The sequence below is a fragment of the Nylanderia fulva genome, unplaced genomic scaffold (genome assembly GCF_048542155.1).
Source record: "Nylanderia fulva isolate GAGA-0341 unplaced genomic scaffold, ASM4854215v1 Scaffold299, whole genome shotgun sequence".
In the NCBI taxonomy this organism is placed as follows: domain Eukaryota; kingdom Metazoa; phylum Arthropoda; class Insecta; order Hymenoptera; family Formicidae; genus Nylanderia; species Nylanderia fulva.
The window spans coordinates 720-72,808 of record NW_028190367.1 but is presented as its reverse complement, the minus strand read 5'-3'; the positions used below and the strand labels follow the sequence as shown (position 1 = coordinate 72,808).

General features: G+C 30.2%; 1 protein-coding gene and 1 long non-coding RNA gene across 2 annotated transcripts; both read left to right on the top strand.

The window, feature by feature from the left end:
- Positions 1–42,171: 42,171 nt before the first annotated feature.
- Positions 42,172–50,563, top strand: LOC146722600 (uncharacterized). The gene is made up of 5 exons (XR_014925037.1): positions 42,172–42,327; positions 42,820–42,971; positions 43,161–43,312; positions 44,642–44,798; positions 50,418–50,563. It is a non-coding gene; the product is annotated as an uncharacterized LOC146722600 (long non-coding RNA).
- LOC146722601 (uncharacterized) lies at positions 49,737–50,359 on the top strand. Its single transcript, XM_085484162.1, has 3 exons — positions 49,737–49,938; positions 50,033–50,300; positions 50,341–50,359. The coding sequence occupies exons 1-3, from the start codon at positions 49,737–49,739 to the stop codon at positions 50,357–50,359; spliced, it is 489 nt and encodes a 162-aa protein (XP_085340288.1).
- Positions 50,564–72,089: the final 21,526 nt, after the last annotated feature.

The window sequence follows — 72,089 nt, the reverse complement described above, 5'->3', positions numbered from 1 at the left end:
ATTTTATTTTTTAATTTATTTTATTTTATTTTGTGTCTAGTATTACATTTTCCGCTTTTATGTTTATTAATTTACAATAATTTTGCGGATTTTATATTTTGTATTATTAATTCGTTTTTATCATTGTTTATTGTATTATTTCAATTGTGAAATTATTATTACAGTGTTCATTTGACAAGGACTTGAACCAAACGTAATGAAGAAGATCTAATAGATTAATATATTTTTTGCTCAGTTTGGTCGTCTACAATTTTTTTCAAAGATTTTCATTCTTATGATTACTATTCACGTTCTCAACATTCTTATATTCATAATCAATTTTTAATTTTTTTAATTACCGATATTTTTTTGTCTGTTTGTAACATTTAAGAAAACGATAAACTTGCGACAAACTGACATATAATTATACCAACGAAGGTACTGTTTAATGATAATGATTCGACCATACGGGCTGTGATCCTTTTCAAAAATACAGTGGAAACATCCTAAAAAATTGATATACATGCAATCAGAATCACCAATTAAAACAAACCATGAACAGCAAATTAGAGACTTACAATGAGTTACAGCATATCGTCTTTAAGATGTAAGTATAAATTTATGCTTTGGAGAGATTTAACTTATGACAAGAAAATAATTTATCCGTTTCGCTTATGTCATCTTGCCTTGACAGAACACACAATACTAACAATAATATTCACGCCAAAAAATATGTCAAAGGTTACATCAATTTCTAAACAATCATACATCGTGCTAAAACTTTCTGTGTCTTTTTGTAAATTAATTGTGGAATTTAATTTCTTAATAAAGTACATTTCGGCAATTTCTCTTTTTCTTCTATTATTTTCTTTATGCAGGATTGAAGGATTAGACCAGTCGAATTCATGGCCCATATTAATTCTGTGCTCGCTAACAACAGAAAAATTACTCGTCTTAATATTGCGTCAATGTTCGTTAATCCTTGTACCAAGATGTCTTTTTGTCTGCCCTACATAATTAGAGTCACAATCATTACACGTGATACGATAAACTACGCCGGTTTGTTTTTATTAGTATCTAAATTATCTTTCCCGGTTTTTATTAAACAATTTAGTTTTTTGGGGATGGTAAAAATTACGTTAAGATTCTTTTTCTTTAGAAATCTATAGATGTCATTAGAAAACCGATTACAATATGGAATGATAATGAAATTATCCTTCGAAACATCTGTCGGATTCACATTTAAAATTTTTTGATCCACATTGCTTATCGGGTGTGACAATTTGTGGGTTCTATCATTAACATATTTATTAATGAGATTATCCGGGAAACAATTGTTTTTCAATATGTTCTTTACAATTGTTAAATTCGAGTCGTGAAACCGTTTATTAGATAAAAGTATTGCATGGTCGACTAGATTAATAATGGTATTAATTTTATATTTCATCGGATTGATTTGAGAAAAAATTAATATATCTTCCTGAGAATGTTGGTTATCTGTACCAATTAGTTATAAGCTTATTGTCATCCCTACAGACAATTGTATTTAAAAAATTGAGTGAACTATTAGTTTCAGTCTCATAAGTAAAAGTTAATCTCAGGTGATAACTATTAAACGCTTCGCCTACCTCTAACAGTTTGTCATTAGGGAGGACCATGAATATGTCGTCTACATATCTATAAAAACGAGCTTCCGGTTCCGGTAAGAGAGTGAGTGACAGGTGTGTGAAAGCGTGGCAGGTATTTGTAAGGAAAGAGTGAGAAAAAGGGGTGAGGTGAATAGGAGATAAGAGGTGAGAGGGTGTAGAAAAAAGAGGAGGAGAGATTGAAAGGATAGGAGAGGATAAAGGGGTAAGGAGTTAGAAAGGAGAAAGTAGGAAAAGGTGAGACACGTGGACACGTAGACACGTGGAAGAAAGAGAGTAGAGGAGAGTAGGTGTAGGGAGTAGGTGAAAGTAAAAAGATAGGGAATTCACTAGGGAATTCACTAGCGAGTTGGAGCGAGTTGGAGCATAGAGTAGGTGAATCGAAGAAAGAAAGCGATAAGAGGGAAATGATTAATGAAGAGAATATTAGAGATAGGAGGATAGAGATCAATAGAGATAGGATGTTAGAGGAAGGGGGAAAAAAGGGAGATGAGGAAGAAATAAAAAAGAAGGCAGGGAGGCCGAGAAGAGTAGAGGAGTTAGGGAAGGAGAGGAGGAGCAGTATGGGATGTATAGAGGATTTTTTGAAAAGGAAAAGAGAAGAAGGGGGAGAGGAGGATAAGGAAGAAAAGGAAAGAAGCCTAAGAAGGAGCAAGAAGACAGAAAGGCTGAATAGAGAGATAGGGGGGATAGAAAAGGAGGAGTTAAGGAGAATGATGGAAGAGATAGGGGAGAAGATAACAGAGAAGTTAGGCGAGGAAATGAGAAAATTGAAGATAGAAATTTGGAAAAAGGAGGGGAAGGAGAGTTTTTATAATAGGAGGGGTTCGATGGATGAAAAATTAGATGGTCTTAGTAAACAAAATAAATTAAATAATAAAATATCCGTCCTATCCAATATTTTTCCCCTACAAAAGAATTTTCTTAAAGGGCCCCATGTAGTTCAGTTTTTTTTTTTTTTAAATTTTTAAAAAACAAAATTTCAACATTCAAATTTTCCCAAACATTGCAATCCCCAAAATCAAAGGAAAAAGACAAAAAAAAGAAAACTTTATTTCTTTTTAAAAAGAAAAAATTTATTTAACTTAAAAACAACATTTTAAAAAATAAAAATAGGGGTTCCGGCCCCGGTAAAGAGTAAAGGGACAGGGTGTAAAAGGGGGGGGCAGGTATTTGTGAGAAAAGTGAGAAAAAGGGGTGAGAAATGGAAAATAGAGGTAGAGGGGGGTAGAAAAAAGGGAGGAGAGTTTTGAAAGGTAGGAGAAAAAAAGGGTTTTAGGATTAGAAAGTAAAAAAAGTAGGAAATGAACACGGGGACCGTAAACTGAAGAAAGGAGAGGTGTAGGGAAAAGGTGGGCTTTTAAGAAAAAGAAGGAATTCAAAGGGAATTCACTAGGGGTTTGGGGAATTTGGAGCATAGAGTGGGTGAACAAGAAAAGAAAGCGTAAGGGAAAATGTTAAAAAGGGGAATATTAGAGAGGGGAAATAAGCCAATAGGATAGGAGTTAAGGAAGGGGAAAAAAAAGGGAGTGGGGAAAATAAAAAGAAGGCAGGGAGGCCAGAAGAGTAGAATTAGGGAAAGGGAAAGGGGAGGAGCAGTGGGGGGTGTATAGGGGATTTTTTAAAAAGGAAAAGAGAAAAAAGGGGGGGAGGGAGGATAAGGGGAAGGGAAAGAACCAAAGAAGGGCAAAAAAAAAGAAAGGGCTAATGAAAAGGTAGGGGGGATAAAAAAGAGTTTTAAGGGGATGTGAGGAAAAGGGGGAGAAATAACAGAAAGTTGGCGGGAATAAAAGTTAAGAAGAAATTTGGAAAAGGAGGGGGAATGGAGAGAAAAAGAAAAAATTAAAAAAAAAGGAATAGAGACCCTGGAGAAGAGATGAAAATTTGGAACAGGAAGGAAAAAGGGAAAAAAGGAGGTAAAAAGAGAGGGGGGCAAAGGAGGGAGAAAAGGGATAAAACAGACAAAAATAAAAAGTGAAGGGACATAGGAAAGAAATTAAAATAAAGGAAAGAGAAAAAGAAATAACTAAGTAATAAAAAGAATGGGGGAAGGGGAGGAAGGGTAAAGGAAAAGTAGAGAATTAATGAAAGAGATAGGACGAAAGCAGAGATAAATGATAGGATTTTAAAGGAAGGGGGAAAAAGGAAGGTAAATGGGGGTATAAACAGGATAAGAACAAAAAAGACATAATGGAGAAAGGGATTTTAAGAGGAAAAGGGTGAGAAAAAAAGATTTTTAACTGGGAAGAGAGAAAAGTAAAATGGGACAAATGGAGATCGGGGAATAAAAGGGGGAAAAGGAACAAGTATGGACGACTAGGAAGGTTTTAAAAAAAATGATTATGGTAATGGGAAGGGGAAAAAGGTGTGTTAAAAAACGGGAAAAGGGGAGAAATTAAGAAGGATAAGAAAAATGGGGGGAAAAAAGGGGGTATAAAGACAGGGGAGGAAAAAAAGGTAAAAGAAGGAAAAGAGAAAGGGGAAAAGGAGGGGGGGGAGAAAAATAAAAAGAGAAAGGAAAGGAAAAAGGGAGACGGAGGCGAAGGAGAAAAGAAAGGAGAAAAGGGAAAAAAGGGGGAGAAGTAAGAGGGGAAAATAGAAGATATTTTTTTGGAAGGGGGCGGGTAAAATAAGGAAAAAAATTTTGGGAAAGGAAAAAAGAAGTTTGGGAGGTGGGGGTGATGAGGGAAAAACATGATAAGGAAAGAGGGTGGGGGCATTAAAAAGGGGTTCCAAAAGGATATAAGGGGAAAAAGCAACAGCAAAGGAAAAAAGAAAAAAAAAAAACCGATGGGGGAATATCATGGGGGGGAGAAGGGGGCAAGAAAAGATCAGGAAGGGAAAAAAGGCGGAGGGAAAATAATGGCGTTTTAGAATAGGAAGGAAATGGAGGTAATAGGCGTAACATCAACGGGACAGGGAAAAGGAAAATTTTGGAGAAAAAATTAAGGAAGGGAGGGAAAAGAAAAAAGAAAAAAAAATGGCGTTTTTGGGGAGAATTTCAAGAAAGGAAGTAAAGGGGGGGAGGATGGGGGGGGGAAAAAAGAAGAAAGAAATCGAAAAAAAAAATTTAATGAAAAGGGGAAAAGTTGATAAAAATTTGGGAAGAGGTGGGAGGGGAATTTTTAACAAAAGAAAGAGGGGTGGGAAAAGGGGGAGTCACATAAAAGGAGGAAGGGGGGGAATCGGTAATGTTTACGTGGTGGGAGGGGATGAGAAAAGGGAAAGGGATAAAAAATGGGGGGGGGAGATAACATAGAATGGGACCATCACCCTTGATTGTAAGTAAAAAAGGAAGCTGAAAGGGAAAAAAGGGGGGAGGGAAAAGGAATAAAAAAAAAGGGAGATGGCAAAGAGGGGAGGAAAAAGAAAAAGAGAGGAAAAAGGGGGAAAAGGGGGGGAAGGGGGGGTTTAAAAAACTTAGGAAAAAATGGGGGGAAAAAAAAAAAAGGAATTTGAGAAAAGGGAAAAAAAAGGAGGGGAAAGGGGAAAAAGGAAATGGGGGGACGGGGGAATGTGGGGAGAAAAGGAAGAATGGGGAAAAAAGTTAAGGAATAGGGAAAAAAAGGGGGAGGAAAATATAAAAAAGTGGGGGCGGAAATAGGCTAATTGTAAAGAAAAAAAGGAGGAGAGGCTAGAGGGTTTACAAGGGCTTAGGGGCAAGAACAAAGGGAGAAGTATGGAAAATTTTAAAACGGGGAAAGGAAAAAGAGAGAAAGGTGAATGAGGAATAAAGCGGGGGAATGGAAGGAATACTTCATGGATTATTGGAGGATGAGATAAAATTTTTGTAAGAGGAGGAAAAAAAAAAGGGAGAGAGTGAGGAGCGGGGAAATAAGCAGGGAGGAAGTGAAAGGATGCTGGGAAAACTGAAGAAAGGAAAAGCCGGGAGGGGGGATACCGGTGAGTATGGAAATTTGGGGGGAGGGGGTAGAAGAGTTGGTAGGGAAAATGTGCAACAGAGTATGAGAAAAAGGATGCCGGGAGGGGGGAAAAAAGGGTAAAGGCCCTTTTGAAAAAGGGGAAGGGGGAATAAAGTAAAAACTATGAGGAGTGATTTTATCCAAGCAACAGATATACGTGGGTTTTAAAATAAAGTTAAAAAAAAAATGGAGGGGGAAAAATTGATACCGGAGAGTCGACAGGATTTAGGAAGGGAAATGGGGGGTGATGGATAGTACTAGGGTTTTGAACTTCTGGTAAAAAAGGGGTAAATAAAAGGGGAGGAAAGGAGTCGCGGCATTTAGGGCCCTGAGGCGGCTTTTAATTCGGTGATGGGGAGGTTTAATGGGCAAAAAGGGGGGGGGAGTGAGGGAAGGATTAAGGAGTGGGATAAAAGGTGTCCCGGGAAAACGGGGAGAAAGGGTAAAGGGGGAAGGGGAGGGAAAAAATTTTTTTGGACGGAAGGGGGGTGAGGCAAGGTTCCCCAATGATCCCCCTTATTCATTTTACTGTAGCGGATTAGAGGAAGTCAAAAAAAAGGGGGTTGGGGGGGGGGGTGAAACTGGGGGGAAAAGGGTCTTGTTTGGCGTACGCGATGATATGGTCTGTTGCGGAGGATGAGGGGGGAGAAAAATTGTTGGGGAATAAAAAGTTATAGGGGACAAAAAAAGGGTTTTGAGGTGAATTGGATAAAAAAAAGGTAATGGGGGAAAAAAGGGAGGGGGAAAAGAAAAAGGGGAGTGGAGAGGGAAAAGGAAAAAGTTAGAGAAGTAAAAAATTTTCACTTTTTGGGATAAGTACAGAGGACGGGGGGCAGGGGGCGCGGGTAAAGAACAGTTTTGGAAAGGGACGTGTAAAAGGGGTGGGGGGGGGGAAGGGGGAAAGGGAAAAGGTTTGCAGGAGAAACGATGAAAAGATATGGCTAAGGAAATTTTGTGGGGACGGTTTTGGGGAATATGGGGGGGAAAATATGGGGAGGGAAAGGAAAGGGGGAAAGGGGTGGAGGCCTTCGGGAGCAAGGATTAGGTGGACTTTAGGAGAACTGGGCACGCCGGGGTATATGGAAGAAGGAATGGGAAAAAGAAAAAATTTAAAAAGGCGGGAAAGGGGGGCGGTAGGGTATAAAGGGAAAATTTGGGGAAAGGGAAAAGGGGGGAAGTTTACGAGAAAATTTTTTTTGAGGTTTGAAAAAGGGGATGAGGAAAAAGGGAAACATGTGGGAAAGGAGGGGGAAAAATTCTGGGAAGAAAGAGGAAAGGGGGGAAAAAAGAGGAGAAAAGGGGGGGAAAGGGAAAGGGGAAAGTAATGGGGTGGGAACGAAAACGGGAAAAGGCCAAAAGGAGGAAATGGGGGAGGATAAAATCGAATATAATAATGGAGGGGGGAATAAAGGGAGGAGGGTTTTCCGGGAAACCTAAAAGGATGGGGGAAAGTAAGGAAAGGTTTAAGTTCGAATGAACATGAGTAGGGGGGGAAATTCGGGGAGAAGAGGGGAAAAGAAGATGTAGGGTTAGGGGGGAAGAAGATAACAGGGGACATGTAAAGGGAAAATTTGGGGGGGGAAGGGGGAGAAGGGGAAACTGGTGGGAAAAAGGAATTTGCAGAAGGAGGAAAGGGGGAAGGAGGATGGAGAAATAAAAAAAAGAGGGAAGAGGGAGAACGGAAAGAAAGGGGGGAGGGGGGGGGAAAAGGAGGGGGAAGTTTTAAGGAAAATAAGGTATGAATGAGGTGGGGGAGATTTTGGGGGAATCGGAAGCCGAACGAAGCGAAGTTAGGGACGGCTCTTTTCTTTTAAAGAAGATAAGTGGGTTAAGGTAAATTTTTAAGTTTTGAAAAATAGAAAAGGGTGAGATAAAGTAATATAAGTAAGATTTAAAGAGTTTTGAAAGGGGTTGGGGGAACGCTCCTTAAAAAGCGCCTTAAATCCCTTGGGGGAGAATAAAGAATTAAATTTGAAAAAAAATAACCCTAATTATATTCAAATAAATACACAACATTTTATAAACAAAAAAATTTTGGTTTATAAATTTATCTATGTTAAATTTGAAAGCATAAATATTTTATTGAATTGGGGCAAAACTTTTTTGTTTTTTCCAATAAAACTGTTTTAACTATTGACTTCATAAAAAATTTAGAGTAAATTTAAAAAACTCCTACTAACAACTTTTTACTATCAAAAAGAGCTACAAATTTTAACTAAATTTTCCTAATTATTCTTATCCGCGTAATAACCATAACATTTTAATAAAATTAAATTTGAAACAAACAAATTTTTAAAAAAAAAACCCAAATCTCATTTTGACCAAGGAAAAAAGGAAATGTCACGTTCCTTTAACAAAATGAATCATAAAAAAAATAAAAAATATGCTAAAGATAATAAAATCATTTTTGAACAAAGATTCACTGGGGGAAATTAAAAACCATAGCCCAAGTCTTCATGCTTTTTGATTTGGGGCCCATCAAAATTCCTTGAGGACAAAAAATAGACATGTGTTCGCGAAATAAAAGCCTTTCCACTCAATAAGGAATGGTCCTTTTTTGGCAAATTAAAATTGATTTTGGGGGGCCCAAATTTTTGTTCGATAGGTGTTTTTTCAGTGGTAAACGCGAACTTCCCCATTTTACGGCGAGCGACAAAAGCTTTTCCCGGAGAGGAAGCGCGACTAAACGTTCGCGATTTTTATTAAATTAAAAAAACGAAATGTCTCGTAAAATTTTATTATTAATCTTCCAAAAATTAAAAAATTTTATTTTTTTCTTACCTAGCTTTTTTAATAACAAAAATTTAAAATTAAAAAGGTATTTAAATTTTTTTTTATAAGAATGGAGGGGGCAATAAATAAAAAATAAATCTTAAAAAATAAATCAAAACCTATAATGTATATATGGGCCCAATAGAGTTTAACGCGATGTCTTTTTGTATGGGGAAAATTAAATAGGGGAAAAGTATCCCTTTTGGTTGGGGTTCCCAATTTCCCGTTTCCTTTTTAACTTAATTTTTGCACGCAAAAAGAATCGGTTAGGTTCATTAGCCGATAATACATATATATGTAGGGAATTTGAGACCCCAAAATTTTAAATTGTAAAATTCTTAAAAAAAAAATGTTTATTTTAATATGTATTTTTAAAACTTTTCTCTTTAACAGAAAATTAATGACATAGATAGGAGTTGGGGGATAGCATGAAGACTAATGAACCATCCTCCCGCAAAACCTTTAAAAAAAATTTAAACAGATTTGTAAGATTTTAAAACAATTTTCAACCAAAAATTTTTTACGATAAAAAACTACATTTAAGATCTAGTGTAGACTTCTTCCCAAGGCAATGGGTTCCTAAAATACATAAAAGGTTTTCCCCTTGTGTCATTGGTATCATTGAAAAGCCCTTATATTCTATAGACATTTTTATCATACACTTTAAAAAAAAACTTACACGCCAAAAGTTATGTCGAAAAAAGTTTTTTTTGTCGAACCCCCCCCTCCAATATGAAATTAAACGAGGGTTTTATTTAATTCATTTGGTGTGGTACCTTGTTCACGAACGTTCCGGTAGAATTGGATTAAAAGGAATTTAAACAGATATTTAAATAAAAAAATCAAAATATTCCTAGAAAGAAATTTTTGGGCATGGGAAAGTTTGTATTACCTCACATGTTTTAGTTTGATGGGTCTTTTTAAAAAAACATTTTTTGGGAAATCCCTGGGGGGCCCCCTATCCTTAAAAATCGCGGGGTATATAAAGCAAGATTTGAGAATAAAACTCTTTTTAAATTAATGAAAAAAATTACCATTTATTAAATTTGTGGCGAATATTTTTGGCAGCAAAAAAAAATTTGATTAAAAAAATAAAAATTTCACTGCTGGTTTTAAAAAAAAAAAAACTTAGATAGATTTTACGTTTTTTTTTTAAAACCTTTTTTATAAAATAGGACAATTTAATTTGATAAAAAAACCCCTTTTTTACATCCTAAATTTCAAAAAAAAACCTGAAATTGAATGACACTTTTTGGAAAAAAAGGATCTCCCGTCTTTTTTTTTAAACATGTTAGATCAGGAAAAAAAATTAATTTTTTACAAATTATGCATAAATACTGTTGATAAACTAAATTAAAAAAAACCATGTAAATTTTATAGCATTCCTTTTTTAAAATTTTTAAAAAAATATCGTAAGTCCTTTCGGAATCAGTTTTTTCAGGGGGTTTTTAAGTGTTTTTTAAAAAAGGCTTTGAAATAAAAATTTAAGGGGGAAAAAGGATCCAAATCCCAAAATGTAAAAAAGTTTAACAAAAATCGAATGCAAAAAAATGCTCACATTATTTGGGCAAAAAAACACGTTTCATACGGGGGAAAAAAGAACATAGGACGAATATAAAAAACCGAGACAAAACACAGGGTATGGTCAACAATGTGGAAACCAACAAATTTTACGGGTATCCCAAACACGAAAAAAAAATTATTTTTAAAAGATTGTCTGGGATATCTTTGTACTGAAACAACACCAATTTAAAGCGACAAAAATAGCGAATTAAAAATAATTTTTCAAAACGCCCAACAAGCCCAAAGCCAAAAATTAATTTTTCGGAACTGTTTTTGGTCTCCTTTTAGTTTCGGTTAATTTATATAGGGAAAATTTTTGTTCAAAACCAAAGATACTTTTTCCGAAAATTTAATTTTTTTTGCTTGGGCCCTTTTTGGCCATTTTAGAAAAATCATATTTATATTCTTTAATTGAAGCGATAAAAAAAAAAATTTTTTTGAAAAAAGCGAATTTTGATTCTTATACTTTCCTTATTAGATTTTGGGTCGTAAATTTTAAAAAACTTTAAAGGGGGTGCCGGGGCACTTTACCGGGCCAACCCATTTTTTTCAACACCAAGAAGTTTTTTTGCTTTTAAAGAATAACAAAGCTTTTTTTGATTAAAGTTAATAATAAAAAGGAGGAAACTTTCGAATTTTATAAAAAAAAAAATTTTTAAAAACGTTTTTTTTCTGGGTTTCCGTCACGTTTTTTTTTATCAAAAAAAATTTTTCCCAAAAATTAATTTACAAAAAACTTGAAAATTAAATAATTTTTTCAAAAAAAAAAAATGGGTTTTTTTTTTATAAAGGGTTTTAGTAAAAAAAAGCTTCAAACCCCCAAAAAAACCCTTTAAATTTTTTACATTAATCTTGTCACATTCTAAATAAGTTTAAAATTTTTTTAAAAAAATTTTTTTTAGGTGGGTTTTTCATATTTTTTTGGGAAATTTTTATTGTTTTTTCAGTTCTTTTTTACTTTTTATATTTTTTTCAAAAGGGCATTTTTAAATATTTGATTTGATAAGGGCAAAACCCCCTGGCCAAAAAGGTCGTGAATTTTAAATAATGCACTTAATTTGCCAATTTGGGTTTTTTAAAATTCTCCCCACAATTAAAAATTTTTCCCGATGGTTCTCTCTTTTTATATATTACATGTCCTCAACAAATGTCCACAGTAAAACTTTATTTTTTTTGGATCATTCAAGCCCCCAAAAAAAGTCACGATCCCCAAAAAGTCTTTTAAAAAAAGGAAAAGAAAAAATTTCCCATAAATAAATAAATTTTAAAATTTTTGAAGATAAAAATTTTTAAATTTTTTAAACCATAATATTATGAATTACTTTATAAAACTGTCCCATAATTTAAATCATAAAAGTGTTTTTCCCCCCGCCCTTTGCGGTAAAAAAAGGCTACATTAAATCTTGAAAAATTTCTTTTTTTCGTTTCCGCCGCTAAACAGCAACGAAATTGGAATTTTTCTTTTACTGGTATTAAAAAAAATTTACATGGGGTTTATCATAGAAAAAAAATAAAAAAAAATTAAATGTATAAAAAATAAAAATTAAATTTTTTAAAAAAATTTAAAATTTTTTTTAATTATTTTTTTGATTTTTATTTTTTATAATTTTTTTCCCCAAATTTTTTAATATTTCCTATTGTATGTGGGGGCTTTACGTTGAAAAATTTTTTTTAGAAGGGCCCAAAAAATTAAACAAAAAATGGGGAAAAAAAAATGTGAAAAAAAGGGTAAAGATTTTTTTTTCAATTTAAAAACAAAGCTTTGGGTAAAAAATTTTTTTTTAAATAACTGTTTAAAAATTTTAAATTTTATAAATTTTTGTTTCTTTTTTTTTTTTATTTTTTTAAAAAATAAAAAAGGGATTAAACATTGAAAAAACCCAAATTTTAAAAAAAAAGTATCCTTTAAAAATTTACTATTCGAATTTAAAAAATTAATTTTTTTTTAAAATTTTTTGTAATAAAAAATTTTGTTTAAATCAAGTAAAAAAAAATACTTTTTTTAAAAAATTTATTCTTTTGAAAAAAAAAAGATTCGCTGGCTATTTTTTTTTAAAAACTAGAAAAAAAACTCGATACTTCAGCCTTTTTTTGAGTACCAATCTAAAATATAATTCTCTAAATTTTTTTCACGTAAAACAGGGTGCCTGTTTTTACATAGGGGTTGTTGGTCTTTTTTTTTTTTTAAAAATTTTTTTTGCAATATTTTTCTTTTTTTCGTAATTAAAAATTTTTAAAAAAGTTTTTGTAAACAATTGAGGGAAAAAAAATTTTTAAAAAAATTTTTTTATTATAGCTCAAATTTTTGGGCAGTTTTTTTTTATTTTTTTTTTTCATTTTTTGGGGAAAATGCCCCGTTTAAATCAAAAAAGAATAAAGGGTTTAAATATTTTGGTTTTTATTCTGAAAAAAACCCAATTTTTATTTATTATTGCTTTTTTAATTTCCTCTTTTTTTTTTCTTTAAATTTCAAAAAATTTTTAAATATTTTGTAAAAAAAATATTGACTATCAGATAAAAAGTACATGAAAAATTTTAAAAATCCAAGGAAATTGAAAAACTGTAAGAAATTTTGGGGACGCCCCCGAACGTAATGCGGACGTGAAAAGTTCCGGCCCTTTTTGAATGACTCAGCATGAAAAAAATAAAAAAAAAATTCAAAAAATGAATTTTCTATTGTCAAGCGCTTTTCCCTTGTAAAAATTTCCTTTTTGGGGTATCTGTCACTTTCCAAATCTTTAAGTAAGCAAAAAAAAAATTTTGGTTTTAAGAAAACACATTTTGGGGAACACTCTATGGTTAAAGGATCCCAAAGGAAATTTTTTTTTCTGTAACTGGAAAATTTTTTTTTTTATTTGATTTTTTTTTTTTTATATATTCTTTTTGGGTTTATTTTTTTTTTAAAATTTTGAGGGATTTTTTTTTTACTTGATCCTCTGCTCCCAAAAATTTTTTAAGAGACATTTTGCTTGCATTTTTTTTTTAAATCTTTAATTTTAATTTCTAAAAAATTCAAATGCAAGTCTGGTTCTTAAAGAGAGAGAGAAGTTTTTGTCTTCTTAATCTCTCTGGAAATTATTTTGTTTTTTTTTCACAAACATCAAAAAAATTTTTTAATTTTTTTTTTGATTTTTTTTTAAAAAAAAAGGGATTTGAAGATAAAACTCTCAGGTTTTTTTTGGGGAATATTAAAGCAAATATTTTATGCAGAAATTTAAAAAAAATTACGATTTTTTCTTTTTTGACTCCCCAAAATAAGGGTTTCTTGCTTCTTGAAACTTAGGCGGGACACTAAGGGAAGGGAATTTTTTTTTTTAAAATTTTTCCCTAAAAAAATTTTAGTAATCGGGACAATATGGAAAAAATTTTTTAAAGATTTTCTTAAAAACTTATCACAATAAAAAAACCCTTATAGTACATAAAAAATTTTAGTATTACATAGTAATTTTTTTATGTAGGGAAAATTTGAAAAAACCTCGAAATTTTTTTTTTTTATTGTTTGGGGAAATTTCTTTTTTTATTGTGGAAAAAATTTTAAAACGAGAAATTTTTTAAAATTCTTCCCAAAATTTGGGTTTTCCAAAAATTCCCCTGATTTTCAGGTAAATTCAAAGAAAAAATTTTTTTTTTTACCGTTTTGGGTATAGTTTTTTTATATTTGCACTTTAAAACCCGTTTTTTTTTTGGGTTTTATTTTTTAATTTTTTTATTATTTTTTATTGAAAATTTTTAATTTTTTAATAATATTTTTGGCCAAAAAATATGTTTTCCTGTAACCATTTCATAGTTTTCTTTCTTCCCCTTTTTTTTAAAATTAAAAAAAAAATTTTTTACTTTTTAATTTCCGGTCTTTTGTTTATTATTGATTTATTTCCATTTCGAAAAAATTTTTCCCCCTGTGACCACACCAAAAAAGAAAATATTTTAAAAAAAAATGGGTTTTTTTAAAAAAAAAACTTTTCCGTAGAAAGCATTGTAAAAATTTTAGAATAATGGTATTATTTTTTGACACAAAAAGCAGGTTTTTTTAATTAAAAAATTCTTGCATTTGGTTTTTTAAAATGTGTGTTTTTTAAAAATTTTAGAGGGAAAAAGTTTCTGGGAAAAATAAAACTGTTAGAGCCCCTTTTTTTGCTTAATTTTTTTTGATTACTCGAAAAGGTTATTCTCTTTTGTTTTTTTTTTTAATCGCAAGGGATTTGCCTTTTTTAAAAGCTGTATATGTGATCGAATTTAAAAGAAAAAAAGGAAAAAAAAACTCCCTTTTTCTTCTCTTTTAATTTTTTTTTTACATTACCCGTTAAAAAAATTTTTATTAAAAACAAATATAGCCCAAACAGTCCCCCGAAATTTTTTTGTTAAATTTTAAAAAAAATACGGAAATTAAAAGGAGACCAAATACTGGGGTTTTTAAAATTTTAACAAAAAATAAATGAAAAAATTTTAAAAATTTTTTAAATAAATTTGATGTAAATTTAAAAAACTTTAATGTAAAAATTAATTAAAAAAATTTTGTTTTTAGATTTAATCCTTTTTTCGTAAATTTTAACAGATAAATCTTGTCAAAAAAAAAGAAACATTTTTTTGTGTAAAATAAAAAAGAGGGTTTTTTTTCATTTTTTTCCGTTTTTAAAAAATTTAAATTTAAGTTAATTAAACAAAATTTGTTTTAATTTTTAAAAAAAAAAAATTTTTTTAAAAGGGATTTTTTTAACAAAAAAACCCACAAATTTTTTAAACTGTTATTTGACAAATAGCAAAAAGGTAAAAATAAAAAAATGGAAAAAAAGAATTTTTTTGGGAAAAATTTTAAATTTTTGGGTTACGACAAAAAACCCCAAAAATTTTTTCCCCCAAACGTTTCGACTTCCACCGGGAAAAAAATCTTTTGCTTATCATATTTTTTTTTGCGGGGGAAAACCGCATATATTTAAAAAAGATTTTTTTTTGAAGAAAAACTCCCAGAGCCACCGTTTTTGGGGCGATTTGTAAACCCCCGGAAAATTTTTTAAAAAATTTTTGGGTGTTTTTTTTTGGGTTTCTTTGATGAAAAACAGCCCCCCCTTGTGAAATTAATCCCCCTTTTTCCGTTTGGGTTAAATGCCCGAAAAAGTTCTGATTTTTTTTAAAAAATTTAGAATTTTCTCCAAAAAATGAAAAAAAAAAATTATAATAAATTTTTGTGAGTAAAAAAAAAAAATTTATAAGTAGTAAATATTTTTTTGGATTTCTTTTTTTGGGTTTTTTTAAAAACAGTTTTTTTAAAAAAACTTTTAAAAAAATTGGGGGAAAATTTTTGGAAAAAGGGGAAAATTTTTTTTTTTTTTGTATCGAAAGGGTTGAAATTGAATGTAAAAAAAAAAATTTTTTTCTCCCTTTTTTTTGGGGAACCCCTAAAAAATTTTTTCTATATATTTTCTTTGAAAAAAAATTTTTTGGGTTTTTCGAAAGTTAAAATAAAATAATAAAAAACCATAAGACAAAACCCAATTTGTTAAAAAATGGGCAGAATTAAAAATTTTTTTTTTTTTAAAATTATATTTTTTTATTTATTTTTTTATTTAATTATCATATTTTTTTCTATTTTTATAATTCCCCCCTTCAGGCTTAGGATGGCTTCCGGTTACAAATTTTTTTTCAAGCGAAATTAAAATTAGAATTAAACATTTTAAAAAAAAAAAACTACAATACAATCAAAAAATTTAAAACTAACATTACGAATTTAAAAACCCAAATTAAATTTTAAAATAGATATTCCAATATAATACTTAGCTTATTAATACGTATTTTTATTCAAAAACAAAAAAAAAACTTTAAATAAAACAAGTTTTAAAAAAATATAATACAAAAAAAAAAATAAAAGTTTTTATTTTCATTGTAAAAAAATTGATTTTTAATTTTTTTCCCAAAAAAATTTGGTCTTTGAAAAGGGGAAAAAGTGGAAAAAAAAAAAAACTGGAAGTGGGGGAAGAAGATATAGAAGAGGAAAAAGGGGATAAAAACCTAAGGGTTAAATGCAATAGAATGGGGGATGGAAAAAAAAAAAACCCTAAAGGGGGAAAAGGGAAACCCGGAAATGCTTTTTTAAATTTTTTTTTCTCATTTTTTTTTTTTTTTGCTTCAAAAAAATTTGCAAAAAAAGTCACAGAGACTATTCGAGAAAAAAAATTTTTTAAATTTTTTTATAAATAATAAAAATATTTTTTTAGGGGAACCAAAAAAGTGTTTGGGGCTAAGTTGTTTACACGAAGAGAATTTTTTTTTTGAAATTTTCCCAAAAATCATGGAAATTGTGAGATGAAATTTTAAAGTTTCTCTTTTAAAATTTTTATCACAAAAAAAAAAATTTTAATATTTTTTGGGGGTAGATTTAAAACAGAGAAACTCTTTAAAAATGCTCCAAAAAATATTTTTCACATTTCATGTTTTTTTAAAGGAAAAATTTTTAAAAAAAAAATTTTTTCTGTGTAGACTTTCAAATTTTAAAATAATAAAATACTTATAAAAAGAAAATTTCCCCCAATTTTTCGGTTTTTTTCTAGTTTGTAAAAATTCTATCCCTTTAAAACTTTTTTTTTTTTTTTAAAAAGGGTTTATTATTTTTTTTAAATATAAATTTTTTTTTGGGAAAAAATTTTTTAAAAATATGTTTTTTTATTAAATTATAATTTTTGACCTTTTGGCCAACATGACTTTGAGAAAATATGTCGCGTATTAGTTTTCCCCCAATTTTAAAAAAATTTTTTATGTTCTATAAAAAATTTTTTTTAGAGATTTTTTTCCATGCAAAATTTTTCGTATTTTTTAAAAATTTGGGGCCAATGGCCCCGTCCTTTTTTAAATTTAAAAAATACTTTTTAAAACCCTTTGGTAAAGGGCCCCTTTTAAAGGGGTTTACACCCCTGTTTAAAAAAACTGTCCTTCTAAAAAGAACACCATTTTTTGGTGCTAAAATTTTTGGGTTTTTTTTTTTTCGAAAAATTTCGTGCGAAAAATTGGGCGCAAATAAAAAAAAATTGGGGAAATTTTTGTAAAAAAACTTTATATATTTTTACAGAATATATTTCTAATTGGTTTCAAAATAAGATTATTTGTGGCCCAAAAAAAAGATTTAAATTTTTACACCTTTCTTTTTTCGGTAAGGGTTTTTTTGACACTCCACACGCATATAAAAAAATTTAAAAACAAAAAGGTGACGGAAAAAATTTTGGGCTTTTAAAAAAATTTTAAAAATGCATATTTTTTTAAAAAAAGAACCGTTTTTTCGCAAAAAAATAGAAAACTTTACAAAAAATTTTTTTTCTTTTGGTTTGGGAAATTTCAAGAATGTTTTTTTTTTCTTATTTTTTTTAATTTTTTTTGACAAAGAAAAATAAAAAAAGGATAAAAAATAAAAATTTTTGAAAAAAAAAAATTTTTAAAAATTTTCATGAAAAATTCAATGAATTTTCTAAAAGTTTTTTTCGTTTTTAAAAAACTTTTTTTATAAATTTAAAGGAAGAAAATTTTTTTTTTGAAAAAATTTGGGGTTTTTTTAAATTGGGAAAATTTTTGCGACCCCCTTTTCTGTAAGAAAAAAAAGAAATTTTTTAAACAATTTTTTCTCTTTTTTTTTGTTATTTCAAAGCACCTTAAAAAAAAATTAAAAATTTTTTGTGGAACCAAAGGGAAAACATTTTTTCATATTTAAAAAAGAATTAAAAAAGATCCCTTTTTATTTAAGCCGAAAAGGGGAAAAAAGGGGAAAAAAAGTCCATTGTTTTTTTTTTATTGGATTTTCATGGATTAAAATGACTGCCTGGGTCAGAATTTTACAAAAACGATTAATAAAATTTTTTATAGTTGGGTTTTTTTACGATTAGGTGCAAATTTTAAATTAAAAATTTTTTTAAAAAAAAAAAAGGTGCTTTAAACTTAAAATGACTAAAAGCAGAATGTTTGAAAATTTAAATTTTAAAAAAAATTACAATTTGTCTAAAAAATGGATTATTTATTTTTTTTGCAAGAATAATATTTTAATTTAACCCTTATGTTTTTTTTGGGGTTACAAATAATAACATGAAATTAATCACATTTTTTTGAAAAACATTTCTTTTGTGCTTATCGAAATTCAAAAAATTGATGTACATAAAAAAAAAATATTTGGAAAAATTACAGTTTAGGGGGGGGTTTTTTTTTCGACCAAAAAATTTTATGCAATTTTGTTACTCTATGGAAATTACAATTTTAAAAATTTTTATTGAAATACTTTTTTTTTTTTTAAATTTTTAAAAAATTTTTTAAAACGAAAAAAAATTAACCCCTTGGGAAAAATTTAGTAATCAAAAATTTAAATAACGTTTAAAAAAATGTAAAATATTTTCCCAAAAAATTTTGAAAAAAAAAAAAAAAATTTAAAATTTTAAAAATGTATTGTTTTTTACATAAAAGAAAAAATTTTTTACCTTTTTTTAATTTTTTTAATTAAAAATTAGGGGAAAAAAAAATTACATTTAAAAAAGTAAGAAATTTTTCCTTTCTGAAAAAAAAATTTTCCCCATATTAAAAACATGGATTTATTTCAGTGTAGTATCCCCATAAAATTACTTAATTTTATCATTACTTACATTATAGTTTTAGGGCTTGAAGAAAAATCTTTTAAAAAAATTTACCGATCAAGGAAAAAATTTGTTGTTGTAAAATTTTTTTTAATAAAAAAAATTTTTTTTATAGATATTTTTAATATTTTCAAAAGTAAAAAAAATTTTTTAAAAATATTTTAAGGGAAGTAAAAAAAAATTTTAAAAAACGTTATAAAAAAAATATTCAAAACGCATTGTTTTAAAAAAAACTTAAAAAATTTTGGGAATTTTTTTTTTAATTTTTTTAAATTTAAACTTTAAAATTTTTTTTAATTTTGCTTTTTATTTTTTAAATTACTTTTTAATTTTAATAATATTGTTGTTTAACTTTTTTTTTGGGGTTTTAAAGAAACTGCATCAGGTAAAGAAAAAAAAAGTTAATGATTTCCATAAATTTTTAGTTAAAAAAATTTGGGAAAAAATGATTTAATGTCAAAAAAAAAAACTAATTTTTTCGCTTATAGCGTGAAAAATGTTTAAAAAAAAAAGGCATTATTTTTCCAAAATTTTAATAAAGCGTTTTAAAAAAAACTTTACTAAAAATTTGAATGTTAAAAATATGAAAAAAATTTAATTTTAATAGGGTTTTTTTTTTTATAATAAAAAAAGTTATTTTTTTTAAAGGGACAAATTTGTATAAAAAAAATTTTTTTTTAATTTTTTTGCTTTTTTTTTTTTTAAATCTTTCGAGTTTGCATGTAAAAAATGTGTTAATTGACAAATTTTTTTAAAAACAAAATCATTAGTTTTTAATTGAAATATTTTAGTATTTAAAAAAAATATATGTTTTTTTTTTTAAATTTAAAAAATTTTTTTATTTTGGGGTTTTAAAAAAAATAATATTTAGTTAAAAGGTTTAGCCAATTTAAAAATTTTTTTTTTTCCCGGTGTAGAAAAAATACATTTTTAAAATGAAGATCATAGCTTAATACGAATCAAAAAAGTTCACGGGGGTTTTTTAAAAATTTTTTGGGGCAAAAGGGTTATCAAAGGGGGGAAATTTTATATCGTAAATTTTCCAACCCAGAATATTTAAAAGGGGTGAAGGGAAGGTTGAGAGCCCCGAGGGTTTTTCTGAATTTTCCCCCAGCATTTGACCCAAAAAACGAAGAAAATATCGATTGAAAAACCCTTTAAAACCGAAAATTAGAGTCTTAGTTCGCTAAATTGTCGAAAAAATTGCAAAATTTATGTTTTGAATCTTAATCTTTTTTTTTTTAAAAAAAAATATATTTTCGGGAATTTTTTTCAATAAAAAACCCATTTTTTCCCGTTTTAAAAAAAAATTTAAGACGTTTCCTCTAAAAATTTTTTGGGGGCCCTCTTTTTTTAAAATAGAAAAAAAAAATTTTGTATTATATAAATGAAAAATGAATCCCATATATTTTTTTTTTTTTTTTATAATTTATTTTTTTGAAATTTTTTTTACAAAAGCAGTCTAAAAATTACCTGATGAATCCCCTTATAATTTTATTTTTTATCAAAATTTTTTAAAAAAAATTTTTTATTTTTTTAAAAAAAATTTTTAAAATTTTTTATCTTTTTTTTATTAAAAAATTTTTTAAAAAAATGTAAGCACAACATATAATTATATAATATATAAAATATATATTATATTTTTTAAAATAAATTTATTTATTTTTATTTTATTAGGAAAGGACACTTTTTTTTCCCCATGCACTTAAAAATTAATTTTTTTAAAAACTTTTTTTTTTGGGGGTTTTTTTCATAAATTTCTTTTTTTAATTTTTTTCACTCGTTTTTTTGATCCGATGATTATCATTTTTGATTTATTAAAAAGGAAAGGGTCGCAGCAAAAGTGAAATCGGTAAAAAAATGACATCGTTTTTAAAAAATGATCAAAAAATATTTTTAGTAACCCTTTTTTGGGGAAACAGTTTTTTATTTTGTTTTTAAAAAATCGTTGAATAGACATTTTTTCCCTTAAAAAAACAAACCATACGTTCCCCAAATCAATATTTTTTAAAGGAAAAAAAAAGAAAAATTTTTCACTTTTTGGGAAATCGCTATGTTTTTCTGCCTTAAAAAATTATGAAACAAAAAAATAGTATTTTATAAAAAATATGTCAAAGACAGAAAAAACCACACAAAACGAGGAACCAAAAATTAAAATGTTAGAAAAAAAGATTTTTTTAAATTTATAAAAAAAATTTCTTTACAAATTTTTTTTTTGGGGGACAAAAAATTTTTTTGGGACGGGAAAAAAAAACCAAAATTGCATTTTTTTTTTTTTTTTTTTTAAAAAAACTCTTTGGAAATAACTTTTGAAATTAAATTTTTAAAAGGTTTTTTTTTTAATGTAAAAAACCCAAATTTTTTTGCCCCCGAAAAGATTTTTGTGAAAATAATTTACCCAAAAATTATTTTCCCCCAAAAAACTTTTTTCTAAAAATAAAAAAATAAAAAAAAAGAATAAAAAAAATAAATTCCCCAAAAACAAATTTTTTTATTCTTTTTGGGGACGAATTATTTGTTTAAATTTAAATTTAAAATCGAAAAAGCAGGCGAAATATGCGTTAGGGCCGACTCTGGGAGGGGAAAACGCTATGTTTTTTTTTTTGCTAACTTGGGGAAAAAAAAACTTTTGTTTAAAAATGCCGAATCCAAATTTGGGGAAGGGGGAGCTTAGGCGGGTCCGTCGTGGATAGGTGCAATTTTTTTGCATCAGTTTTTTGTTTGTAGCGGGGGGGACAAACAAAGGGAAAATAGGGGAGTTTGTAGCAATTTTTTTGGGGAAAAAATAGGTCCGACGCTCCCAGGTCCCAAACGAACGTTTTAACTTTTTTAAAGGGCAAAAATCTTGAAAATATCGGGTTTTGAGTATCATTTTTCTTGGTCTGTGATCGTTCTCAATTACGTTTTTTAATAAATATAAAATGGGAACGAGGGGCCCCGGTTTTCAAAATTTAAAAGAAAATTTTTTTTTTTCATATCATATTCAAGGGGGCGGGGCACGTGTTATGTAAAAACATCGAGGGGATTTTCGACGGCTATTTGGGTTTTACCCTCAACCCCCCCAATATTTTTTGAGAGTTTTGTTAAAAAAAAAAATTTTGGCTGTCATATACGGTAAAATTTGAAACATAAGTTTGAAAGGGTTTCCTGAAATTTTTACTTTTCAAGGGGGGAAACGGGGGTTTTGGTATCAGAAAGAGTTTTTTCAGTGATCCCCTTCATTTTGCAAAGACGAATTGTTACAGAGTTTGAAATTTGAATACTGAGTTTGAATTTAAATTTTATAGGGGGCGGGGGATTTTTCTTTAAAATTTTTTTAATTTGAATAAGAATTTTATACTTTATAGTGTTGTTTTTTAAAAAAAATGACTTTAGATTGAGGCTGAGTATTTTTCGCTTTACGTAACTTTTTTTTTATAAAAAATTACACTAAGAAAAACAAATTGGAAATTTCCAAAATTTTAATAAAATTTTTTTAAATGGGGTTAAGGGGACAAAAATTTTTTAAAAAATTTTTAACATTAAAAATTTTATTTTAAATTTTTTTTAAAAATTTTTGTTGCATAACTGTAGCTATGAAAAGCGAAAATGAAAAAAAAATTTCTTTTTAAACTTTCATAAAAAAAAATTTTACCAATTTTGTGTAAGTCAAAAATTTAATATAACTATATAAAAAAATTTAAATTTAAATTTTCAATGCTTTTGGGGTTTTACAAAATTTTTAAATTTTTTAATGTTTGCTAAAAAATATAAAAAAAATTTTTTTAAAATATTCAAATTTGAAAAGTTTACCATATTAAGGGTTTAAATTTTATTAGAAAATTTTTTTTACTACTATGTTGAATAAAAACAACCCCAAAAAAGGTTTTTTTTAATTTTAATTTTTTGGGAAAAATTTTTCTACATTTAATTTTTTAAAAATTTTTTTTTAAAAAAAAGTGAGGGGAAAAATTTAAAATAAAAAGTTTTTTTTTTAAAAAAAAATTTTTTTTGATTAACACAAAATATTTTTTTTATTATTTTTTCCTACATAATATTTTTTATTTTTTTTTTATATAGGGAAAATTAAAAAAAAAAACTAAAAATTTTTTTAATTATTTAAAAATTTAAATACACTAAAAAATTTGAACTGCATTTGAGGGAAAAAAATTTTTAATTTTAGGAAAAACAAAATCACTTAAAATAGGGGATTTTACATCCCCCTTGAAAAAAAAAACGGTTTTAATAAATAAAAAAAAAGTTATCTGTTTTTTTAATAAAGTTTTACTTAAAAATTGTACTGAGTTAAAATTTTTAGTATCAAAATTTTTTTTTAAAAATTTTTTGACATAAACTTGATAATTTATTTCAAAATACGTTGCAAAAAATATTTTTACAGTGCATGAAAAATGACGGTATAAAACAAACAATTTGTATTGGTTTTTTAAAAAAATTTTTTAATTTTCCCCAAAAAAAGGGTATTCTCAAAATAATTTTTTTTAAAATATTATCCTTTTTTTAAAAAATTGTTTTTCCAAAAAAAAACACTTTTTTTTTTTTAAATACAATTTTTAATTTTTTAATAAAAAATTTAAATTTTGACAAACAAGAATTTCTTTTTTATATTAAAAATAGGTTTAAAAATTTTGGTTTTTAAAATTTTTAATAAAAATTTTTTTTGCATTTTTGTTGTTTTTAAAAGGGAATCTATAAAAAAAGTTTTTTCCCCCCACTAATTGCAAAGAGCCCATTTTTTTAAGGGGGGGTGTTTTGTTTTCCCCCGCATAGAGAAAAAAGCGGTCCAACAATTTTTTAAAATTTAGGTAAAGAAAAAATTAGATGATGCTTTGGTTTTAAAATTTTTCCAAAAAATTTTTTTATAAACATGGTGTTCCCTTAACAAGTTTTCTAGTAAATCTGCTGTCGATTTAAAAAAGTTTTTATTAATTTTAGAAAGAATTTTTCGAAATAAAAATAAAGTTTTTCCCTGACGTCATTAGAATTAGTTACAAGTCACCCAAAAAATAAACCCCATTTAATACAAAAATTTAACTTTCAAAGCGACTTTTAAAAAAATTTTTTTTAATTGTAATTCGAAAAAGTAGGAGGGGGTTTTTTTTTAAAAAGGATTTAAAAAATTTAAAAATTTCAAACCCCCCGTTTTTTTAAAATATCAAAGTAAATATTTTTTTTACAATAAAATAATGGGAAAAAAATACTCTTTTTTAACATTTGCCTTCCCCAAAAAAACGGAATTCAATCTATAATTTTAACTGATAAAAAATTGGAAAAAAAATTTTAATACACAATTTTTTTTTTTACCCGAAAAAAGTTACGTTTTTTATTGCTACATTTCGCATAATTTTTTTTATCGCGCAAAAACCCCCAAAAAATTTTTTTTTTTAACTTTTTGAGATAAAACTTTCGATACTTTTCAAAAAGGGGGGGATTTGTTTCGCAGAAAAAATTTTAGTAAAACCCAAAAAAATATGTAACCTAATTTTCACCCCTTTAAATTTAAAAAAAGTTTTTAAAAAAAACTTAATTTTTTAAAATTCTATTATAATTGGGGGCCCCTTTTTTTTTTTAGAATCTTTTTTTCTTTTTAATTTTAAAAAAGAATAAAATTTTTTTTTTTGGAAAAAAATTTTAATTTTGCATTTATTAACCCAACAAAAAGAGTACTAAAATTTTTAATACAAAATTTTGGGGGGTTTAAAAAAGGTATTGAAATAATTCCATTTAATTTTTTAATACCCGGGGGGGATGTTGTAACAGGACTTTGGAAAAAGGGCCTGGTTAGATATGATCTGTGTGGAAAAAAAAATAGGGCAGGTATAGTACATTTTTTTAAAAAAAAAAAATAGGGGTGGTTTCAGGGGTTTTTGTATAAAAGTACCGAAAAAAATTTTTGGGTTTTTTTTGGGGGTTTTAAAAAAAACAAAATTCGAAAAATTTTTAAAAAAATTAAAAAAAATTTTTTTTTGATTAAAAATTTTAAATATAATATATAAAGGGTATATAAAAGTTTTATAAAAAAATGCTTGAAATTTGGTTTATCACGTTTTTTTAAAATTAATAATTTTAAAAATTAATCCAAAAACCCATTTTTCTGGGGGTTTTAAAAGGGGCCCCCTTTCTGAAAGTCTTCAAAAGGGGGCCCAGACGGAAAATAGTATTATACTGTCTAAAAATTTTTTTTAATTTTAAATAATTCAATGGGGGTTCGCAGTTTTGCATTATTTCCCCCAAAAGGTAACTTCCCCCTTTCACAAAAATTTTTTCTTTGTGAAATTTCTGTTGTTTTTTATCAATTATTTTGTGGGCCCTTTAGGATACTACTTGGGAAAGAAAAAATCTTTTTTTACTACTTTTTTAAGAGGGGCTTTTTCCCCATTTGTGGCTAACTCCTTCGGGACAACTTTTCACTTGGAAAAAAAAAAAAATTTTTTACCATCTGTATTCATCATTGTTATTTTTTTAAAAAACTTCCCAATTTTAAAGTCGACCCCAATGGCAATAATTTAAATTTTAAAAAATTTTTTGGGAAAATTTCCGTTTCGGCTGTCTTGGAGCCTTTTTAAGTAACTAGAACAATTAATACATTTAAAAAATCTTTAAAGCGTTAATCATTTTCAAATAATTATAAAATTTTTTAAAAAAAAACATAATTAAACAAAAAAAAAATTTTACGCCCCCGAAAAATTTTAAATTGTTTTTTAGTTTATATAGGTTTAATAAATTAAATACTTCACTACTTACCCGCAAATGCTTATGAAAATTGCCAGTTGATGTTTTAGAGCTACTTATGAGGGATTGTTTGGGACATAACATGCATTTTGCAACGGTCGTTTTCATATGAGTACCTTCCGGATCTCCCTCGTTCTGTACAATTTTAAAAAACTGTCCACTTAAAATTAATGGGAGATCGCTACAATTTAAGGACATTTTGAGTATATATCTATGTAATAACTAATTAGATTGGAATTAAAAATGTAACGCAAAGAAAACTGAACTGCCTCAATCACACCACAGAGTATAAGTAGAAGTGAGTAGTGTCCCAGCTTGGCCAACTTGTAGACCTCTTTTTATTGGATCAGAATCAGACCCCTCAAAATGGCGGGACCAATCACTACACAAAACGGGAACGGATACGGACTTATTCTCTCTCTCTCTCTCTCTCTCCCTCTCTCTCTCTCTCTCTCTAACAGATCAGTGTCCGCCAATCATATTAAAGAACGAATCATATTAAAGAATCACTAAGCGCTCACTAAGCTGCTTTATCTGCTGAATGCGTCTAATGACAATCTATAGATAAATACCTTGTACCTACGTATCTAAATTTAAAAGGTACCTTACAAAAAAGTACCCAGATACAAATAAAGGTATCTTCTCCTGTAAGAACCTAGATAATGCACTTAGGTACTGTTAGAGTACCTAGATACTGTACCTAGGTACTTATACCTAGGTATGTTACAACACTGCCAGGATGTGATCCAAGTAGATTTCCTATTTCAAAAGCATCTTTGTATAAAAATAAAGGAATTGTTATCGATGTACTATTTGAGATTTTTAATTTTCAGAAATCAGATTGTATAATATTATAAATTTCATTATTATCATCCTTAATTAATATGTCAATATATATACTTGCAAGTTTTTTCAAATATATCATCTATTTCGAAAAACGATTTTAATAATTTTCTTAATGATATCAATTGTTCATATCATTACATTTTCAGTTTTTAATACATTATTATTTCTTACATCCATAATTCCAAAGAATATTCGTTTAGGTTTAATATAATATCCAAGATTAATTAATAGTTTGTTTCGTTTATGTTCAGTATCAAGATCGCTGAAAACATTTTGCAATAGTTTAAATTTTTCTATTGTATGATTCGAATTTGTTTCCATAAGAGATATACAGTTTTTTAAATCATTTACATAGTTTGAGTTAAGAAATAAATGAAATATATGTGCAATTCGATCAATTTGAATTCGAGATAATGTAGCATCTAAATGTAGTGAAGAAATCATTTTCAGTGCAAGTATACAAAGTTCATTTTGTGTAGCTTCAATGTTTCTAAATGAAAAGTCTTTATTAAAAACTATATTATTGTTTTCAGATTCGGTTTTATCATTAGAAATATTTACTACTTTCAGACATGTTTTGTTCAATTTTGACGTTTGTATTTCAGATTCAAATTCTATTTCATTATTAAAAATAGTTTCTTCTTTTTCAAAATGTTTGCAACGTCTTTTATGCTTATTAAGTGTTTTGTTATGTGAGTAGGAACGATTACAATTTTTAAATTGACAAACATATTGGATAGAATTCAAATATGCATGATGCTCAAATTGCATAAGTGATTTTAAATATTTTTTAGAAAAGAAATTAGAACAAAATTGACACTTTAACATTATGGATGTATATACTGACATTAAAAAATAAAAAAGATATTAAACATAAAAGTAACATAAGTTTTTAAAATAAAGCAATACGTTTTTCAAGGGGTCTAAATTTTAAATTTAGGTAAAAATTCTAAATTTATTGAAGAACTACTCGCTATATACTGCATATATCCGCAGATTCACTTCTGTTCGTTTAAAAAAAATGTTAAAGATTTGTCAGCATGTCTTAAGCCGTTATTATTTTTTTTGTTTCTAGGAATATTTTTTAACATTAATAAATAAATATAAAGTTTTTTTAATTATTGGCATTTAATTTTTAACATGTTGTTCCATATATTTAAAGAAAATTCGAATGCTTTCTATCAAAAATATAATATAAGGAAATATTAAATATTATACGAGAAATATATTACTATTAATTGAACACATAAATAAATTTACAATAATAATTTTTTTTTAGACGAACGCTTGAGAAGCGCATTCTCTCGCTTTAGCAGAATTTGTTTCTAATTAAGTACTACACATAAAAAAATTTGCACTAGTTCATCAGGAATAGAAAACTAGCTATCTTATTTTAATTAAATTTCTCGTTTATTATAAAAAAATTTGCACTAGTTCATCAGGAATAGAAAACTAGCTATCTTTTTTTAATTAAATTTCTCGTTTATTCAAAACGACGATTTCTAATGTAAATATTTCATAATTCTTTCATTTGTTTGCGGTCTTTTGAATTTGCTCTTTGCCGGCTTAAGCACTTAATCCTTTGCGAATTTCTCAAAACGTCCGCTCCTATTGTTAAAGAAATATGTGGGGCCGCCGACAGTCGAGGGATCGAACCATTGGCTTGGCGATTAGCCACTCAATGACTTTTACACGTAGCCACGTGCTGTCCCATCTCTTGATACTCGATTGAGACGGCAGGTCTTTAAGTAAGTTTGAATCCTTTCAGTCAGCCGTATAACAACGATTCGGTAGCAGCGGTATAGCAAGGTCGTTTTAAGGCGATCATTGGGTCATCGGCTTCGATTTGCTGACATTGCACGCATCAGGAGCAGGCACGCGACTAGTGTCCGGAAATTTCAGATTTAGAGAAACAAGATTTATCGTGAGATGTACAACGTGAACATCTGTTCTCGCGAGCACTTGACGAATCTGAAAGAAATTGGCAGAGATTCTCTTCCTACACGTATGGATTATCAGATCGACGCGAGGAACGAGAAGGCTCCTGAGAGGATGGAGTATGAGCTGGAGGTGCGCGACGTCGAGATGAGGCAGCAACAACCCTCCTCGACTTTTGAAAATAGAGCAATTATACCTATGGATTATCAGATCGACGCGAGGAACAAGGAGGCTCCTGAGAGGATGGAGTGTGAGCCGGAGGTGCCCGACATCGAGATGAGGCAGCAATAACCCTTCTCGATTTTTGAAAATATAATAGCAAATACGGAAGTATTTAGTTCTGTATTTGCTATTATATTTTTAATCGACCAGAAGGTCGAATCATCAGGCGCATGTTTCCCAACTGTTAAATGGCACAAAGGCACAGGCATTACGTAGATAACGCGTTCAATATATACAACATCAGTGAGAATAGCAATAACTGTAATGAGTTATTGCTATATATTTTTACTGCTGTTGTATATATTGACTCTATTCTACATAGACTCTGAAAACGTGCAAGACTGTTCCTTTTGTTCGAGGAATCATAAATCTTTCACAAATTACAATCGTGACAACGGCTGCAGCTTCAGCAGCGCAAACAACAACACTGCAACGTGGTTTTGCAGAATTAGTTATGACGACAATCATTAATTACAACACAATCAAATGATTGGTGACGAGAAAAACCCCTCTACACCAAGGATTGTGGACGCCGAGAACCCATCACAACCGTATTATAATATATTAGAAGATATCGATAGGGAGTTCGAGTGGACTTCCGAGGAAGAGGAAGAAAAGAGCGGTATGGATATAGAAGAGGAAACCAATTCGGCGTCTTCTTCGACGGATACCGCACCCTCGGATTATGAAGAGGAAGTGCCTCTCGTAGAACTTTCTATATGTCCAGATCTTCCAGAAAGATTAGTGAACTCGCAGATATATATACCTGCGAGTTCACTAATCTTTCAGGACGATCTGGACGTTATGCAGAATGTCGAGGTCGAAACAAGCGAAAAGCTTGACGAGCCAAGTAAGTCATTTTTATTAAATTTTTTTATTCGGCTCGACAATTTTTGATAAATCTTGTAGCGTAGACTTTGGATTGTTGGTATGATTTCTATCAATTTCTTGAATCCTTCCTCTCCGTCATAAATTTTTTATGAAAATATTGATAAATCGATCTGTAGTACTGTAGTTAGATATTTGTAAAACGAACGACAATTGATCTGACAAAAATTCTTATTATCGCATAATAATTATGTTTAATGAACGGAAATTTCTCATGTCTTATATGCATAATAATTTAATGGATTATTAAAATATATATTTTTTAAATAATATACCTTTATAGAATGAATAAATCTTTAAATAAATCCTTAAATATAATAAGTTATATAATATAAAGGAATACGAAGGATAATATCGTGAGAAATGCAAGATTTGAAATCCATGTATTATATTTTTATGCAGAAAAAAATGCTCTTTGTTTTCAAGAATTAATGTCATCGTATCGTCAAAAAATCCATGCTAAAATCTTCATAGACATTATTTTAACAGAAGAATTTTAATAAAATAATATCTTTGCCATATAACAAATTTTTTAATTATTTTGTTTTATTTTATTTTATTAATTATTATTTTTTATTTTATATTTTCGAGTTTGTCAATTAATTTTTTTACATTATATTTTTATTGGTAAGAGCAGTCGCCCGGAAAGTGAAAGACGCGCGTTCGATTCCTGCTTCAGCGACCTTTTCGGACCTATATTTTTCTCGCCTATTATTCTCCAAGTGCAAGTGTTATGCGAGTTCGAGATTAATTTATATATGGAACTTAGTAATTTTAAACCAAGAGATATAGTTCCGAGGAATTAATTTTTCGCGTTTGGGCTCTATTGGCCGATTTAAAAATTCATGTGTTATTATTATTAATAATATTGAGAGCCGATATATATTTCTTATTTATTTCTATACTTATTTGAAAGAATTAATAATGAGTTTCTTCAATTATATTATATTAAAATATAATAATATTGTTTTTTTGTATAAATTATAAATGTATTATTTTTAAATTAAAGTATTATTAATTTTTATGTTAATTTGTCATCAGTTGTAATTACCAAAAAATATATTTTTTTATATGAAAATCAAAATTTCTTTGTTTTTTGTTATTATATATATTAAAAGAATTAGCAAACAAAATTCTAATTTAACTGAGTTAATTTTTTGTTCATAAAACTTTTATAATTTTGTAAGCAACTAACTTTAACTTAACTTAGTTTAAAAAAATCATTAACTTACTCAACCCTGGTATTTTCTAATAAATCTGTTATTACCTAAAATATGATAATTCTATTTCGGACGGTTACGTGTTTTTTATAGCGAAAGGGAGGATCTTAATCACTTTCTCTTATTGGTATTATATACAACGGGACACGGTTGAAACGCGCAGGTTTTGCTCACTTTCGAAACTATCTATGTTATTTTTCGGTTAATTCTTCAATCAAGAGAAGCATGTTTCTGAAAAGCGGCACAATGCAGTTTCGCAGTAATAAAACATTTTATTCGCACGCTATAAACTATCTGGAAAATTATTCTCTTCTATATGCTGCAATAATGTACAAAATATCATGGATAATAATTTTATTTTATATATATATATATATATATATAAATATTATAAATTATTGAATATGTTTTTTTAATAGCAGATTCTCTCTGGCTTTAAAGTCGATTTGTCAGCGAAAATTCGAAAAAGATCAGTTTCTACAAATTTTCACATTTTTTCATCATATAAGTATCTTTGGAACTAAACGTCAACTGAAAATCTTATTGAATTAAATTTCCGAAATTGATTGAAAAATATAATTTTGTTATTTTTTAACTTTATAAAGTTTAGTTAATAAAAAGCCCTTTTTGAATCTCAACTCGAAAAATATAGATATACTTTTACATTTTTGTTAAACAAAAATTTGTCCAAATTAACCAGAGAAATTTTTCATTAAAAAGAATATTCAGTAATTTGGAAATACCCTGCATAAATAAGAAATTGCAATTACAATTGCTAATTGGAAGGAATATCTTCCGTATTCTCTATTTATGCAAAACAGGGATATTTATATAGAACGAAATTTTAGAAAATATAGTACAATTTATATTGAAAATAAAAATAAAATAATTTTTCGAAGCATTCGTCGAATTACAAAATTATGAAGTATTTTAAATATGTTCGCGAAATAAAATTCTGCATTATTTTCGTATATCAGAAGCGCGTTTGTATTTAATACAAACACGTGAAATTGAAGAGAAACAGTCCCATTTTAGTGTCGAATTTTCCAAATAACGTGATAATTGCCCAAATGCTCAAACACACATCTTTGACTTACAATTAGATGAAAATAAAAATAGAAATCAAGGATTTTTACCAAGCGATAAAAGGATTTATTTAATTTTTATCGCTTTATTTTTAATTATTATTTTTAATTTATTATTAATTTTACATTTATATTTTTATTTTTCTAAATTTAATAACATTTTTTAATATATTCGCGAGTTTTGGTACGTTTAATGTTAAGATTGAGCAATTAAAAATAGATTCCGATTTATTTGGTTAAAAATATTGGTGGAATATCTCTGTAGCCGGTTTAAAAAGAGCTTTTATAAAAATCCGCGAGTGAGAAGCGCGGCATTGATTTACATATCTGCGTGGCACGTGTATGCTTGTTCATAAAAAGAGGTCTTGGACATGAAAAATGCAGTATATGAAATGATTCGAGATTGAGCACGCGGTTGCAACGAACGATATATTCGCACGTGATTAAATAGCCTTATAAACAAGTTTTAATAAACAGACAAAGATGCTAAGAGTGTCTGCATGTCGGCATACTTGTATATAGCTTTGCATGCTCTTATTTTATAAATAATACACAGACAAGGAGCTACTTATTTCGAGATGAAACAACTAACTTTCATTTTAATATATCTATTTATTTTTATTATTTTTATACTTATATATATATTTTTCGCGCTATGAATATTATTAATGACGTAGCTGATTAATTTTTAATCTAAAAGTGAAAGGATCTTGGCGAATTGAGCGTTAAAGTCCGAATTTAAAATTTAAAGAATTTATATTACAAAAGTAATATGTAAAATTACAATATACATATAAATAATGAAACATTCTATATATTTTCATTATTTATCTTGTAACTTTACATTTATTATTTATGTAATTATACGTGTTTTTATATAATATATTGCATATCCTTTTACGAGAAACGATGATAATTTTGAGAAGCTTCGTGCATCTTAAATATCATCTCCCTCTCTTTTACATGGTTCCTTTTTTATTTTTATCATCAAAAATCAATTATCATTTATGTAATTTTACATAATTTTGTGTAACATATTACATATTTTTTACAGTATACGCACGCTCGATGTATTCAATTGTGTAATGTTTATGAATCTTGTGTTTTCCTTGCAAAACTACATTATTTGCTTGACCAACGAAAATACTCTAATTATTGCATGAATAATTTTTCGTAACAATTATTCAATATTTTAAACTCTCAAGAATTTTCTATCATTAATATTAGGAATTTTTCAATATATGTTATATGCGATTTCCAACATTTTATATAATAAATTTCGTGAATATTACTACAATTTAATGTCCATTACGACAAAAATATTGCAATTTACAATGAAAGCCTTATTCGGCACAAATTTTCTCCGCAAATGTAACAATTTATTATTTTACGATTGTGTGGACAAATAATACGTATTTATTGTTGGTGTTTTCGATTGCGATATAACTTGTATCGAATTCTCAGATAAGAAAAGTCAGCAGCATGAAAGATGTAAAAGTTGCATCCATAAGTGATTTGTTTTTAATATAATAGCCACACTTTTTTTGATTTACAGAGAATTTCGACGGATCAGATCATCCATTGAACTAGAGGGGGCATTTTGGGTCTTTTTAATGATCGGCATTTAACTCGTCATGTAACTCATGGCTAATGATTTCACAAACATATATAATCATAATAAAAATGTTTTTTTTTGCAAGTAAAAAAATTAAAAAAAAATTACTTTTGAAATATATAAACAATAAAATTATATATTATTCTTAACCCTTTTAGACTGCCAGCATTTTTTCATTAAAATTGAGGTTTTTTTTCCTCAAAATTTATCTATATAAGTAACATACACATTGTACACAATTTCAAAGATTTGTACCAAGCCACAAAAGTGACTTTGCCAACAGTTTAAGGGTTAATTAATACAATTAAGAATTAATAATACTATTAAATGTAATCAACAAGCGCGCGCAATATCATATAAGATAGGCGCGTAATTGAGCAAATGCTGGCAACGATAGAAAGATTAAACAGAGGAAGAGGCGAGGTAGATGAAGGAGAACGAAGGAGGAAATGTCGAAGAAAAGGTGGTGAAGAAAGAAGAGGAGGAAGAGATGAATATGGGACGAGAGAGGAGCAAAGACTAGAAAAAAAAAGAGAGAATAGGAATAGGAAAAGGTTAGGAAAGGGGGGTAGAGGCAAAGGGGGTCGAGGAGAAAAGGATTCAGTAGGAAAGGATAGGATAGGGGCAGAAAGACATGGGGGAAGGGACCCAGTTATATTGTAAGGTCGCAAAATGGCCAGGTGAGGAAGAAGAGGAGCAGAATTGTATTTAATGGAATGGTGAGAGGGGAAGGGGAGAAGGGAGGAGAGGAGTTATGATTTTCTGTTATTGTATCATATTGTATATATTGTACATTACAATGTAACAATATGTATGATAATGTTTGATATCAATGATATGTGATAATGTAAATAGAAAAAGAGAGAAGGAGGTTGTAAAGGGTTTGGCGGTCCTCTAAAAACGCCCCGGCAAGCCTTAATTAAGGGGAGTCCGGAATAAACCTGAACTATATGTAAATAATATATTTAATATATTTATAATATATTATAATATAATTAATATATTCTTGCATAATACATTTTTATATTATAATATAATTTATTTATTTAATATATATTTAATATATTATAAATGTTTTATATTTTTGTATCAAGTTTTACATATAAATAAATATTTTTTTAGAAATTAAGTCATCGATCTCTTATTTATTACGTAGCATATATTTAATACAAGACGACAAATAAGATAATTAAATTAGATTAATTTTTTCAAGTTTTTAAATATATTCATTATAATTTCTATTAGGTCAATGAGGGGAATTGCAAAATAAGAACACGCTTATATTGTAATATGCTAAGATATAGTGTGACAATAAAGACAATTAAATTCAAACAATTTTTTCACGTTTTTTATATGAATTTAATTATATTTTCTATGAAGTCTCATCAATTGTGATACAAAAAATATTTTTGTGGTATACAAATAACATTGTTGGTATTTTCGATTGCGATATAACTTGTATCGAATTCTCAGATAAGAAAATAATCTCTATATTTATCCGTGACAAAGGCAATTCTGCAAAAGTGATCCTGACACAAAGAGTAAACTTTGTCAGCAGCATAAAAGATGTGAAAGTTGCATCCATAAGTGTATGATTTGTTTTTAACAATAGCCACACTTTTTTTGATTTACAGAGAATTTTGACGAACCAGATTCATCCATTTAACTAGAGGGGGGCATTTTGGGTCTATCTAATGATCGCGGCATTTAACTCATTGCTAATGATTCCACAAACATATATAATCATACTAAAAATGTTATTTTTGCAAGTTAAAAAATTAAAAAAAAAATTGCTTTTGAAATATATAAACAATAAAATTATATATTATTCTTAACCCTTTTAAACTGTCAGCATTTTTTCATTAAAATTGAGGTTTTTTTTCCTCAAAATTTATCTATATAAGTAACATACACATTGTACACAATTTCGAAGATTTGCATCGAGTTACAAAAGTGACTTTCCCAGCAGTCTAAGGGTTAATACAATTAAGAATTAATAATACTATTAAATGTAATTAATATATTTAATATATTATAAGTGTTTTATATTTTTGTATCAATTTTTACATATAAATAAATATTTTTTAGAAATTAAGTCATCGATCTCTTATTTATTACGTTGCATATACCTAATACAAGACGACAAATAAGAAAATTAAATTAGAATAATTTTTTCAAGTTTTTAAATATATTCATTATAATTTCTATTAGGTCACTGAAGGGAATTGCAAAATAAGAACGCGCTTATATTGTAATATGCTAAAATATAATAGTGACAATAAAAACAATTAAATTCAAACAATTTTTTCACGTTTATTATATGAATTTAATTATATTTTCTATGAAGTCCCATCAATTGTAATACAAAAAATATTTTATATTGTAAGCAGAATTTCGGCGACGCAGGATGCACGATCAGAATGTATTTTGTCATGAAATATTTTTCTATTTTTTATCAATTATGGTTTTTATTCATATATCATAAAAAAATTTATTACAATAGTTTCGCGGTCAGCCGAAAAAAAATTATAGTTTTCCTATTTTAATTAAAATATCGAAAGTTGTTTATTTTGTAACTATGAAAATGATACGTTAATTCCTTCGCAAGAATAGTTGTATCAATAGATATAAAAATATATAAAAAAATACATTTGCATATTATTATTTGCAACGCGCGTCCTGTTTTTTTTACAACTGCAAAGAGAAAGAAGAAAGATGCTTGTAAAAAACATGGGGCCTCTTTAAGATCATATAGCTTAAGGGCCACAAAACTGTAGATTGACCCTGTATATATGTACCGTATATTGTAAAAAGATTGCAAAAAGAAGAAAGAAACGAATTCGAGAAAAGAATAAATTAGAGAAAAAAAGATCGATTTTAGACAGAAAATGCGCACTGTTAACATCTTCTTAAGAAAAAAATATTGAATAGAAAATATTTCTATTTTTATTTTGTTCAACATAATACAATACTGTTTTTTAATCCCTCAAAAGAAAACGAAAAAAGAGGTAAATCAGTGTGGACAAAATGGATCGGTTTTCGCATCTTGTGATCTATCCTTTTCTTAATTAAGTCGTTTTTACAGGACCACGAAGTGTGTCGGCAAACATGCCAAAGAATTCACGCAGAGGGAAACTAATATACATTCAAGCAGTTTGCTTCCCTGCCGAGGGAAAAATCATAGATGGGAAAAAAGTTTCACCGTCAAAGATGTGTCTTTATTCTTGTGTGCTTTGAAATCTGATTTTTATATTGCTCTTCTGAATTTGACATAACATGTTTGACATATAGATGTAATTACGAGATTTTCTAACTCTTCAAATATTGTACACTGAAAAAAAAATTATTAAACTAATAAATATTTTTATTTCAATACTGCCTAATAAATTTATTACGAATCAATATTTTTTCGCGTCAAACCAATATAATTAGTTTCAAATAAATGATTTATTAGGCAGTATTGCGAAATAAATACTTATTCGAATTCAATACATTTTTTTCAGAGTAAAATCAAATTACGAGATATAAATTATATATAAAATAATATAAAATAAGAAACTCAAAAAGAGGTATCGGGTGGTCGTGCACCCTGCGTCGCCGAAACTCTGCTTACAATATAAAATATTTTTTGTATCACAATTGATGGGACTTCATAGAAAATATAGTTAAATTTATATAATAAACGTGAAAAAATTGTTTGAATTAAATTGTCTTTATTGTCACTACTATATCTTAGCATATTACAATATAAGCGCGTTCTTATTTTGCAATTCCCTTCAGTGACCTAATAGAAATTATAATGAATATATTTAAAAACTCGAAAAAATTATTTCAATTTAGATTTCTTATTTGTCGTCTTGTATTAGGTATATGCAACGTAATAAATAAGAGATCGATGACTTAATTTCTAAAAAATATTTATTTATATGTAAAAATTGATACAAAAATATAAAACACTTATAATATATTAAATATATATATTACAGATAATAGTATTATTAATTCTTATTTGTATTAACCCTTAGACTGCTGAAATTCTTTGGCATGTTTGCCGACACACTTCGTGGTCCTGTAAAAACGACTTAATTAAGAAAAGGATAGATCACAAGATGCGAAAACCGATCCATCTTGTCCACACTGATTTACCTCTTTTTTCGTTTTCTTTTTAGGGATTAAAAAACAGTATTGTATTATGTCGAACAAAATAAAAATAGAAATATTTTCTATTCAATATTTTTTTCTTAAGAGATGTTAACAGTGCGTATTTTCTGTCTAAAATCGATCTTTTTTTCTCTAATTTATTCTTTTCTCGAATTCGTTTCTTTCTTCTTTTTGCAATCTTTTTACAATATACGGTACATATATATACAGGGTCGATCTACAGTTTTGTGGCCCTTAAGCTATATGATCTTAAAGAGGCCCCATGTTTTTTACAAGCATCTCCCTTCTTCCTCTTTGCAGTTGTAAAAAAAACAGGACGCGCGTTGCGAATAATAATATGCAAATGTATTTTTTTATATATTTTTATATTTATTTATACAACTATTCTTGCGAAGGAATTAACGTATCATCTCCATAGTTACAAAATAAACAACTTTCGATATTTTAATTAAAATAGGAAAACTATAATTTCTTTTTGGCTGACCGCGAAACTATTGTAATAAATTTTTTTATGATATATGAATAAAAACCATAATTGATAAAAAATAGAAAAATATTCCATGACAAAATACATTCTGATTACAATAAAAGGATTACAAATGAAATTTCTTGTATAGCTAACACGTAAAACTAGCGTTTATTTTAGATTGTAAAATTCATTTCAATTCTATTTAGTTATTTAATTAACTGCATTATTTAATGTATTGAAAAATTTAGGAATCTTGGAAGAAGACAGAATTTATTTCATCGAAATTTTGCAAATGGAAAGCTAAAAAGGTTGCTTTTTGTTTTAAATTAAAAAATTTTATATCTCATTGAATTATCAATATTTTATGAAGATTTTGGCTTTCGAAAAGCTGCACTGAAAAAATAAGTTATTGAGTTTGAATAAGTATTTATTTCGATATTGCCGAATAAATCATTTATTTGAAACTAATAATATTGATTTGAATTGAAAAATATTTATTTTATGTAACAAAATTCTTTTCTCAAAACAAATAAATATTTGTCTCATATAAAAAATTTATTTTACGACAGTAAAACAAATATTTATTAATGTAATAATTTTTTTTCAGTGCAGATAATTAATTAAGCAATAAGATATATAATTATTAATTTTGTTAAGAAAGAATAATTCTTATTAGTCGAACAATTATTCTAATATATCTAAAGAGAATATTCTCTAAAGAATTTTATTTATGTTTCGAAGAAGACTTACTTTCTAAAGAATAACAATATATATATATATATATATATATATAGGGTGTCTCAAAATTAATAGAGAGTAAACCTTTTAATGGCAGATTCCTGGGATCATTTAGATATGATTTTTCCTCAGCGAAAATGTCGAGAGGCCATCATTTCTTGCATGTCCATGCCCAATTTTTGTCATCATGTAATTATAGCTTGTAATTAAGCCTCAAATTAAAATTCTATTAAAGTAAACTCTACATGAAATTGATAAAAGAATGTCAGGGTATCTAAGTGGTCACCCACACAGCAAAATTGATCCCGGGATCATCTTAATATTGTCCAATTTCTGTCTCGGCAGGACAAGACGTCTTATGACTGTCCATAAGAGCTATCAGTAAGACTTTGATCTACTCAAGATTAATATAGGATGATTTGAGGATGTCCTGTTATTACAGTGCATAGACGAGCAAAGCGCACTCTCTATAAGACATCCCATAGATATCTCCATCGACAAATTCGGAAGTAAAATCATATCTTATAGACGTCTTGTTACTTCTTTCTTTTCGCATATTTTTCAGAGACGTCTAATGGCTGACCATAAAAGAAACCAGTAAGACTTCGATCTATCCAAGGTTAATGTAGGATGATTTGAGGATATCCTGTCATAACAGTGCATAGACGAGCAAAGCGCACTCTCTATAAGACATCCTATAGATATCTCCATCGACAATTTCGGAAGTAAAATCATATCTTTTAGACATCTTGTTACTCCTTTCTTTTCACATATTTTTCAGACGTCTTATGGCTGTCCATAAGAGAAACCAGTAAGACTTCGATCTATCCAAGGTTAATGTAGGATGATTTGAGGATATCCTGTCATAACAGTGCATAGACGAGCAAAGCGCACTCTCTATAAGACATCCTATAGATATCTCCATCGACAATTTCGGAAGTAAAATCATATCTTTTAGACGTCTTGTTACTCCTTTCTTTTCACATATTTTTCAGACGTCTTATGGCTGTCCATAAGAGAAACCAGTAAGACTTCGATCTATCCAAGGTTAATGTAGGATGATTTGAGGATATCCTGTCATAACAGTGCATAGACGAGCAAAGCGCACTCTCTATAAAACATCTTATAGATATCTCCATCGACAATTTCGGAAGTAAAATCATATCTTTTAGACGTCTTGTTACTCCTTTCTTTTCACATATTTTTCAGACGTCTTATGGCTGTCCATAAGAGAAACCAGTAAGACTTCGATCTATCCAAGGTTAATGTAGGATGATTTGAGGATATCCTGTCATAACAGTGCATAGACGAGCAAAGCGCACTCTCTATAAGACATCCCATAGATATCTCCATCGACAAATTCGGAAGTAAAATCATATCTTATGGACGTCTTGTTACTCCTTTTTTTCACATATTTTTCTGACGTCTTATGGCTGTCCATAAGAGAAACCAGTAAGACTTCGATCTATCCAAGGTTAATGTAGGATAATTTGAGGATATCCTGTCATAACAGTGCATAGACGAGCAAAGCGCACTCTCTATAAGACATCCTATAGATATCTCTATCGACAATTTCGGAAGTAAAACCATATCTTTTAGACGTCTTGTTACTCCTTTCTTTTCACATATTTTTCAGACGTCTTATGGCTGTCCATAAGAGAAACCAGTAAGACTTCGATCTATCCAAGGTTAATGTAGGATGGTTTGAGGATACCCTGTCATAACAGTGCATAGACGAGCAAAGCGCACTCTCTATAAGACATCCCATAGATATCTCCATCGACAATTTCGGAAGTAAAACCATATCTTTTAGACGTCTTGTTACTCCTTTCTTTTCACATATTTTTCAGACGTCTTATGGCTGTCCATAAGAGAAACCAGTAAGACTTCGATCTATCCAAGGTTAATGTAGGATGATTTGAGGATATCCTGTCATAACAGTGCATAGACGAGCAAAGCGCACTCTCTATAAGACATCCCATAGATCTCTCCATCGACAAATTCGGAAGTAAAATCATATCTTATAGACGTCTTGTTACTCCTTTTTTTCACATATTTTTCTGACGTCTAATGGCTGTCCATAAGAGAAACCAATAAGACTTTGATCTATCCAAGGTTAATGTAAGATGATTTGAGGATATCCTGTCATAACAGTGCATAGACGAGCAAAGCGCACTCTCTATAAGAGATCCCATAGATATCTCCATCGACAATTTCGGAAGTAAAATCATATCTTATTGACGTCTCGTTACTCCTTTTTTTCACATATTTTTTTTGACGTCTTATGGCTGTCCATAAGAGATACCAGTAATACTTTAATCTATCTAAGGTTAATGTAAAATGATTTGAGGATATTCTGTCATAACAATGCATAGACGAGTAAAGCGCATTCTTTAAAAAACGTCCCATAGATGTACCAATCGACAAATTCAAAAGCAAAATCATCTCTCTTAGACGTCTCGTTACTTTTTCCCTTTCACATATTTTTTAGACGTCTTATAGCTGTCCATAAGAGATACCAGTAAGACTTTGATCTATTCAACGTTAATATAAGACGACTTATGATTTAAGAATATTCTGTCATAATAGTGCATGGACGATGAAATCGCTTTCTATAAGATATTTTATAGATATATTAATGAACAAGTTTGAAAAGAAAATTATATTTTAAGGAGGTTCTACAATGCGTTGCCAATGTTCAGTTGCCAGTTGCAATAGCCGCGAAACCTAATTATGGACGTCGACTTAACTTGATGCTAATTAGATCATACGATAAAGTCATAAGACGTCTAAGAAATATGTGAACAAGAAAAAGTAAGAGTATCATTACATACGGCATAACTTGCGCTGACCAATCGCATCGTATCATTTTAATATAAGCGGAAAGTAATATTTAAATGAGACGATGTGATTAAATTGGTCGGCGCAAGTTACGCTTACGCAAATTACGCCGCATGTGACGGCACCCTAACGAGACGTTTATGAAAGATAATATTGCTTTCAAATTTGTCCATTAATATATCTATAAAATATATTAAGTTATTTTTACAATGGCAGTAAGCGGTATAGAGTAATAAGTAAGAAATAAGTAAGAATCATATATCTTATTATTTCTTATATTCCTTACCTGTATTGCTTATATTGTTATTGTAAAATGGGCTTATTATAGAAAGTGCGATTTGATCGCCTATGCATTTTTGACAAGATATTCTCAATGACAAGATACTCATCATCCTGTATTAACTTTTGAGCAGATCAAGGTGTCTTACTGATATATCTTGTAGACAGCCATAAGACGTCTAAACCATATAATAAGTATTAAATATAATATTTTATAATATTTTATAAAAAAGAAACATTTTTAGTAATATCATCTTTTTGACTCGACTCAGTTATCGAATTTAAGTCCTTGTCCTCTCACCTCTCACCTATTTTTATTTGTTATTATTTATATTATTTTGAAGTGAATGGGATGAAATTGGTACGACTAATATTACGAATATATATATTTAAGAAAAAAAATTCTATTCATATAAGTCTATGGCTAGCACCGAGATAACACGGACACGGGTGCTTGCCGTAGGCTGCGTTCGGGGAGACGCTATTAGCGCTGATAGCATCATTTTATCTTTGTCACTCACTAAAAATTAAATGAAGATAGACCGACGCTGTTTAGCGTCTCCGAAAGCATTCGTAGTATGCGCTGGCGTCGGCGCTGGCGCTGACGCTGACGCAGGCGCCGGCGCCAGCGCGGTCGCGCCATTTCTTCTAGCAGTGTGTTGTTCATCTTCCGATCTCGTGTTCACTTGTTTTTACGAATACATGGTGGACGGTTCGTACAGATTTTGTAAGTGATCGACGATATTATTTGTGCATAGTGGAGAGTGAAGAAAAAACTTGGCTATTATTATAATAGCTTATTCACGTTGAATTGAGGTAAGTCATTGTGAAAAAAATACGTATTTTCTCTTACCATGTTTACGTTCCACAACTCAACAAAGAAAATTTTATGCAATAATATACGTTACTCTCTCTTGCATTGCATTGAAAAAAATTATCTTGGAGAGTACGTTTTGGAACGTAACCCCAAATAATACATATAATTATCTATTATATTATACATGTATAAAAATATTTTTGTGGTATATTAAATGCGTAACTCTAATCGAAAACCGTGGAAATATTTTATGCCACGTGTTATGCATGTCTTCAAGACGTATTAAAGACGGCTCTAATACGTCTGTAAGACATGCATAACACGTGGCAAATATTTTCACGGTTTTTGATTAGAGTTACGCATGTTGTGTGGATTGATATTATGGAAGAAATGCGTTTTTATGGATCAGTCAATCGCTAAATTAATTAATTTTTGTGCGGCCGACGAAAATCCAGTTTTTTTATTTATTTAATTATATTATTCTTTTATAGGAATAATCCTCGTGCCACGTGTCTACATAACCTTTATTTTAACCGCGGAATATTGGATATTTCCCGGTTTAATACGACGATTAGTGAGAAAGAGGATAAATATAAAAAGTCTCTGCTCATCAATATCAGCGATAGTTATATAGAAAATCGAGGTATGTACAATTAACAAAAACTTAAAACTATTTTCTATCTTCACACTATATACAGAGAAAAATTACACTATTTGCCAAAAAATGTGATTACTCAGTTTATGGGCCAGTCAATCGCTAAATTAATTAATTTTTGTACGGCTGACGAAAATCCAGTTTTTTTATTTATTTAATTATATTATTCTTTTATAGGAATAATCCTCGTACCACGTGTCTACATAACCTTTATTTTAACCGCGGAATATTGGATTTTTCCCGGTTTAATACGACGATTAGTGAGAAAAAGGATAAATACAAAAAGTCTCTGCTCATCAATATCAGCGATAGTTATATAGAAAATCGAGGTATGTACAATTAAAGAAAACTTAAATCTATTTTCTATCTTCACACTATATACAGAGAAAAATTACACTATTTGCCAAGAAATGTGATTACTCAGTTTAATATCATTCTTATAAATAATTCTTTTAAATAATAGTTTTCTTTAACTCTTTATTAGCAATATTTGTCCTTTATTATCAATTTTTTCCTATTTTCCTTAACATTATTAGCTAACCTTAGCATAAAAGTATATAAAAAATAGCAAAAAACAAATTAATAAATATTATAATAAATAAAAAATAGAAATATTAGTAATATGGAATAGTATATTAAAATAATTACTTATTTGTACATTGCGTTTAACAGAGGGTTAACAAAAATTTAATCTTGACAATAGCTTTAAAATTGTTACAAATAGAAATTTTTATTATCACTTTAAAGAATTTATTTTCTTTTCAAAAATAATAAAAAAAATCAAATTTACTTAACGTACTAAGACATCCAAATATTTTTGTTTCAATTTAATATTTTTGATAAAAATACTACGCTTAATAGAATTCAGAATATATTATGAATTTTAATGCTTGTGATGAATTTGTGATATACTTGTGGATATAAAAACTTATGATATATTTGAAACAAGTAATATTTATTTGAATATTGTTCTCTGTATTATATTATGATTTTTGTATAATTGACTGTTTTCTAATATGCGTATATGTATATATTATTTTGCTTTCAAATATATGTATATATTATCTATTTTTATGAAAATTCACACAGTATGCATATCCAAAAGATGTTCAGAAAATCCCAAAGATATATGTGAGCCACATAAAATCTTTGAAAGGTCCTTTAAATGTCTTTTAAATACGCACATTATATGACAAAGACTCATTAAAATTGCAAAAATTTTAAACTATTTTTAAAAACAAAACAAATCTTGTTAATATATATTACAACACGGAAAATATTTTATAATAAAAATTATTATGGTGTGCAGTAGTTGGGGACCATCAGGACTATTTTTAAAGTAAAGTGCTTTTTAAAACTAAAAATTACCTTAATTTATGCAATTTTTACAGCTTTACATAGCCCTTAAAAAATAATCTTGATGATTTTTGCAGCTACATATATCATAGCAGTTTTTACTAAGAAATTTTTTTCATGTATATATGAAATATTCTATGTCAAGTGAAACACACACACACATTTTTATGCATGTTGTGTGGGTTGGTATTATAAAAGAAATACATTTTTATGGGCCAGTTAATCATTGAATTATAATTAATTTTTGTACGACTAACAAAAATCCAATTACTTTATTTGTTTAATTACATTGATCTTTATAGGAAATATTCTCGTGCCCCGTGTGTGCATAACCTTGACCTTAACAGATCGCGGAATATTGAAGTTTTCCCGGTTTAATACGACGATTAGTGAGAAAGAGGATATATATAAGAGTGTCTCTGCTCATCGATATCAACGATTGTTATACAGAAAATCGAGGTATGTTTAATTAAGAAAAAATTTTTAAATTATGTACACGTTTGTCAAAAAAAATGCTTATTAAAAATATATGAAAGAGTTATTTGACTCAAATATGACATAGAGTTTATAGATAATTTAAAAAATATATTTTTTTTATGTTTGTATATTTTTGTATTCCAATTTGACATAGAATGTCAAATAATGTATCATATACTATTAATATACAATGTAATTTGTGAAAAACTTATTATTGATAAATTCTTGAGATCATTTGGAGACAACTTTTTCTCAGCGAAAAGAAATGTCGAGATATTAATTTCAGATTTATAAGCGAAGAAAGGTGTTTTTCGCAAAGTTAACTTTTTGGACTCAAAATATTATCAAAACTATATTTTTTCATTAATTTTAAATAGAGTTTACTATATAATTTAAAGCTTAATTACAAACATATTTGATGACAAAATTGGAAATTTATAAAAAATGATGATGTCGCTCGACATTTTCGTTGAAGAAAAATCGTTTCCGAATGATTTCAAGAATCTGCCATTAACAGGTTTTTCATCAATTAAAAGACACCCTGTATAACAAGGCTATTTCTTTTTGTAAAAATAGGTTAAAATCTTGTAATATTAATGGAAATTATCTTTTTCTCATACAACATATGTATCTAAAAGATATTCTGAAGGTATATATATATATATACGATAAACTTCTGACTTCTAAACTGGTTAACTTATTTTTTTAAGTTATAACAATTTTAATTTTTGCAACGTGTCGCATATTAAGCATTATGCACATCAAAAAGATGGTTAGAAGACATCTCGAAGAGTTCTTGGGATGATAGGACTCGAAACGTTTTCCGAACATCTCCAGATGTATATACATGCTGTTTGATATTAAAATTGTTTACATAAAATTTGTTACGCATGTTTTCTATAAATATTTTTGAAGTCTATATATTCTGTATATTTATATTTGAGTCAAATCTGAAATAAGCATAACTTTTAATAATCATCTTTTACGCTTGTCTGTAATTTTTTTATTGATGTGTGTATATGTAGTATGTATGTATGTATGTATGTATGTATATATATGTATATATATATATATATATATATGTGTGTGTGTGTGTGTGTATACAGATTTTCCATAAAGTCTCGCCTTACCTCTATATTTCGGAAACGGCTCAAAATTTGGAAAAATTACAAAACATGTGTTCGATTGTTTCAAGGGACTACTTTTTTAAGGAGGTCGGAGAAGTCGCTAAGTTCGTGTTAAAAACTATATTTTTAAAATCTTACAAAAAATAATGATATCTAAAAATTGCGCTACATAAAAATAAAAATTTTTAAATATATTAATATAAATTAAACAACAATTTAACAATTGTAATTAAATTAAACAACAATTTAAGTTTTAATTGTAATTTTAATTGAAATTTAGCAAGTGCTAAATTTTTTAAATAAATCTTTTAATTGTTTTGTCGCAAGTTTTAATATCATTAAGTTTTAATATTGTAATTTTTTAAATATTATTATTTTTGTAGGAAATTAAAACAACTATTTTGTGCAACATTTTTAAATTAAAATATTTTTATAAATTTTTATTTTTGCTTAGTGCAATTTTGAGATATTACTTTTTGTAAGATTTTAAAGATATAGTTTTTAACGCAAATTTAACACCTTTTTTACTTTTTTGACTTTTTAAAAAAAAATAGTATTTTTTAAGAGTTTTCTTTACACTAACTGATTTCTTTTATTATTCTGAAAAAAAATATTAAGATAAGATTATCGAAAAATAAATATTTTACAAGATATTTTATATTTATGTCAAAATACTGCAACTTTCAAGCTTTATAATTCAAAATATTTTTAATAAAAAAATAATTTATTATAGTATTTTCAAAAGCTTTTAAGACAAGCTATAAAAATATGCAATAAAAAATAGAGGGTCCCATTTAAAATTTTAAAGTTAGGGAACTAATCTCCTTTGTACTCCTTGGAGAGCCCCTTTGAGCGACTTCTCCAATCTCCTTAAAAAAGTAGCCTTTGAAATGATCGAACACGTGTTTTGTGATTTTTCTAAATTTTGAGCCGTTTCCTTTCTTACTTTTATATATATATATACGTGCGAATTGTCACACTCGGCTTCGCCTCGTGCGCCAAACTTTTGCACTCTCGGCCGATTCACGATCCGTACATTAGTAAGAAATTTCAATAAATAGAAATCGATCGAACACGAAATACCCATGTGTGTATCGAAAAGGTTAAAAATATGTTACAATTCTTGAAAAGGAAAATGCTTTTTTTTTATCGAACAGTGTAATTTGACTTAGTTACATTTGTAAAAAATAAAATATTTCCTACAGATGGAATCACGTAAACGAAAAAGTAATTTTGAAATTTGTAACCGACAACGACGTCGGCGTGCCGTTGAAATCTTTCGACAGTGGGAAGATAAATTTGAATCCATTAATGAATCCATTGAACCCACTAATGCATCTATTAATCCATCGATTGAATCTACTGATTTATCGACTGAACTTGCGAATACACCAACAGATTTGCTTCTTACGCAAAATTTGGTTTTCAACTCATTACCAGAAAACATTGAAATAAATGCAAATAATTCGCCTGATACTAAAACCTCGTCCGATGAAGGCTATATTTTTACGCAAGATAAAAATAATTTTTTTTCAATGGACACTTATCCAAGCAGCGACGACAATATTGATATTGATCGAAACGTAACTTCCATTGTTGAAGTTCCTGTGATAGATGAAGCATCGGTGGACAGTTCTCAGAATATGGATTATATGAAAGCAAAACTGGGAGAATGGGCTGTTACTGAAAAAATTTCGCATAACAGCTTGAAAAAATTGCTTACCGTATTAAAATCAGTCCCAAGCTTATCCACAGTATTACCATGCGACTCTCGTACTTTATTGCAGACTGCAAAACAGACCGATATTCGAGAGGTCTTTCCTGGAGAGTATCACCATTTTGGGCTTGCTTCGAGTATTCGGGACTCTTGTAATAGAATTGAAAATTTCACTATTGACGAAATAGCTATTGCTATAAACATTGATGGAGTCCCCTTGTTTAATTCTTCTACGGCAGCGCTTTGGCCTATTTTGGGAAATATTATACCCTACAAAGAAGTTTTTATGATTGGAGTATATTACGGACACCAAAAACCTCAAGATGCTAACATTTATTTAGACCAATTTGTTCAAGAAGCTAATGAGTTATGCAAAAATGGCATTATTATTGGAGAAAAACTGTACAAATTTTCGATTCAATTTATCATTTGCGATGCTCCTGCAAAATCGTTTATTTTATGCGTAAAAGGTTTTTCCGGATTTAATAGTTGTACGAAATGTATAACAAAAGGAAAAACAAAAAAAAATCGCAGGTGTTTTCCCAAATTAAATGCCGAAAGACGAACAGATCGGGATTTTTTAGACTATCGTGATAAGAAATATCACGAAAAGAGAACGATACTCGATTCTATACCAGGACTGGGATTGGTATCTAATGTAACTTTAGATTACATGCATCTAATACTGTTAGGCGTCGTTAAAAAAATGATAACATTATGGATTCACGGCGAAAATACCTATAGACTCGGTCGTCTACAAATTCTTAAAATCTCGAAACGACTTGAAAGTGATATGAAACCATTTGTTTCAAAAGAATTCGGTCGAAGACCTCAAAGCTTGGAGTTTTTAAAGCTATGGAAAGCTACTGAATTTCGGCAATTCCTTCTTTATACGGGGCCAATTGTTTTAAGAAAGATCTTGCCAAAGGCAATGTACAATCACTTTATGACGCTTCATGTTTTAATCAGAATATTATGTGACGTGGAACGGCATCAGAATAAACTGAACTACGCAGAAAGTCTTGCTAAACATTTTATCAAGTCATTCGCTAAAATATACGGCGTGCATCATGTAACGCACAACGTTCATGGCATTATTCACCTCGTAGAAGATGCAAAGTTACATGGATCTATAGAGAAGTTTAGTGCATTTAAATTTGAGAATTTCATGCAGATACTGAAAAATATGATACGTAAACCAGAGAAACCACTGCAGCAAATAGCTCGGCGCTATAGAGAAATAAAAAGTGCATGTTTGAATTACAATAAAAGCACAAACGATGATTTAGAACTTGTTACAACTTCTCTTCATGTCAAAGGTCCTCTGCCTGAGAATTGCATTAATCCACAGTATAAAGTTATAAAATCATCAAATTTCACTATCAAGACTACTGGAAATGCTGATAATTGCTGCATTCTGAAAAATGGTGACATATTTGAGATTCAAAATATAGCTTCCTGTCGTGAAACCCAAGAATTGATGATAATAGGCCGACAGCTTATTTCTAAGGAAGATTTTTTCAAGATTCCATGCTCATCATCATTGCTGGATATATATAAAGTTCAATATACACGCAGCGAGACATTATCTATATGACCACTCAGTGATGTTGTCAACAAATATGTAAAACTCCCACACAAATCAGGATTTGTCGTTTTCCCATTTTTACATACTGATAATTAAATTTTAAATACTGACTTATAAGCCAGTGCTGGGATTTACTTGCACATTTTGGCCAGATCTTGTGATTTACACCTACTTGCTTCTTACTCATCGCTCGCACGATATTGAGTCGGCGATAAGAAGACGTCTTCTTACATACGGACGTTCATGAAACGAAGTGTCACGTTTCTTACCCAGATAGCCACAGTAATTATTATGACATCATTTTGATATCATAATAACTACTGTGGCTATCTGGGTAGTTACGCGTTGTAAACGGAGGAAATTGCAGTTTTAATTGCGCGATTAGGTATGATGTACCGTATACACAGTTATTAACCACATCGTTCATCTTAATATTTATTTTAGAATTAATATTCATTTTAAGTTTATTAAATTTTAAGCTTATCAAGATGACATCTGATCGATATGCAGTCATTGAATTTGACGATGGCGTCAGTCTTGCTCCTGAAAAATGGTTAACACCTCGCAAAACTCATTGTTATTGGCCTCCGTATAAAAGTAAATCAAGACAATTAAGAGCTGTTGAGGACAAAGAAAATACGGCCGAAAATTGGAGTTTGTACAATATAAAAAAAATATTGACTACGACAAGTACGATAATTTCTTATATTTTTCAAAATTCTACGCGTCAATGCATTTGCAAAAAAATTATAAATATTAATCTTAATTATTGTTATTTTTTTAGAAACTTTTAAACGTGGACAAGAAAAGTGTAAACAGGCTTTAATAATGTCAGATATCAATACTGATTCTGACATTGAAAAAAATAAATTTAATAAAAAATCATCTGCAGTTATTGATCCTTTTCCGCCGATTAACTTTGACGACGCAGGTTCCAGCGGTAATAATAGTGAGACCGAAAAATCTGATTCAAATACATCAAATGCTCAGACAAAAGCAAAAAGAAAAAATCGAGATTTATCCGTAAATGACCAGCCTATTACTGACGATTTGTCATTAACTCAACAGTCAAGTTTGACGCATGATCGTAAGAAACAAACAAATCTACTAAAACAAAACATTTGTAATTATATCCTTTTTTCTAAACTATATTTTTATTGTTTTTATAGATGAGAATTGTAGCAGAACAGTTTTACGAGCAATGGCTAACATTGATTTGAAGATAGACACATTAATTGCTGAAATGCGTAATGTAACAAAATTGATGACGACAAAAACGACGGACAAAGAAATCGAAAATACTGAAAGTCAAACTTTGAAGGCCTATCCTAGTATATTAACGGAAGATGATTTAATAAAAGAAGAACGACGTTTATCGACTGACATACTTCATAAAAACAACTTAGTAAGTATATATATTTGTGTTGTGCATACTTTATTTTGTTAACATCACAAAAGTCTTGTATCATTTAGTTGAGCTCAGGATTAGGTAGGTTAATTAATTTTGTTAACTAAGTTAAGTTGAAAATTAATAGACCATAAATTAAATATGTTAACGTTAAAAGTCGAAACAAGAACTAACTCAGTTAAAAGTTAAGTTAAAAAATTAAAAATTAAAGTTAAAAAAGTTAACCTTAATTATATAAAATTATCTTTTTTGCATAATTATGTATTTAATTGGTACTTTTATTTAAAATATAATAAAAAATAGTTTTTTATAATTTATAAAAAAAGAAATAATTTTTACAAATATGAAACAGGCGTTTCCGAGCCATACGCGGTTAGTGGTGCGTTAGTCTTGTAGAAATATTTATGCCGTTAAAGTTTATTTATGCCAACGATAGCTGCCATAATCAAGCGCTGAGCTATGCAGTATGGAACATTTCCATCCTCCCATTGTAAGCTGTGATGATGCTGAGTTAACCACGAGGCCTGGCGCCTTTCCGACTTTATAAGCACGCTCCATGGCACAGGGCATGCAAAGAAATAGTGCGACAAGATATATCCTCTTCTCAGGATTGCCGCTTCCTTCACAATAAATCGTTTATTTAGGATAAATCCTTGCAGGTCGACAAACGTTGGTGCAGACATGATCTCTTCGATGTGAGTCAGTCGAGACACAGTATATACAGTAGCGCAACTCTCCTGATTTTATGAGGTCCAAAACGGAGTGCGCATGCGCGAAATAGATAAGGTGGCCCTGATTGGCCTGTACTATCACGTGATCTTCTTTCTCACTTTCTCTGTTTGTTGCTCTCTTTCTATTTAAATGACCGTTGCAATGTTCCCTTTAAACGTTTGTTTTTAGAGTATATACGGGTTAGACCAGTGTATATTCAGAGCAGAAATTCTTGTGACAAAGTGAAAAGTGAAAGTGAATAAGTGGAAAAGTGAATTTTTCGGAAAAACCGAGCGAGAAAGATTTCTTTTTGAGAAAATAGTTAACTAATATAAATTTTATATAAGTTTTCTATTTTCTCTTCGAAGAGCACTTTGATCTTAGCTCTGTTTTAGGTGTTGCTGTGCAACTTCAAAAAATTTGAAGAATAAAATTAGAAAATGGCTAAGAAACAATACGCATGGTGTGCAGTACCAAAATGCACAAGAAGATTTGAAGATGATTTAGAAGACCGGTATTTTTTTAAATTTCCTAAGGAACATGACAGGTAATGTTTTCATTATTTATTTCCTAAATCATATTTTCATTTTCAAATTTTTATTGATAAAATATTTGTAATTCATATGTAATTTGCAAGTGGTTGCAATGGATTCAAGCATGTGGAAGGCTGGACTTGGAACCAAAAGGCCCAGAATATGCCAACCGTAATTGTAAATTGTGCCATTTACATTTTGAGAAGAAGTGGTACAACATAAATAAAATAAGAGCTCGTCTTCATCCAGATGCCATACCAACGATATTTTTTGGGCCAGATTGTCAAAAGTGAGTTTCTATCTATAATTTAATTTATTAGTCTTTCTTAGTCAATGCATAGTCTAGCTGGCTTTACATACTCATTTTAATAACAATGATGACATTAAAGGAAAACAAATATATTTATTTTCTTTTTTATTATTATTACGAATAATTTTAAAAATCAAAAAATAATTGAATGCGATCTATTTTCTGAGATACCACAATTGAAAAAGAAGACAAAACAGAAAATGGAAAAGAAACAAATGAGTGTTATATTTAAAAATTTTGTATTTAACTATTTTATTTGTGTATTATGTATTAATCTGGTAGTTTATTTTATAATGATATTTTATAAATTTATAATATTTTTTATTAAATTATTTCTGATATTTATTTTAAAATGTAACGGTATCATATTATATTAATTATATTTTTCTTGCAGAAACATAGATGGAGAAACAAATAAGTCATCAGAGGAGAAAGACGAGTACGCGAATGAAATGGAAGGCGAGATGACAAATGGAGAAGAAACAAATGGGTAAGTTATATAATTAACTATTTTATTTAACTTAAATTATATTTAAATTAAAGCAACGATATATATTCAATAAAATAAATATTAACATATTAAACAATTAGGGACAAGAGCTGGGTATTGGTAGCAAAGAACAACGTATATTTCTAAAAGGATCCAAATGTTTTGGCTTACATTAAGTTATATTCAGTAGATCATTACAATTTAAATATTTAAAATATAATCATAACTTTTAAAACATATTTACGCATATTTTCTGATAGAAGTATAATGCGCTTTGTACAGTCTCTGATATATACACGTTGTCGTATTAAACCCAAGTCACAGTCAAGAAGATAAGAGTGAAAATCCAGTCAATATTAACTCTTATCTGCTTAACTGTGACTTGAGTATAATACAACGACGACATGTATATATCAAAGACAGTACGAAGCGCATTATACTTCTGTAAATTTTTCCAAAGGACTACTTGTGCGATTTATGACAAAAATTAAAAAATGTGCGTAAATATGTTTTTATTTTTCCATATTAATAACGATGTATGACGAATATTAGAAAATCTGCGTAAATATGTATTAAAACTTGTGATTATATTTTAAATATTTAAATTGTAATGATCTACTAAAGATGGCTTAATGTAAGTCGAAACATTTGGATACTTTTCAAAATATACATTGTTTTTTGCTACCAATACCCAGCTCATTTGTCCATGATTGTTTAATGTATTATATTTAGTGTATTAATAATCTAATAGTTTATTTTACGTTATAATCGTGTTATTTATAATATTTGTTTTGTAATGTTACGATATCATATCAAAAGAAAAAGACAGGTAATAAACAATATTTTTTATTTTTAATAAGAATAATGTCTAAAAAAATGATATTTTCAGCAATATGGAATGTGAAGAACCATTGCCAATTGTAGCTAATAATGTGGATGCTGAGATAGTTAAACCGTAAGTTTTAATTTATTATACCTTATAATGTATTACAATAAATATATTTTTATGTTATTGTAACTTTAGCTATTTGCTTGTCTTGTTAGCAAATTATTGTCGTATAGTTGCATACATTCAATAACAAGTCTTTTTTCTTATATCTATAATAAATACCTAATGAATTTGTACTTGTTACAGGAGTACATCCAAAGAAGCGGCTACCAAATCGTCGGAGGATAGCCCAAGAAAAAAGAAGTTACGAATGAAGCTCGCACAATATAAGGTGCAAAATAAAGCCCTCAGAGAAAAAGTCCGGCGACTTTGTTTGAGGGAAAAGAAATTAAAAAATTATATACAAGGCAAAGAAGAAGTCGACGAACGAGAAATGCTGAAGAAATTAGGCCGTAAGCTATTACCACATAATTTTAATAAAATATTAATGGCACAAATTGATGCACAAAGCAAAAGCAAACGTGGCAGAAGATACGAATCTGAATTTAAAAAATTTGCTTTATCTTTATATTTTTTAAGTCCAAGAAATTATAAAGAACTGAAGAAAACAATTGAATTGCCTTCAGTACGTTGTCTACAATTATTTACAGAAACATGGAAAATCATGCCTGGTATAAATGACAAAATTTTTGAAGCACTTAAAATGAAATTAAATACCTTACCTTTAATAGAGCGTCATTGCATAATATGCGCAGATGAAATAAGCTTAAAGAGTCATTTATTTTATAATGTATCGCGGGATGAGATAATTGGTTTTGAAAATTTTGGTAATAGAAGAACATCCATACCCGCAAAAAGTGCTTTAGTTATAATGGCACGTAGCATTGCAGGAGACTGGAAAGTGCTTGTTTGCTATTGTTTTGTAGAAACTGCATGTTCTGCAACATTTTTAAAACAACTAATTTTCGAAATTATAATCAAATTAAAAAATATTGGTGCTTTTGTGCATGCGTTTATTTCTGATATGGGTTCTAATTTTATTCAACTGTCCCAGATATTAAATATTTCGGTGGATAATACAAGTTTTGTGGTTGATGGAGAAAGCATGCTTTATATGTTTGACACTCCACATTTATTAAAAGCAACGCAAAACAATTTGTTAAATCACAGTTTTCAAATAAATAATAAAATAGCTTCGTGGGCTCATATCGTAGAATTTTATAATAAAGACAGCAAACAGTGGATAAAAACAGCTCCTAAATTAACACAATCTCACATTAACCCGAGTAATTTTGCAAGGATGAAAGTGAAATATGCTGCGCAAGTATTTAGTAATCGTGTAACTGCAGGCATGTGTACGCAGATGTCTTATGGTTTTCTTCCAACTGAAGCAGTTGGAACTATAGAGTTAATTGATAAATTTGATAAATTATTTGATATATTAAATTTATTTAATGTAAATAACCCTAAAAAATATGGAAAAATTTTTATTGGAAGTAACAAACAAATGCAATTTTTAGAACAACCCATACGGCACAGGACCTTGCAGCAATATTGCAGCAATATTGCAATTTTGCATATTGCAATGTAATATTGCAGCAATATTGCAATGTAATATTGCAGCAATATTGCAATGCAATATTTCAGCAACATTGCTGAAATATGAATATAGAACATTGCTATAATAATGTGGTAATAATGTTACAGCAATATTAAAAATATACTGTTATAATATTATAAATAGTAAAAATAATATGTATTTTTTGTTCTTACATGATTAAGATACTTTAATGCAATTTAAGTAAATTTTTAGTTTTTATTAGGTTTATAAAAAATTATTATATATCATATGTTGTGCACGTGTACATATACGTGTATATTATATACGCAGATTATTATATATGAATATATAACGTGTTATATATTAACATACTTCGTATATAAAATTTTTATATAATTTGGTTTTTTTATTGCAATATATAATAAGAATAAATTTAAATGTTGCGTATATTTTATTTTATGTAACTCATATATATACATAAATATTAAATTCTGAAATATTCTCTTTTATACTGCATGTAATATATATTTACAAACACGCACATTCTAACAATCTATGAGATATATATATCTCAGATTTAATTAAAATGTAAAAATACTACTTATAGATCTGTTCGCGTTGACTGAACTCGCTGCATTAGTTCAGAAGTTGTCTTTTTTGCTCGACATTGTTGGAAGGAAAAAGATAACTTCTGAACTAGTGCAGCAAGTTCAGTCAACGCGATCTTACGTCAATACAAAGCATTATAATATTATACATATATATATACATATATTATATTGCAATATTGTTGCACTATTGCATTGTAATATTGCTGCAGTATTGTATTGTAATATTGCTGCAGTATTGTATTGTAATATTGCTACAAGCGGACATTTTACCGTTGCTGCAATATTGCTGCAATGTTGCTGCAACATTTTGCAACATTGCTGCAATGTTGCAATTTTGCAAATAAATATTGCAGCAACATTGCAGCAATATTTCTGTGCCGTATGGGAAATATTGAATTTTATACAATGTATTAAAGTAATTAAGGATAATGATAAATGTAAATATGTAAAAGTAAAATGCTTTGATTGCTGGCAGATCACAATTAAGAGTACAATTCAACTTTGGAATACTTTAAAAAATAACTATAATTTTCCATATCTTCAAACACGCAGACTGAATCAAGATTGTCTTGAAAATTTTTTTTGCACTATTCGACAACAAGGTGGTAATTGCCTTAATCCGACACCTATTCAGTTTAAACGTGCTTTTAAAAAATTATTCAGTGCTAAATTATTAAAGCATTCAGACTCACAAAATTGTGCAAATGATAATGATAATTTATTAAATATTATTGGAACATCAAATATTACAGAAGCCACAGTTTCAGAATTTATTCCATCGCATAACATTTTAAATATTTCTGTACATTATTATTACTCAATGGATCTGCCAGAGGAAAATGCATTGAAATTTGTTTGCGGATTTTTAATTAAAAAATGTATAGCAATACATCCATGTAATATATGTAAAAATTTTGTAAATGAAAATAATGCTGTCCTAGATGATACAACGCTATATTGTTCCCTTCGAGCTTATGAAAACGAAAACGGTTTATTTGGTAAATTAAATATACCAACTAATGATTTTTATTATTATATTCAGAGATTAGAAGAAATATTTATTAAAAATTTTGAACTTCATTGTTTTGAAAAAAATATCGGTTCTATTCGAGTTAGCACAAAATATAACTTTTGAAGTGCCATGTCCAGATTTCCCTAAAGTGTTCTTGATAAAATTATTTCTCCGCATGCGCATTTATTATACATTATCGCAGCATAATAAGTCGTGTAAAAGAAATACTCGAAAAAATAGAAAACTTCTAAACATTTTACATTTATAATTTTTAAAATTTGATTTTTCGTTTTTGCACAGCGTTGTTTTCATAATATATTATATAATCGTTATTCGTGATTTATAAGCCTATTATAATTATTATAATTGTTTTATTGCTTTTTTACAATTTTCATTGGCTTTGTCTTTTTTTGGTTCATATCGAGGTGGATCGAGTAGCTAAGATATGATTCAGAGAAAGAGTTGGACAATGAAATAATTTTCATACAGTTTACTGTTATGTATACAGGGTGATTCAAAACAACCGTTTGTCCTTAAAATGTCGTATTCCTGACTCAATTCTAAGACGATTTTTCCTTTGCCAAAATTTTATCCGAAGCGTAGTTTTCGAAATATAAAAAGAAATAGCGAATTACAGCACGAGTACGGGCGGTAATTAGGAGCGGCGCAACACATTATCCGACGCGGGCGATTACGTGGGCGCTCGAAGCGATCAGCTGTTTGTTACACGCGGCGTTTTGTGTGTGTGTGTGTGTGTGTGCGTGTGTGTGTACGCGTATACACACACACACACACACTCTCTCTCTCTCTCTCTCTCTCTCTCTGTCTCTCACTGATTCTTACCTTGTAGAGATGTTTCATGTCCTTTGACGAATAATTGTTGCCTGACTGGATACAATCCGATATTGACACACTGTGACACACTGCATAATGAAATCATTTTTTTGTAATAAATTCTATTGACACTTTGACTCACGCACTTGATTAAAAATTATTGTAATAAATAACTGATTACAAATTACAACACATAATCACAATCTGAGAGAATTTTCTCTTAGAATTTGCCCTGAAAATTGTGGTAATCGTAGGACAATATTGTATGGAAAAAATTTTATTAGAATTCCTCTAATTAATATTTATCACATTCAAAATAATAATATCTATCACAATAAAATATGAAACATGTTTCATTAATTTTACTAAACCGTAAAGTAAAATTAATGAAATATATTTTATATTTTATTGTGATAAATATTATTATTTTGAATGTGATAATTATTAATCAGAGAAATTCTAATAAAATTCTTTCCATATCATATTCTCTTACAATTACCATAACTTTTAGGGTAAATTCTAAGAAAAAATTCTCTCAGTGTTTTGATTAATTATTAAAAATTACTTGTAAAAACGCGCGGCGCGCACAGCACACGTTACTCGATGCGGACGGCAATAGTTTACACGGCAAGGACACGACAATCATAATCACAATCTAAGAGAATTTTCTCTTAGAATTTACCTAGAAAATTATGGTAATCGTAGGACATTATGATGTAGAAAGAATTTTATTAGAATTTCTCTACTATTTATCATATTAAAAATAATAATATGTATCACAATAAAATATAAAATATGTTTGATTAATTTTACTATACAGTTTAGTAAAATTAATCACACATATTTCATATTTTATTGTGATAGATATTATTTTTAATGTGATAAATATTAATCAGGAAAATTTTAATAAAATTCTTTTCATACCGTATTGTCTCACGATTACCATAACTTTTAGGGTAAATTCTAAGAGAAAATTCTCTCAGTGTACCGATTAATTATTAAAAATTACTTGTAAAAAGGCACACGTTACTCGATGCGGACGACAATAGTTTACACGGCAAGGACACGACAACAGACTGCGGCGACGGACGACGCGACGCGTCGCGACGCTTCGCGACACGTCTAGACGATAACAATCACGCGGCGTTGCCGAACGTGTGATTGATGCGAGACATGTATTAAAACGTATAATAATTATGTTATTAAAAAAGGCATATTATAACGTATTATAATACGTTATAATACATTTTTTTTAATGACTTAACATTATCCGCCCGTTTTGCTCTTTCGTTTTAAGCGAGACGTGAGAAAAATGATTATGTTTTGCGAACAAGATGTTCCATGTATAAATGTATTGGTCGCTCTGAAAAGAGCGGATTGACTTTGGTCGCTCTGAAAAGAGCGGGTTGACTTTGGTCGCTCTGAAAAGAGCGGATTAATTTATAATAGGTGCTCAAAATGACCACCATCCATCCTTATGCAAGCTCTCATGCGTTTAAATAAATTTAATTGGACGTTCTCCATTACTTCCTCTTCGATATTCCAAATTACATATCGCAATCTGGTTTCCAAGTCGTCGACGTCCTCGGGAAGCATCTTTGGGAAACGATTTACTTTTCTCAGAAAATTTTCGCAAAACGTTCGTCTTGATAATCTTCTGGTCGTAAATGTTGCACGCGTGTGTAATGAAATGCGTGCAACTTTTTTTTATGTTTGCTCGAAAGGACGCTGCCAGTCTCGTTTTGTCTCTGAGTTCTTCGTATGACGGGAGCCGATTGATGATTGATTGCATTGTCGATCTGCATCTTATATTTATACGATTCGCGGGTGGCCGCTGTCGCGGGTGTCGCGTGCCGCTATTCGACGCGGAAGGCGTGGAGAGGGAAATCGCGACACCCCGCGGATTGTATAAATAAAATGAAGATTGATAATGCAAACAATAATCTTTCGATTATTACAAGCGTTAAGAGGACGATATGGCAGCGTACACAAACGAAGAATATTACGATATGCTAATGGCACTCGGCGAGTGTCATGGGCAGTATCACGTAGTTGCAAGAAGATACGCCGAATTATATCCAAATCGAGCAAGACATCCATCGGCTCCTGTTATACTTCGAGCAGCTCAGAGATTACACGAGACTGGCAGTGTCCTTCCGGATAAACACGATACTGGAAGAAATCGCAATGCAAGAAATTTGCGAAATACGGAGCGAATTGTACGTGCTTTCGAAGATAATGCTGAAACGAGTATTCGAGTGGTTGCTCGAGAACACAACTGTTCTTACTCGACAGTACAAAGAACGCTCAAAGAAGAAAAGTTGCACGCGTTTCATTATACACGCGTGCAACATTTTTTTCCCGTGTGATATTCAGTGATGAATCACTATTCACACAAGAAGGGATTTTTAACTCGCACAATATGCATTATTGGAGCGAAGAAAATCCCAGAGTAACGCGGCTCAAAAATTTTCAAGTACGTTGGAAAATAAATATCTGGGCTGGAATAATGGGTACCCAAATACTTGGGCTCGTTATTCTACCAGATATTTTAACTGGCCAGACGTACGTGGAACTTTTGAAAGAAAATCTGCCCGATTTTTTAGAAGAAGTGCCACTATTTGAAAGAAATAAAATGTTCTTTCAACAAGACGGTGCTGGACCACACAACGCCAGGATTGTAACAAACTACTTGAACGAGCAGTTTCCTGGACGTTGGATGGGTCGATACGTCGGTATGGCCCGATACGTTGGCCCGCAAGATCCCCGGACCTTAATCCTCTTGATTTCTTTTTATGGGGATACTGTAAGGAACTAATATACAAAACGCTTCCCGAGGACGTCGACGACTTGGAAACCAGATTGCGATATGTAATTTGGAATATCGAAGAGGAAGTAATGGAGAACGTCCAATTAAATTTATTTAAACGCATGAGAGCTTGCATAAGGATGGATGGTGGTCATTTTGAGCACCTATTATAAATTAATCCGCTCTTTTCAGAGCGACCAAAGTCAACCCGCTCTTTTCAGAGCGACCAAAGTCAATCCGCTCTTTTCAGAGCGACCAATACATTTATACATGGAACATCTTGTTCGCAAAACATAATCATTTTTCTCACGTCTCGCTTAAAACGAAAGGGCAAAACGGGCGGATAATGTTAAGTCATTAAAAAAAATGTATTATAACGTATTATAATACGTTACAATATGCCTTTTTTAATAACATAATTATTATACGTTTTAATACATGTCTCGCATCAATCACACGTTCGGCAACGCCGCGTGATTGTTATCGTCGCGACGCGTCGCGTCGTCCGTCGCCGCAGTCTGTTGTCGTGTCCTTGCCGTGTAAACTATTGTCGTCCGCATCGAGTAACGTGTGCCTTTTTACAAGTAATTTTTAATAATTAATCGGTACACTGAGAGAATTTTCTCTTAGAATTTACCCTAAAAGTTATGGTAATCGTGAGACAATACGGTATGAAAAGAATTTTATTAAAATTTTCCTGATTAATATTTATCACATTAAAAATAATATCTATCACAATAAAATATGAAATATGTGTGATTAATTTTACTAAACTGTATAGTAAAATTAATCAAACATATTTTATATTTTATTGTGATACATATTATTATTTTTAATATGATAAATAGTAGAGAAATTCTAATAAAATTCTTTCTACATCATAATGTCCTACGATTACCATAATTTTCTAGGTAAATTCTAAGAGAAAATTCTCTTAGATTGTGATTATGATTGTCGTGTCCTTGCCGTGTAAACTATTGCCGTCCGCATCGAGTAACGTGTGCTGTGCGCGCCGCGCGTTTTTACAAGTAATTTTTAATAATTAATCAAAACACTGAGAGAATTTTCTCTTAGAATTTACCCTAAAAGTTATGGTAATTGTAAGAGAATATGATATGGAAAGAATTTTATTAGAATTTCTCTGATTAATAATTATCACATTCAAAATAATAATATTTATCACAATAAAATATAAAATATATTTCATTAATTTTACTTTACGGTTTAGTAAAATTAATCAAATGTAACGTCCAGACAAAATTCAAAATTTCAATCTTTTTCAAAATTTATCCTTTAGCATATTAGTCATGACAATCTCTAACCTACATGAAAGATCGGTATTAACGAATATTTAATCACACATATAATTACTCATAAATTAAAACATGTTTTCTCACAAATGACAATGGGTGTAGCAACCCACTTTTAAATAATATTTCTATCATAAAAGGTATAATTAACAAGGGTGCTTCGCTCCGGATCATTCGTTAGGAAACATAAAGGTTAGAGAATAAGCGCGCCTAAATCAGACAACGAATGTATGTTCTAACCCTTGATACACCTTACATATTGCATGCTACTAATGCCCCTGTATGCTTTACACCATTTATACTTACGAACCCCTAGGCACCGTACACATTGTATGTCCATAACCCCTAATTATACTATACCCGTCGTACGTTCTAACCCCTGAGTGTCTTACAAACTTCATACAGCCACGAATATGTAGGACTTTTCTTTAGACGGCACTTCACTGACCAACACACGACAACATAGAAATCGACATTACCGACCAATGATAAAACAGAAACTTGACTTACCAACTACAGATAAAACTTGCCCACTAACGATAAGGTAGAAAACTACCTTACCGACCAACGACAAATATGAAGACTAACATTACCAGCCAATAAGCACGCCTATAGCAAATATATTATTAACCTTAAAACTCATTCATAAATTAGGAGACAAAAATCATATGCAATATGCGTAATAACATTATATCCGTCATACAATCAAAAGTACTATAGCTATGCAATGTGGATGTGCGAATTGAGTGTTAAACTTAGTCAGGGACAGTTTAGAAATTCATTCCTGGCATAAACTCTCTATCAATTTACATATAACTATAAAATGTGAATGTAAATTGATAAGTTTTACCTGTCTATCATGATTATCAAATCATAGATATAAAATATTAGGAAAATTAGAAATTCGTTCCTCATGCGAATTCTCTATCAATTTACATATAACTATGGAATATAAATGTAAATTGATAAGTTTTAACCCTCCATCGCGATTTCCAAATGATAGATATAAATATTAGAAAAAATTAGAAATTCATTCCTGATGCGAGTTATCTATCAATTTACATATAACTATGGAATGTAAATGTAAATTGATAAATTTTACCCGTCTATCATGATTAACAAATTCTAACTATAAAATAATAGTAGAAGTTACAATTAAACTTTTCTACAATTTACATTCAAATATGAATATAAATTAAGGCAAATAAGATTATTTTGATCTATAACAAAATTTACGAAGTAATGCATTTTATTTCAAATCGCAAAAGGAATCGACATATTCTAAAGAATAATACCTAAAATATATAGATACCGCTAGTAAAGTAGTATACTATTATACAATAATAAGATAATTAGGTATGAAAACCGCTTTATTATGTGAACTCGGCTTTACTCTCAAGAAACATCTAAAAGATTCTAGAAGGTTCTAGAAAGACGGTTGAGAACCGTTACATTCCAGAAGCATGATGCAATGCATGATGCAACGCTGAAACACGTTGCAACCCGCAAACCATTATAAAAAGACCGTTAAGAAATATCACTACCAAGAATAAGATAAGGAAGGCCCGTTGCAAGCCGCATAGCGGTGAGTCACCAAAGAAGCACCGCTATCGCTACTAAGAATACGATAAGAAAATCAGAGCGCATAGCGATGAGTCATCAAAGAAACACCGCTATCGCTACCGAGAATAAAGGACGGTTGAAAACCGTTAGCGATGAGTCACCAAAGGAACACCGCTATCGCTACTGAGAAGCCATCTCTCCGGGACTTAACCGACGCAATCTCTACCAGGAACAGATTATCTCCGGTACTTCCCCGGCGTATCTCACTTGCCATTGGCTAAGCCGCATCGCCCGATGGGAGGAGCGAGCCACATTTTACGGTATATAAACCCTGCATCCAGCACGGAACGGCAGTTGTTCCGCCAGCACAATCAAGTTCAGTACTTCTAACAGCAGTCATCTAACCAGCTATTACTACGGGGTCTCGAAGACGACGAGACATAGCCGCCATTTCGGACCGAGGTACCGAGGCTCCTCAGATCTTCAGACTCAGAGGGAAGAACACAGTAGCGAAGTGTACCATAGCAAGGCACATTAGACATAGTCTAACCTTGTGAGTATTTAAGCCAGTTCACATATCCCTAAATAGTAAAGCGCGACGGACACTCATTATATTTAATCATTATATTTAATTATCCAATATTAACTCAATCTTACATTACATTCCGAACTCTGAATTTTGAATATAGACATAAGCCATATATTACTCTGCATTTCCGATATTATTTCGATCCACGTATTGCATCTGCACACGTCTGCGTTACAATCGTCGATTTATTCAATATTTTACTCAATACTATTTGATACTATTTAACCAATATCGCATACTTACTCAATCTATTATAATAAATATACTTATGCATTTTATTGTATCACTGCTTATTTATATATGTATGTAACTCTGTATCCTACCACATATTAGCGAATTGAATGCCGCTAATTCCTCTGTACACATTAGAAACTATATCCTGTCAGAAGGTATATTCGCAAGTCATTGCGACCGACGGCTGGTCGCAGTCCAGAGAGAGCATCCAGCGTCCAGGAATCAACAGCATCTCAGAGGATGATCAAGGAACCAACCGACCCAGAGATGACATCCCGGCGGACGGAGCACGAGAAGACTGTAAATATTCATTAGTTGTAAGGGTAAAAATTGCATCACCTAAAATAATTAGCAAGCAAAATATAAATATGACTCAGTTTGCATAATTTCGCTAAGTTTTATTCAGATACGCTTGAGAGACGTAAATTAATAATTTAAGTTAAATTAAATTAAACAAAAATCAGATTATTTTTATGTTTTAACAAATTGACAAACAAACGTCTCACGATTGCCAACTTACGTTTAAGTAATTAGTTTAAGTGTATTTACAAGATAAAAATTAAGTTTGATTAAATTTTATAATTTTAGTTAGAAATAGCGAAAATATGTGCAAACTGGTTACGCAGGGCTAAAGGTGATTGCAATAACTTAGTTGAATATAAATTCAAAGTTTATCTATTAAGTTCAATCGCGACATGTGATTTGCCAAATACAAATGTAAATCAGACACTAGTCTAGTGAGCTAAGCCCAACTCACAAATGTGATAATTAGCTTTAATTTTGGGTATATTTTTTTTTCTTTTCTCGATAGTCATAAACATTATAATACGTAGATATGATATCTAGTTATTTTTTACCAGTAAGGGCGTTTCATACGACATCGTGATATTTTAATTTATTATTAATTTCTTAGTTTAAAACAAGTCTGATTCGGCTAAATCACAGATCGTAATTAATCTTATATATAAGGTGCAGAAACAATTAGATTAGGTCTAATGTCATTTTAATTTTTTGCGAAGGAAAGTATTCAAGTTCAGGTTAAAAATGTTAAGACAAACATTTATTCATTTTCGTTCAAAAGTTTTTTGTAAATAGTTATTTTATAATGCATCTGTAATAAGATTAAGTATATAATAGTTTTCCTAATAATCACAATTATACGTGACGCGCGGAGTAATCACATTAAGTTTAAGTCTAATATTATTTTGATATAATAAATGTTTAATTTTACGTTGAAAAATATTTAAACAAATATTTATTTTAAATGAAGGTCTCAGTTATTCTAAAACGCGTACGTAATATATTTACTTATATTTAGCATAATAATGATTTCAATAAAAAGGAAACTCTTGATGAGTTAAGTAGATCCTATAGCGTGGCGCGGCGATGGGTCGGAGTCCCGGTGGCGGGGCGCCGCTCCATGATTGGCCGACGGGTCAGTGGTGGGGCGACGCTCGGGATGAGGTATAAAGCCCGCGGCACAAGAGAGCTCGAGGCCTTTTGCTCTGGGCTTTTTGCTCTTAAGCATTGTGCCCGTGCCATCACTGGATGGACTGTTACTAGTAAGCCTTTATGGTAATCTGATAGTTTTAGTCGCGAGATAAAAATTCAGTAATTTAAACTGAAGCACGATTAATGAAGTGGCGAATTATTGTGCGGGACATCAAAATTGTACTGAAGAATGTTACCTGCAAAGGAAATAAAAGTTTTGTAAAAACCAGAACGAACGGCTCAGTGCATTTACCTGCAATTCGTGGTTCCCACGACGATCCTTTCCGGGCAGCAAAAGTCGACGGCGATCCAACGGCTAGGTCCACAGCATCCCTCGATGTCCTGGAAGAAAAGGAGATAATTAGAATAATCCTAAGTCGAAACCCATTGTGTCGTGACGACAAAGCGTTGCGTTACTTACCAGGCGGAAACCTGATACGGCGGCCATATTAAAAATTCTTTGAGCGGCAAGCCGACAAAGCAGCGACAGGGATCCATGTATCCAGCTATCCTGTAACAAAGAAAGAGGGTCAATCGACAAACTACCTTGACACTTGTATAGGTTAAAGTGTCTGGCGACCATTAGTAAGGCGAAAGCGGTGCGTTCTGCTTCCGGTAAGTTGATTATCGATATTGTCCGGTCACAGTGTAATAAGCAACCGTTAGTATTGTCAAATGCCTGTGCGGTATCGCAGCTTCGCGAAATTCTATGTAGCGAGTAAAAGCACGATATTTAGCCAAAACACGTGGCGACCGTGACAGTTGTCGGTATATAAAACCGACAATACGCCTTTTGGACAATAATCTGCAAAGATCGGTCTAAATTAAAAATGATCAAAGCGATATAAATTCGCACAAATGATACACGTTACCACAAATTCTAAGGAATCACGTGGCGAATGTGACAACGTCATCAATTATGATTGACAATACGCATTGAAAATGATTCAAACCAATCAAGCGAAATAAAAGCGAAAAAATCGTAATATTTTGGCAATTAACGCCATACGAGTAAAATCTACTTAGGTCAAAAACGCGTAAACATAAAGTTTTTTAACTCGGTTTGTAAGACGCATAGAAACAAATTTAGCTCGGTTGATAAGACGCTTAAGAATTAAAATTCTATATTGGTTTAATAAGTCGCATAAGAAATTCCGATTTGATTGCGCGTGAATCCTTTACGGTAGCATATACAAAAGCGCGTGTATTGTGCATGAATAGTCGTAAAATTGCATGGATTTGAAGAGCAATAGATCACACGCCAATAAAAAAAAGGGGATCTAAAGTATTCTCCTGGCGATTGTGTGAAATTGTATCGAGCATAAAACCTCGATTATCCTTTAATATATCCTATAAAAAGCAATGGGCTAATTAACGTTGGTAATCACAAGCCAATTAAAGAAGGTGAGCGATTCGCCTGGCAAAAGTGAGAATCCAATAATAATCAAAAATCAACGAAATAAAAAGCGCGGACCATAAAGAGTGCCCCTAAGGTGCTCGAGCAAAAAGCGCGGACCATAAAGAGTGCCCCTAAGGTGCTCGAGCAAAAAGCGCGGACCATAAAGAGTGCCCCTCAGGCATTCAACCAATCACGAAACGCTCCAAGCGTTCGTTCAAAGCGCGGACCATAACGAGTGTCCTTCAGGCATCCAGCGCGGACCATAACGAGTGCCGCGAAACACTTATATCACAAAGCATCCGGAATAAAGCGCGGACCATTACGAGTGGCCAAAAATTTCAAATCATTAATTAAATTGATAAATCCGTTCTTATTAATAATCCAGCGATTAAATAAGTCAAGGCAATAATTAAAAAAATTGGAGAAACTAACGCAAATCTAATTAAATTTAGAAATAATTTTGTTAACTCGAAATACGTTTCATAAATCGGTAAAATAAAATAAAACAACAAGATGGACAACAAGGATGACAAAAACCAAACCGCGTTCAAGGGAGTACAACACTCACCGCCAGCGACGCTTAGATCTGGGAAAACCCGAAATCCACAAGAAAAAGCCGATAAACCTCAAGAGGACACTGCATCGAAGCAATCCGAGGATCAAACTGAAAAAAGATTCAGAAACCTCGAACAAAAGTTCGAAACCATTCTCAACATACTTAAAAACGCTGACACCTTGAAACCTCGATACGATTCGCAAGAATCTTTAATGGAAAGCGAATATACAACAAATGTGGTCGACACGAGGCCGAACGTCATACTGAGAGATGGGATTAGGCTACCAAGAGGGGAATGGATCAAGAGCCCATTTGACGAGCTGCGATTCAACGGTAAACAAGATGAAATGAATCCAATGAGATTCATCAAAAAATTCAATACGATCGCGATATACGAGGATATTGAAGATAAAGATTTGCTGTACTTTTTCGGCAAGTGTCTACGAGACCAAGCCGCAATTTGGTTTGAAATCCAAGATTTCGCGCATATTAATGAAGCCCGAGACAAGTTTATCGAGAACTATTGGGGCGAAACACAGCAGGCCAAGTTTCGAGAGAAACTATACATGGGCAAATACAAACCAAGCAAATCCACAACCATGTCGGATTATACACTGGATCTAGCCAGAAAGGCTAAGTTTCTAGAACCGCCTATGGCAGATCACGAGATAATCAGATGCATTAAAAGACACTTTGAAAAAGATGTCGCACGAGAAATTAAGCTCGCTACAGTGAAGAATATCTTCGAATTAACATCGATCCTAGAAGAAATTCAGGACGAAAAAGAAAGCCTAGCTGAAAATAAATCTACAAGGGAAAGGAACACCGAAAAACCAAGTACCAGCGCATCAACCAAGAAAAAGCAGCAAGATAATTTCCAAAATCGCAAACAAACATGAAACATTAATAAATATCCTAAATTCCAAAAAGGGGAGCAAAAAGCGTTACCCTGGTACGGAACCAACAAAGAGGATAGAAAAACGAGAAACCCGAAACCGAAAGGAGCAAGTATCGTCATCCGAAGATGAGTCCAGTAGGGAGAAAAGCCAACAAAGACGAGCGAAAAATCCCGAAGAAGAGACCTACAAGGAAAAGCACGTTTCCATAATGCGAACCAAAAAGATCATCAAGGATCTTGAGGAAGATGACGTCCAAGAAGAGGATACATCAAAAGTTGTTCCGGTTATCACAATTAAAATCGGAAAAACCGAAGTACGCACTCTAATTGATACGGGGGCCGAAATATCGGTGATGTCTAAATACACGCTAAATCAAATCATAAAAGCGGGGGAGCAATACGATAAAATCCCCATTAGAAAATGCAGATTGCGAGGAGCATTCGGCGAACAAGAGTTAACGATTGCGTGTAAAATACAAGTCACAATCGACTTGAACGAAAAGAATCTACTTCACGAATTTTACGTGGTGGATCGATTAGCATACCCGATGGTATTGGGAAACGATATGCTGAAGAAATTCAAAGCGCGAATCAAATACAATGACAACAAACTATGTCACCTAAAGACGCTCACAAAACAGCATTTTCTACGCCATATGGGCATTATCAATTCAAGCGCATGCCATTCGGTTTAAAAAACGCACCTGCTACTTTCCAAAGACTTATGGATAATGTATTATCGGGATTACAAGGAAACGAATTATTCGTCTATATGGACGACATTGTCATTTACGCACGATCATTAAGAGAACACAAAATCAAATGTGAAAGATTAATGCAAAGATTACGAGACGCGAATTTACAATTACAACCAGACAAGTGCGAATTTCTAAAGCACGAAGTAGCTTATTTAGGCCATATAATAGGCGCGAACGGAGTCAAACCAGACCCGGACAAAATAAAATCAATAATGCACTTTCCAACTCCAAAAAATCCGAAAAACATAAAACATTTCCTTGGTTTAGCCGGATATTACCGAAGATTTATACCTAACTTTTCTAAAGTCGCAAAACCATTAACAGATTTATTGAAAAAGGATAGCATATTCAATTGGCAATTAAAACAAGTAGAAGCTTTTAACTCTTTGAAACATTCGTTATGTTCAAATCCCATTCTCCAATATCCTGATTTTACTAGACCTTTCATACTAACTACCGACGCATCAGAGTATGCCATAGGCGGAATTTTAAGTCAGGGACCGGTAGGAAAAGATCTTCCTGTCTCATATACTTCTCGAACTTTAAATACCGCGGAACAAAATTATTCCACGATTGAAAAAGAATGCCTAGTTATCATATATTGTATTAGCCACTTCAGACCCTACTTATACGGAAGACTTTTTACTATAATAACTGATCACAAACCTCTAATTTGGCTACATTCTATAAAAGACCCAACTTCCAGACTCTGGAAGTGGAAAACTAAACTAGCAGAATACAATTACGAAATTAAATACAAGAAGGGATCACTAAATAATAATGCCGATGCTCTATCGCGGAATCCACCCACGGATTTAGTTTTACCAATATTTGCTTCAGATAATGATGAGTCATCCGATGAATCCATATTTTCAAGCAGACCAGGACCTTCCGTCAGATCAATTGAAACAAATGCTTTAATCCCTTACCGCAGTAATAATATTGATAACCCTAATTATGTTAATATAACTGAAAACAATTCTGATTCAGATGATGAAAGTTCAATTTTTAATAACGATAATCACGACTATGCAAATATGTCAAATTCAAATTTAGAATACGATTACGTCGACCCAGTAATCTCAGAAACTATACCAATTATACAACTCTTTCCCGTAATTCCGAGTAAAGTAAAAATACGCGAAATAAAAGACAACTTATTAAACCAAAAGGATAATCATGTAATTTTTATAAGTCTAGACGGATCACCCTACGACAAGAGAGCCGAACTTTATTCCACTGCAAATCTTTTACCCACATACGAAAATCTCAATTTTGAAAGAGTTAACGTAAAGAAAATCAAATTAAATAATTTAATATCAATCCCGATAAGAACAAATAATCGATTGTCTATAGAACCGCAAACTGTGAAAAATTGTATACGCTCTTTATTAGACTGCGTTAACGAATTACAATTAACTTCCTTTAGCATTAATAAAACGCATAAATTCAATGACATTCCCTGGTCTTATATTGTTAACCAGTTAAAGAAAATTTTTCATGACACCCGTATAAATATAACTATTTGTCAAAATTTAGTCGATAATCCTATCCCTACAGAACGCGTAAAATTAATTTCAGAAAACCATGCATCAGCATGCGGTGGCCATAAAGGAGTTACGAAAACATTTAATAAACTTCGACCTCATTACCTTTGGAGTACAATGAAACAAGATATTCAAGAATTTATTAGAAAATGTCGCGAGTGTCAGTTAAAGAAATTAACGCGCATCAAAACCAGACAACCAATGATTATTACGGATACCCCCGGCACAGCTTTCGATAAAGTTTCACTAGACATAGTAGGGCCATTCCCTTTCACGAATAACGGAAATAAATATATTTTAACCATGCAAGATTTATTAACAAAATACTCCATAGCTGTACCACTAAAAGAAGCCACTTCATTAACGGTAGCCGACGCTTTTACAAAAGAGTTCATTTGCATTTACGGAACTCCCAAGGCTATCCTTACCGATCAAGGTACTAATTTTCTATCAACTTTGATACGCATCCTAACAAAGAAATTCATTATTCAGCATTTTAAAACCACTGCTTACCATCCTCAATCAAATGGATCTATAGAACGGTCACATCACGTATTAGTAGAATACCTAAAAACACATTGATAAAGAAGATAATTGGAATGAATACATAAAACTCGCCATGTTCTCTTATAATACAAGTGTTCACGAAGGTACAAAATTTTCACCCTATGAGCTAATATTCGGACGACTAGCCAGATTGCCATCCGCGTATCAACCTATTGAAGAACCTCTAGAACCTACTTACCAAGAATATATAAATACTTTATTTAACAAATTATATGATATCCGCGAAGAAGCGCGACAAAATCTTATTAGAGCCAAAGAAAGAAGCAAATACTATTACGATCAACGTATAAATTCCCGACAGTTTAAAATAGGAGATTATGTTTTCTTACTAAAGGAACCGAAGAAAGGAAAATTTTCAGCACATTACGTAGGACCCTTTTTTTTTTTTTTTTTTTTTTTTTGACGCTGGGGAAACCGTCATAGTACCACTCACCTCCGGGTAGAGGTGAGGGTTATGTGGGACTCCTTGTTCCCCTTGATCGAGCCACGAATGGTTCGACCAGAGGGCCCAAGACCTACCTCACTAAAACCCCAGCGGGTGTCCTGCCTTTTTTTTTTTTTTTTTTTGACGCTGGGGAAACCGTCATGGTACCACTCACCTCCAGGTAGAGGTGAGGGTTATGTGGGACTCCTTGTTCCCCTTGATCGAGCCACGAATGGTTCGACCAGGGGGCCCAAGACCTACCTCACTAAAACCCCAGCGGGTGTCCTGCCCGGGCGTTGGATAGGGGACGGCGAGGATGCTGGTATCCCATGCCGAC

Coding starts and splice junctions, on each gene's coding strand:
- LOC146722601 (XM_085484162.1), top strand. CDS start 49,737: ATGACATCTGATCGATATGCAGTCATTGAATTTGACGATGGCGTCAGT. Junction 49,939..50,032: donor AAAAATATTGACTACGACAA/GTACGATAATTT, acceptor TTATTTTTTTAG/AAACTTTTAAACGTGGACAA.